We start from the raw sequence: 69010 nt of genomic DNA on the forward strand, positions 1-69010 counted from the left end.
ATGTAATTTACTAAGGTGGATCTGAGGACTTTGAAGTCTGGAGGGGTCTTAGGACAGACTAATCAGGTGGATAGTATATCTCTATGGGCTTTCTAAGTTGCTATCCATTCAGTAGGCTCTGGAAGTTGTAAGACCTCATGAGGGCAAACTGATGCCCATATAAGGAACAAGGGAAGGGCATTAAAAGTTTTAGATAACACTTGCCTAGCCATTTGTCACAGGGGATAGCACTGAGGAGCTAATCACACAGCTACACGGTGAGGAAATTCAAATTATTTTGCAAAGTAACGGTAATCGTTCAAGAATAATCTATTTGTAATATAATAATCTAATCTATTTTTGTAGATTTTGAAAGGTTTTGTATCTTTTTTTTTATCTACAGGGATTTTGTTTGTTAATGTGATAATTATTATTGTTATTACAGAAACACACTTGAGTACGGACAAAAACATTTATTCATATATTTTTGGCGTCTTTGTTTCTATTCAGTGTAATTATTCCTGTAGCTTTGGATGTGCATGGCAGATGAGTAAGATATAGGAAATAAGAATTGTTTCAGTCTATGCGAGGTAAATTGGGTAAATTTGGGTAAATTTGGTAAATTTGTCTCAGCCTCAACTGCCAGTTATTTAAATGTCATAGTATTTGATTGTTCTCATGTAAAATGTTATAGCATGCCCTTGACACGCCATGAGTGATCCACATGCTTCAAACTTGTGTTGCCAGACACTCCCCTCCTCTGTTACAGAGCCTGTGCTCATGTTTCTCAAATCCTTTATATTCGTTTTAATTTACATAAAAGACTTACACAGAATATTGATGTAGAGATGACAACGTGTGCAGAAAATGTAAATAACATGTATTTTTTGCCTCTAGATGGGAGACCCAGTCCAGTTAAAGGAGGAGGGCAACAAGTACTTCCAAGCTGGCGACATTGATAAGGCCATTGAATGTTACACAAAAGCCATCAAAGTTTGCAAGGACAAGAAAGTGTTGGCTGTCATCTTCAGAAACAGATCGGCCTGTTACCTGAAAAAAGTATGTCCATGCTCTTCTCTTCTCTTCTCTTCTCTTCTCTTCTCTTCTCTTCTCTTCTCTTCTCTTCTCTTCCCTTCTCTTTATCTTAATTTTTTTTTAACACTTCTGTTTTTCAGGAAAACTACAGCAATGCCGCCTCTGATGCCTCCAGAGGTATGTACTGTTGAAATAAGCTGAATTCCATAAACTGAAAGATTTCAGAGTGTCGTTGAAAAATGCCGAATTCCAGAAACTAAATGTTTTGATATATACTACTTCAAGTAGTATATATCTTCAAATCATGAATATTACTGTCAGCATGTATTACGTCAGTGGAATTTGAAAAGTTAAACTTTTGTCTTATTTTTTTTAGCCATTGATGTGGATGGCTCAGACATCAAAGCCTTATACAGACGATGTCAGGCACTTGAGAAATTAGGCAAACTGGACATGGCCTTCAAAGATGTGCAGAGATGTGCCACTCTGGAGCCCAAGAATAAGACTTTCCTTGAAACCCTGAGAAGACTTGGTGCTGATATCCAAAAGAAGGTGACTTTTCCTCTCCAGATGTCCCTCAGTGAAAACAGACAGACACTTTTTAGTTCTTACACTTCCCATTGTCTAATTTTCATCATCCTAAGATTCACAAATCTGAAAGCTATCAGAAAACACATTTGATGTTTATATACATAATTTTTTTTATGACTAATAAATATAAAAGGTGATATAAAAAGATAGAAAGGTATATCAAAAGTTTTCTTTTATCTGATATTGGAGAGTTTTTGAGAGACCAAAGAGTCTGATACAAGTATCTTGCTTTTTTCCACAGCTGAAAACAACCTTCTCTACAGATTCCAGAGTCCAAAACATGTTTGATATTCTGCTTGATGATGAAATGGACAAGGACAAGAAAGAAAAGGTGTGAAATAATCCATCGGTGCTGATGAATACATGTAAGACCTGATATTCATGTATTATAATGATTTCTAATGAAATTTATTTTGTTCCAATCAAAGGCTGCAAACAACCTAATCGTACTGGCCAGAGAAGATGCGGGTGCAGAGAGAATCTTCGAGAACAATGGTGTGCAACTGCTCATGAAACTGATTGACACAGGAAAACCCGAGATGATCTTAGCTGCCATCCGGACCCTGGCAGGAATGTGCACTGGCCACAAAGCACGGGTAAAGCCGAGAGTCAGGACATGCATTCCAGTCAGTTGAGGACAGAGATGACAAGCACTTGTACATGTTACGTCACCGCATTACAAATCTAAAAATTAGTCTTAGTTCTACAAAGGCCTCTATCCGTTTCTAACTATCAGTAAAACAACTGGGTAACACACATTATATGGAGATACAGAAGGACACTCGTAATTCCTCCTCTGGCACATCAAATCCCACTTCGTTTCTATATTTAGGGCTAACTTTATTTATTCATTTATTTATTTAAACTGTATTTATTGTTGTGTATTTAGGCCACAGCTATTATCCATCTTGTGGGCATCAACAAGCTGTGCAGCATAATGGCAGTGGATAATGAAGAGATTGCCCTGGCAACCTGCAATTTGTTCCAGTGTGTGTACGACTCCCTCACTGGCAGTGACCAGAGAATTTATGGGAAGGAAGAATCGCTTGTATTGGGTAAGAGATACACTTTTCTAATATTGCATTTCTTTGCCCTTGACCTAAATGAATGTGAAGCTCTGGAAAAGTTTGTGGGGTGCTTATTTTTCTCTTCCTCTCCTGTTGAATGACAGATACGAGCAATGACTTGAAGACCATCCTACTTGCAATCCTGGATATGGTGGCCAGCAAGAACGTGTCAGGACATGGTCGGGACCAGGCTCTGAACCTCCTGACCAAGAACGTGCCACGAAAGGACAAGAAAGATCCTGACCACTCCAAGGCCCTCTTCACAATTGACCACGGTGGGTTGACAATATTTGGAATAGCAATACTTATGTGATGTGGGCAGGGGATATTAACAATGGTTTAAAAATGCTAATAAAGGTCAGAGACGAAAAGAATGCATGAGCGTTAATGTTTGTTTTGTGTACCTACTTTAGGTCTGAGGAAGATTCTGAAGGTTTGCGGACAGGTGCCTGAGCTACCAGATCAGTTACCCATGACTGAAAACACCCAGCTTATCGCTAGTGTGCTCCTAAGTAAAATTTACGATGACCTACGCTGTGACCCGGAAAGAGACAACTTCAGAGACATCTGTGATGAATATATCAAGTGAGTCATTGCCCTGCGTGGTAGAATAAAATGGGGTAACGGCTAGGACTAGAGATCTAACCTCAGCATTAAGTGCTAAGCAGTTGTTTGAAAAACTAAAAAGTAGAAGGCAATTTTGTTGTCAAGACACCATATGTCTCAAGGAAACACTGTTATGTTCAAGTTTGATCTAAAATACAGGTCCTTGAAACATTTTCACTGATTTGTCCTGGTGAGGTGGTACATGTCAGTTGTACATGTCAACAAATCGTTAAATGTCCATCTTGCTTGGTCCCATCAACAGGAGCAAGTTTGACCCCAATAACAATGACAAGAACATCCATGCCATCAACGTGGTGTCCGGCCTTCTCCAAGGACCCTTTGACGTCGGTAACATCTTGGTGGGTCGTCAAGGTGTTATGGAGATCATGGTGGCGTTGTGTGGCTCGGAGCGTGAGGTGGACCAGATGGTGGCTGTCGAAGCTCTCATTCATTCGTCCACTAAGACGAGCAGAGCTTCCTTCTTCATCACCAACGGTGTGTCTCTGCTCAAAGACCTCTACAAAAAGACCAAGAACGAGAAGATCAAGATCCGAGCTCTTGTGGTGAGCAGACAAACTTTCTCCAAGTTTCTTCAAGTTGATTTCGAGAGAGCACCGAGGATTTGGGATCAGATGTTTACTTAGATGATAAGCATGGCTGGTCACTTTTCCTAAATGTACCTCTTTCCTTTCTTTTGTGCTTCACAGGGGTTGTGTAAGCTGGGCTCAGCTGGAGGAGATGACTACAGCATGAGGCAATTTGCTGAAGGTTCCACTGAGAAACTTGCCAAGCAGTGCAGAAAGTGAGTGTTACAGTACTGTGCAGTTGCTCTCTTCAAAATCAGCTGTTATGAACTTAAGACCATTAACAGCAACATGTAGTGTGGGAGTTTCCAAGGACACAGCTCTCATCTCATGTTTAATCAAGTTCTGATGTTGTGTTTCAGTAAACTGTGCCTGCTGATATAGCTTGTCCTGATTGTGTGCTTTAGGTGGCTGTGCAACCCCACCCTGGATGTTCGTACCAGGAAGTGGGCTATTGAGGGTCTGGCCTACCTGACCAACGATGCTGATGTCAAAGATGACTTTGTTGAGGATGAGCCTGCCATGAGAGCCATGTTTGAACTTGCCAAGGTATTGTAAAATATAAACCGATAAGGCTTAATTTCAATACACTCTCAAGATAAGCACTGTCCATATGTTTCCCATTAAAATGGCCAACCTAGGACTACATATCTGCTTGAAGTAAAGTTGTATTGGTGACATGACCTTACTGATTTCCTCTTACAGTCAAAAGATAAGACCATCTTGTATGCAGTTGCCTGCACACTGGTCAACTGCACCAACAGCTATGACAAAAAGGAAATTATTCCTGAGCTTGTGCAGCTGGCCAAATTCTCCAAACAGCATGTCCCAGAGCAACATCCTAAGGTAAGGACTGATCTTTTCCATGTTTAAATTACACTCATCCTCAATAGCTTTATTAACATGTTATATATGAGCCAATTGTTTGGGTGGATTAAAACTATAACCAAGAAAGTTTAGTTGATTTTAGGATTTTTAACCATGCCTGTATCTTTTCTACAGGATAAGAAAGACTTTATTGTCAGTAGAATTAAAAAACTGTTGAAGGCTGGTGTTACCTCAGCCCTTGCTGTGATGGTCAAAGCAGACAGCACCATTCTAACTGACCAGACCAAAGAGATGCTTGCAAGGTACAAAACACTGTGTTAATCTGTTATGGTGACGGTATATCAAACACTTTTCACTAATGTCTTTAATTAGAAAATAATCCTCTGCATACCTTTGTTTTTACAAAACTTGTTCGAAGGGTAAATTGGCCCAAATTCAAACTTTAAATTCAACCTATGTCTCAACTTAACGTACGTCTCAAGATGCACACAAACCTTCAGTCTTGGAGGAAAAGAATTGCTAGTGCATCTGAATTACCACATCTCATTCTTTAGAAACCTTCTTCAGGTTTAGAAATATTTCCACAGAAGTTAAAACATTGTTTTTCATTTGCACATCCAGAGTGTTTCTTGCTTTGGCAGAAGATTCCAGAGATCGTGGTACTATTGTTGCTCATGGAGGTGGTAAGGTACGTGACTCTAGATCTGATTTCTTCCACTCAGCGGTATCCTCTACACAATAACACAGTGACGTGCAACTTGTCTAGCAGTCCATGGGTGTCTTGCTCTGAATAGATAAATTTCATAGAGAGAACATAGAGGGGTAACGTGGTTTTCTGCTCATTAACAAGTGTATTCGGTTTTCTACTCTACAGGCTTTGATTCCATTGGCTCTGGAGGGTACTGAAGCAGGAAAAGTCAAAGCTGCCCATGCATTGGCTAAGATTGCAGCTATTTCCAACCCAGAGATTGCCTTTCCTGGGGAGAGGGTAAGAGGAAGTCTTCTTTTTTTCTTCAATTTGTGTTACAGTGTGAAAACAGATATCATTAAAAAATATTGGTTTAGTCAGAGTAGTCTAAGTCCCAAAGTTGTATCATTTAACTCTACATTTCTTTGTCATTGTTGCAGATATATGAAGTTGTTCGCCCACTGGTTCTCCTGCTTCACCCGGAGAGAGACGGCATGCAGAACTACGAAGCCCTCATGGGTCTCACGAATTTGGCTGCCTTGAACGACAAGCTACGGTGAGTGTCATAGCTTGCCGAGAGTAGGGCGGCCAAGGAGTTGTTGCACTGTACGCTATACACACATTAAGCCCCAGTATCTGCTCTACTGTTCAGACCACTGCCTGATGATCATCATAGACAATTAAATTATTCCCACATTATTTCCTCAGGGTCAAAATACTGAAAGAGAAGGCTCTCCCAGAGATCGAGAACTACATGTTTGAGGACCATGACCAAATCAGACAAGCTGCCACTGAATGTATGTGCAATCTGGTGTGCTGCAAAGAGGTAAGTAAAGGGGCTGTATTGCATCTGTATTGATTTCAAATGATCATGTGGGTTTGAATTGTAACATGACTCTACGTTTGTCTTTGTTTGATCCATTAGGTACAAGACAGGTATCTGGAAGATGGCAATGACAAGCTGAAGCTACTTGTTCTGCTTTGCGGTGAGGATGATGAGAAACTCCAGAGAGCAGCGGCCGGAGCATTGGCCATGCTCACCGCGGCACAGAAGAAACTTTGCATCAAGCTTACTAAAGTGGTACGTACCTTTAGTTTTACTCAAGTGCCCCAGTACAACTGACGTAACTCCTTCTTAACTACCTCACTTAATACTCCTGTGTCTACAATTACAATTTAGAGTATTGCTTTTAGCTTTGGCTAAAAGCATCTGCTAAATGCTAAATTGTAAAAAGAAAGAAACGTAACATTCAGACAATGTTTACAGTCATATGAAAATTAAATCAGCTAACGAAGCTAATGAGGTGATAGTCCAATGACTAAATTCTTTCTAAATACTTTTTTTTTCCCCCAAACCACAGACAGGGCAGTGGCTTGAGATTATGCAGAGACTGTGTCTCCATGACAACCCCCAAATTCAACACAGAGGCATTGTGGCCGTCTACAACATGTTGGATGCAGACGAGGAGCTGGCCAAGAAGCTGATTGAGAGCGAGTTGCTAGAGATCCTCTCAGTTGTAGCAAAACAGGAAGACAACCCCAAGAGGCAGCCAGCTATCGATGCAGCCCGCACCTGCCTGTCCAAAGCAATGGATCTCGGACTTATCAAGCCCTTCGCGTAAAGTGTTGCAGAAGAAAGCTTTAGAATTATCCATTTGCGATGTGCAAAGATAGACAAAGGCCTTTGGTGAATGGTCTGCTTTCTGGGAAAGTGGAAAGACTGCAAAGCCTCTGTTATTTTTGTATCTTTAGTGATTAGTATGGCATTTGAAATCATTTTTCAGAAAAATTGTTTGACTTTTTCGCTATTTGTTTGGTTTTGTGTATTTTACACTAAGTATTTATAAAAATTTAGAGTTTTATGAAAATATGTTTTGTGGTTCTTTGGTTTTATTTTTAGCTCTCTCATCAGGTCTGCCAAACACAGATGATTATGAATTCACACAGAACATACACTCACGCTATACAACACTATATTCCATTTTACATTTTAGGTTCTCTTTTTAATTTAAGTTGACCAGTGTCAACTATTACACATCAGAGGAAAAGTAGTACCCATTACATATATATGGATTTAAGCGTACTTAATAAAATACCCTTATTTTTAATGCGTATTCTAAGACACAGTACTACATTACCCACCAAAGGTTCCTGAACGCTAATGAACGTCACACCAAGAGGGAGAAACCGAGACCGAGGAAAACGTCTCGTTCGACACAGTCACAAAATCAGGCTAAATAAATAAAAATGTTTATTAGCCTGGGGTTTTGCTATGCTGAGTTTGAGCATGTGCTGAATTCACCGGTCATGTAAAGCATGTACGAGTTTTGAACAGCTGTCATTTTACTGTTGTGACGAAATTGCGATTTTGCGCAGAATCTCCGCAAGTTCGCGCAGTTGCTGATTCCCTGGAACGAGTCCACAGCAGACCAGTCCTTCGGTTTCAGTCGGCTCAGGATAGCTTGTATTTCTCCCGCTGACCACCACCCGGTTTCGGGCAATGCGGATGTGAATATCTCAGATAATACTAAAATTATTAATATAAATACTTTGTCTCATCGCAAATGAAGCATGGCGATTAATTTTGGCAGAATTTCCATCGGTATATACGTTGAGATAAAGCGAAGTGATGGTAAGTTATTAGCGTACTTCTGTATGAAGTCAACTCTTCGGTCTAGCTGCTAGCTACTTATTCAACCGCCAAGGCTTCTTTTTACCCCATTCTGGAGTTGTTGTAGTTGTCAAGCTAGCCAGCTAGTTCCAAAAGCTGGTAGGACCTTTGTTGTTGATGTGCCTCGGTAGAAGGTGTACAGCAAACGGTGTCTTTGACGTGTACTAGCTAAGAGGGTAGCAACTGAACGTTAGCTATCTTTGCCCGGGTGGAGTTTCGATAATCCCGATTTGAATCAAACATAGCTGCTGGTAGCAAGTTGCCCAGCAACTGTATGTTGGTGTTATGTACACAGCTAGCAGTGTGGTTTAATTATGTGTGTACTTAGCTAGGTTAGCTTGTCGCATCTGACGATGACCTAAATAATTTGAAACGTAAACTAGCTAACTTCGCCAAGTAAACTAGTTAATTTAGATGACGTCAGAACTCAGATCAACAAGCTCTGTTATCGTGAAAACTTTGTCAGCAAGCCCCGCGCACTCCGGCTTCGGTATTTAGTTAGACCATCTTTATTTACCTGCCTGTTGCCAAGATAGTTAACCCAGCTTACTGATGGTGGAGAATTAACATTCGTTCAGGCTAAGTAGCGTTTTTCAGGCACAACTATAACTGCTAACTAGCTGATTAACACAGGTCTGCGAGTGCCAATGACGTTATGGATGTCAGCATCGCCCATGTCTTTGTTAACGCGTGCAATTGTGCTTAAATTGTGCTTACAGACCTCAGGCTGAGATATACTCTTAAGCTTTTACAGGTTGAAAAGCTTAAATAGTTTTTTTTCTCCAAGAATCTGTGGCCACACAGTCTTCAGGATACGTGATAGCTTTATCTGCATCTGCAGATAGCTTTCAATGTAGTGAGAGGTCAGTCCTCACTGTACTCTAGTTAAACCAATAATGCAAGAAAAGCTCAAGTTCCTTTCTTGTGTGAAATCAAAATTTACAGAAGTCCGAGAACAGTCGTGGAGTTAACTATACCATTTCTCTTTTATGAGAGAAAAGTATTGTTGGTGTTTAACTGACTGGGTCTCCTGCATCAATTAAATCAACACCTAGATTTTTACAAACTATGGCGTTAGTTTGTCCTTTTCGTTTTAGTAATCAGAAGTCGTATAGGGTTATATTATACTAGTATATACTGTATATATGTATTAATATATTATATTGGGGTAAAGAGATGGTTTTTTCGTCTTTATAGAGGTTTTGTGTTCCACGTTGATGTTCATCTGACATCTTTCTTGCATAATATTGCTCTTAATGGCTGTTGGTGCTATTCAATTATTGCGAGGCAGAGACATGTGAGGAATGCCGTTAAATAATGGATACAGGAACATTGTTGTTTCCACTCTGTGGCGCGTAGGGACTTTTCAGGTCCAGATAGTGGACTTACAGAAGAGATGTCGGAAGAGAAAGAGCTCTGCTCCTTTTTCTCTCAGTCTCTTCCGCAGGATATAAATGAAAAAACCCCTTCAGGGTCACGCTTTATGTAAGCACTTTGCCACTCGCGTCGCCTGGACGTTAGGTTGAAAGCAGGCAGACGCAAGTCTCCGGAGTTGGGACTTCAAACATTTTGCTTACGTTTCACATTTATCATACAAGTTTGTTGTTATTTCTCGTAGGACGAATACACCAAGCAATGGTGACCTCACTAAACGAAGACAATGAAAGTGTAACAGTGGAATGGATAGAGAATGGAGACACCAAAGGGAAAGAGGTAAAAAAAAAAAAACAGCTGCAGATTTCTCTCAGCCCATAACATTATTAATAATGTAAGATACAGCATTCTACTGTTTTAGGACATGGATGTACTGCCATGTTGTACTCAAACTCTTGAAAACTGTTATGTCCCTTGTAATCCATTGTCCACACTTAGCATATACCCACCATCATGTGTTCTATTCCTACTCGCCAATAGGATTTCGTGGTTAGTTCTTTACAAAGAAGTCTATGGAATGACCAACAGCTTTAAATTAAAGACTCACTATTAGTTCTTTTCACCAGCAGCAGTGATGTATACACAATATATTTTACTACAGGTGTTGTAACATTCTAATGGGACACTCAGCTGTACTGTGCTATGCTCCTGACTGTACCTCTGCTCTGTGAACAGATTGACTTGGAATGTATATTTGCACTAAACCCAGACGTTGCTCCTGAGGAGGAGATCTCCTCCAGCCCTGTGACCCCGCCCCCTCCCAGTGCTGTCAAGGTCAACAAGATACCTAAGGTCAGGACTGGGTCTGCACCACACAATTAGGAGCCTGTGAGCTGTAAATGCAAATCGTTCATATTTAGGATGTGGCCTGTAGTTTTAGTGGAGGTATACGTGACGTGAATTCCGGGAAAGAAACCAACACGATCTCATGTCGTTGTCATACGAGTTTGGAAAGGTAAAGGCGTGCTGAGTGACATAAGCCTTTGTGAATTTGGTGAGTGTAGAAGTGAAGGCTGGTAACATGAACCAGTGTGGATTGAGCGCTGTGGTCCACTGAATCGATAATGTAGAGAAAAAGAAAAACAAACAAACAATCTAATGCACTCAGACCCGGGGCCTAATGTTGCACATGCAAACGCTCTGGACAGAAATGCCACGTAAACAGAATAAAAAAAAAAAATTGCTGCTTGAGTGCTTAATTGTTTGCCACTTCATTTTTGTGAAGTTCAGCTATAAGTATGATATAATATTCTCTCTGTTTGAATAATAATTTAATGTAATGGTTAAATTCCATGCAGAATCGGAGGACTGTTGCGCCCAGTAAGTTGGAGCCCCCGTCCAGAGATAATAGAGGTGTGTGTGTTTGCGTTTTTCTCTTTAACTGTCCAGTCATTATGTAATAATTACTGTGTAATAGTTTTGACTCTGGGTGTGAGTGTATGTGCATGTCTCTCTACACTTACTGTAATTTCAATCCTGTATTCTCTCAACTGTGTGTGTGTGTGCGTGTGCGTGTGCGTGTGTGTGTGTGCGTGTGTGTGTGCGTGTGCGTGTGCGTGTGCGTGTGTGTGTGTGTGTTCGTGTGTGTGTGTGTGTGTGTGTGCGCGTGTGTGTGTGTGTGTGTGTGTGTGCACGTGTGTGTGTGTGTGTGCGCATGTGTGTGTTTTTTGGTGAGCAGCTGGGTCAACGCGAGCCCGACCTGGGTACCAGGCTCAGCAAGAGACAGCGCCTCCCCCTCCGTCCCAGCAACCCACCCAGCAGCAACAGCTAGCCAATGGTAAAGATGTACCCCATGCCACGCCCACATCCAGCATCTGTTCAGTGTTCCTTCATATTGGACTACTAAATAAGTGGTTAACACATGTGGTACGGTTGTACCAAATCACAGAGAGAAATGCTGTAGTTTGGACCATATTTGCTCAGGGGCTTAAATCATGCTGTGTAAGCACTCCAGTGTGTGCGTGTGTGTGTGGAGGGGGTGCATCTGGTTTGGTTATTGCAGTCTCTGTAAAATCAAGAGTGAGATTTTGCACTATGCTGTCGCCCCTTGCTGGGGCACTGACCTGGCCTGGAACTGTACCCCCTCCAGCGGAAATGAGCTCTCATTAATCCGCTTGCTCTGAATTTCTGCGGCTTACCGGTGTGAGTCGGGCTGCTGCCTTAACGTGGAATTAAGAGTGAGCTCAAATTCTGTGCCCTGGGGCTTTTAAAAGGTTTTTTTTTTTCATTTGTTTATTTATGTATTTGGGTGGTGGCAACTACTTACCAACATACAAGCCTAATTTAGCCAATTAAGTTCTGAATTCACAGATTGTTACAATCTTATGTAGAAGAAGATGGATAAGTTCAGCCTGCAACAAAATTCTTGAAGAATGAAAATGACTTTATCTGGAATTGTTTACATCATATTAGTACTTGATTTTGAAATGATTCAGGTTGTGATGGTCAGATTGTAATGGACTTCCTCTCATTAGAGTGGAGGCTTGTGTTGGCGTTGAGCAAGTGGGTTAAAGAGAACAGGCCCTGAGAATAAAACTCTTTCAAGACGCTGGCCTGTTGGCTGATGGTACTGCCTGCCAGCTGTCAGGACCTGGGCGGCTTCTCTATGGACATACTGTTCCTCTCTACAGAGAGACTCCCAGAGACACTCTCTGGCTCTAAGACTGTTGCTTTTGTTCATACACGATTGTTTATTTATGTTTTTGGGGTTTTTTTCTGCCTTTCCTTTCCCCTCACAGCCAGGAGGAAGTCAAACTGTGTGAAGGAAGTAGAGAAACTGCAAGAGAAGAGAGAGCGGAGGAGGCTACAGCAACAAGAGCTGAGAGAGAAAAGAGCGCAGGTTTGACTCATTTTTTTCTCTCCTTGTCACAAAGGAACTCATCTCCTGACGAAAGCCAAGCCTCTGACTGAACTAAGAGGAGACAAACCCTGCTCAACAAAAAAAGAGGGGGAAAAAAGTCTCTCTGGTCTCTTTTCATTTGGAAGCTTATCTCCTAATTCCAGAATGTGAAGAATGTCATTGGACGACAGTGAATTGGACAGTTGAGTGATGATAATGTAATGTTTTGTTTCATTCTGAAGGAGGTTGACACGACAATTCCCAACTATGAAATAATGCAGATGATCAGAGATTTCCGAGCCAGCCTAGACTATCGACCATTAACCACCGCCGACCTGGTGAGTATAAACTACACACACACACACGATCCTTCACATAACTCTTTCACAACTACAAACTACACACACACCTTTCTTCACGTAACTCTTAACAGCGACAGACTTCACACACACACCTTTCTTCACATAACTCTTAACAGTTACAAACTACACACACACACATTCCTTCTCATAGCTCTTAACAACCACAAACTACACACACACATTCATTCACATAACTCTTAACAACCACAAACTACACACACACACCTTTCTTCACATAACTCTTTAACAACTACAAACTACACACACATATTCATTCACATAACTCTTTAACAACTACAAGCAACACACACACATTCATTCACATAACTCTTTAACAACTACAAGCAACACACACACATTCATTCACATAACTCTTTAACAACTACAAGCTAAAAACACACACATGTTCCTACACATAACTCTTAACAACAATGACACCAGACAAAGCTCATCACAAAGCTGGGTTAGATCTTAATGAAATCAGAAAAGTTTCTCCTGTGTTTTTGATTTTGCTTGTTTACACTGATGTAGAAAAGAGAATGGGCATATATGTAAACTTATTAATTTTTTTTTCCCATCAGATTGAAGAACATAGAATATGTGTTTGTGTAAGGAAACGCCCCCTCAATAAAAAAGGTAAAACAAAAGACAAAACAGGAAAAAAAACTAATACACTTTTCACAGTGGGTACACTAAAGTCTCCTTAAAACTCTGATTAGCTGATGAATGGAAATGTCACCCACTTAAGGAATTTTAAGCTCGGTAATCAAGATAATTTTGTCATTTTCATTTTCCTTTCCTGTCCTCAGCATGAAGGGCTTATCTTTGTCTGTGTCTTTTACGTCATTTTAGTTGAGTATTTTCAGGCAGTTATTTTCAGTGCTGGTCTGTGTTCTGGGATGTCAGCATGTCCACTTTGATCTTCTAGAACTTTCTGTGAAGGAACTGGATGTGATCACAATTCCCAGTAAAGACGTGGTGATGGTTCACGAGCCCAAACAGAAAGTGGACTTGACTCGCTTTCTAGAGAACCAGACCTTTCGCTTCGACTACGCCTTCGATGACAGTGCAACGAATGAAATGGTTTACAGGTAAAAAAAAACAAACAAAACAGTCTTTTAGCAGTTAGAATTAAGAAAGATACAACGCCATTGAAAATACAGATTAGTCTATCCGTGTGCTTAATCTTGTGGAGACTTAATGTGACTTACATATTAACCAGTCAAAGCAAGACGCAATGAACAGAGTTTGCTGTAATTTAAGGAAAGATAGTAAAATCATTTTTGAGATCAAAAGAAAAAGGAACTTCATATGTTTATCCTTAAATTGAGTAAGGAGCTGGGAAGCATCTGGGAAGATGTACCACCTTTGAGGAAGTGTGAACAGTGGTAGAATGCGTTGCTATTGTAAATGTACAGTAAGCTATAGACACTCTTGACCTGCAGGTTCACAGCCAGGCCACTGGTGGAGACTATCTTTGAGAGAGGAATGGCCACATGTTTCGCCTATGGACAAACAGGCAGTGGAAAAACTCATGTAAGTCTTCCAGATCCTTATAAGGACTCTATTTGCATAGTAATCTATTCAAATAGAGAGTGGGTAGCCTGTCTGTTTACATTACACCTGCAACATCACTGCTTTACCCATAACCTCATCTTAAGCCTCTTACATTTAGAAAAAGCAATATGTACACCAATTATGAAAATTGAGTTTTGTTTCATGTACCTCATTACTCTCTGAACAAATGCTTTTTGAAAGGATGTTTAGTGTGTTGTTCAGTTCAGACTGTTCTCAGGATTTGTGGAACATGCTATTCACTCAGGATTTAAAATGTAGGAAGGACTGAAGTCTGCACACTGGGCAGTTGTCCCAAACCCGTTTTTAGCCTGACATAAAGTCAATATCTGGACCCAGTGAAAATTTATTCTGATTTAAATGATTGTCTGTGAAACACACTGCAGTGTACAGGCTTCTGTCCTTTCCTCTGATAGACACATCTCTGCCCTGGGCTGCGTGTATAACCTGGTCCAATTGCAAATGATTTGCTTTGCGTTCCAGACTATGGGAGGAGATTTTTCTGGAAAGAACCAGGACTGCTCAAAAGGAATCTATGCATTAGCAGGTAGCCTAACCTCCGTGAGGCAGTCTTTGTGTTTGGATGGTTAAAACTGTTCCTGTCATTCTCTTAAACTTTTCCGCTCTCTTACTCATATCCACACAGCCAGGGACGTTTTCCTCATGCTGAAGAAACCCAACTACAAAAAGCTGGATCTGCAGGTGTACGCCACCTTTTTTGAAATCTACAGCGGAAAGGCAAGTGGTTGTACTAAAGCTGTTTTGAAATAGCTTTTGTCTGCTCTGAGAGAGGAATTTCAGATATGGAGCCCTGAGGGGAAACCTCGCGCACCTTTTCTTGTGACGTCAACGTTAACGGTTCTCGCCGATCGCCTAAAGCGTTTGTTAAAAGCAGGCTCTCTTGCGGCGCCGTTGCAGGTGTTTGACCTGTTGAATCGTAAGGCCAAACTGCGGGTGCTGGAGGATGGGAAGCAGCAGGTACAGGTGGTCGGACTGCAGGAGCGAGAGGTCAAATGCACTGAGGATGTCCTCAAGCTTATCGAAATAGGAAACAGCTGCAGGTAAAACCGGAGGAGTTCAACTGAATGCTTTTTTTTTCTCTCTCTCTCTCTCTCTGTCCTCTTATCTTCAAATGTATGTACAGCGGTAACTCATGTAACGTCAGAAGTCACAGTTCTAGGTTTTGGCATTGAAGCGTTTGTTCACTTCCTGTAGGATGTAAAGGAATGCACGTTTGACAGTTATGACCATTGTTCCTCCTCATAAGTACCAAGGAAGTTGTTTTTTCTGTTCCTACCTGAGTAATCAGCCTGAGGCCAAGAAAAGACTAGAGACTGGCCAGTCATACCTGTGTTCTTAAACAGAACTGTCAGACATCAGGGCTCTGTGCTGTCATCAGAAGTGTGATACAGTGACACACCACACCACCTGACTTGACTACTTATTTCCCCTGTGGCCTGAGCTCAGCACTGACGTCAGGCAGCTGGTGTGTGGTTTTCTGAAAGACTGCAGACATTGTGGAGGACTGGAGTCCTGCCACTGGACGCTGCTGCACTAAAGAATCTAAACGATGGGTGGACTAGTCCTAGCCTTTTCAAAGCCGTTCTAACTGCGTCTTGTCCTCCGACTTTTTCACCGTCTTTTTTCAGAACGTCTGGTCAGACTTCGGCCAACGCTCACTCGTCCCGTAGCCACGCCGTCTTCCAGATCATTCTGCGCAGGAAGGGGAAGATGCACGGCAAATTTTCGCTGATCGACCTGGCGGGAAACGAGCGCGGCGCCGACACCTCCAGCGCCGACCGGCAGACCCGACTGGAGGGCGCGGAGATCAACAAAAGCCTGCTCGCTCTTAAGGTTAGAAAATTGCAGTCATTAGTCCGCTGATGCCCAACGCTTTAGCAGCAGAATGTGTCTGTGTTGAGGATTAACCACGCAGAGAGTGCACTGTGTTTTCTCTACGACATGTTTACTTGTCTGCTTTGTTTTTTTTTTTTTACCATCTTCCACTCTTCTGTTTTGTTTTTTACTGACGTTATCCTTGACTTTGTCCTCGGTTAAATGTGAGCACGGACCATTCTGACCAGAGGGATTTCATCTTCCTTTGTGTGTTTTATCTTAACAAAATCCTACCATGCCATTTCATTGGTTCTAATGATTCTTAACACACTTCACACAACAAAAACGCAGTCATCTGTCGTAGCTGTAGCTTAAGTCCTTGTTTATGACAGAAATGTTGTTTGCTTTCAACGTTATCAGTCTGAAACGTGTATTGAAATGTACATCGTTTGGAACAGGAGTGTATCAGGGCCTTGGGTCGGAACAAACCACACACACCGTTTCGAGCCAGTAAGCTGACCCAGGTTCTCAGAGACTCTTTCATTGGGGAAAATTCCAGAACATGTATGGTAAGTTTGAGTGTTGTTGTACACTTGCCTAAAAAAACCTGTACTTTAAACTCTTTTTGTCTCCTGTGTGTTGTGAAACCTCGAAACTTCATATCTTTGTTCAGATTGCCACTATCTCTCCTGGGATGGCCTCATGTGAGAACACCCTGAACACACTACGATATGCCAACAGGTGTGTCAAAGCTACCTGTCTCTGTGTACCTTGCCATAGCCATGTGTAGAAAAAGAGTTACTAACAGCTAAAGGGAGTGATAGTCTGTTGTTTTCTTTAACATAATTCCCCTGTGCAGTTTTCAGAATGCAGTCAAATATTTACTTTTGTGGGCAGAAAAGTTTGTAAAGTGTATGTGTTATTGAGTGCTCGGGGATCTGCCTTCGTTTATTTTAATAGAAACGTGTTGGTGGTACCTGTAGAATTAGCCTCGTTGGGGAAAGAGTTTCTTTGTCTCTTTTTTTCTCTCTCTATTTCTTGACTTTTCTCCTCTCTGTCTCTCTCTCTCTGTCTCTCTCTCTGTCTCTCTCTCTCTGTCTCTCTCTTTCTGTCTCTCTCTCTCTCTGTCTCTCTCTCTTTGTCTTTCCTGCTGTGCTCTGATTGGCTGCCCATAGAGTAAAGGAGTTTGGAATTAGTCCCTCAGACATCCCCTTCTCACAGGGGGGAGGAAACCGCTCTGAACTCTCTCCTACCTATGAGTATGATGACTCGCTTATACCCGCCCCCTTCCACCTGCCTGTCACCTCCCTGCAAACAGCTCTGTTCTCACTATTTACCGTCACCTGCTAAACGTACTCGTAATGGCCACAGACTTGCCCTCCGCCAAATGCTCCCTGCTCCTGCCACACGCTGTAACATGTCAGATGTTTCCAGTGATTTCAGTCGTGCTGTCTCATTGCTTCCTTTTGATCATCGGACCCACATGTGCTTAACCCTCTTTCTCCTTTCATTTTCTCTGCAATTTTACACTTCTGCCTGTTACACAGTCTCCTCTGTGTGTTTATTTACCGTTGCATGCCTCTCACTTTTAATCTGTGATAATGTTGGTTGTCGTGCTCTCTTCCTTTCAGAACGTGGAGGTAACTGACACATGGAAGGTTTAATAAGTATTCACAGCGTAGGGTGGACATGTCGTTGAGAGTTGGTAGACAGTAAATTGAGTGTGTCATCATGGACATTTTCATGGACAGATCACATGACTCACACAGTTACAGCCTGTATCCAGGCTGTGCAAGTATTCAGCGCTGTATAGTTCTTTAAAGCACATTTTTGATTATGATGTTATCACATGAAACATAATAAAATACATCAGTGATAATGTCACAATGCCATGTTTTATAATTGATTACTGATGGTACTAATGTGACCTGTGAAAGTGCAGCTCAATCTGTATATGACGTCTCTGTCTGACTGGTTGCACCAAGGAACTCGTATTTGTTAGTCTTTGCTAAAATTCAAGTGCCTTCTTAGATTTTCCTTTCTTTTCTGGCACTTTAAAGCAGAAACCGTGTACTTTCATTGAGAGCGACATACCCTAGCTTGTTTGTTTGCTGAATTGAGGAGTAGATGGTGAGACCAGCCCAGAGGAGTAGAAGTCATGTCAGGTTTAATCCTGCTTACTGTGCATGGTCTCTGTAACATCAGCATGGCTTACAGAAAACCCACATGCCTGATCCAGGCACACAGTTGAATCCCTGTCTGTCCCCTCCACGCAGGGTTAAGGAACTAACCGTGGACCCCAACGCGGTGACGGAGGGGGTGCGTCCCAACACTAACATCAGCAATCAGTTGGATGTGATGGAGGAGGAATGGGACCTGAGGAACTCGCCCCAGAGAGACGACCTCAAACTGCTGTGCGAACAGAATGTAAGGAAGGGACCCCAGACACACTCCAGCCCCTTACAGACGTGCCACTCCAGTCACCCAGAGTTAATAGGAGCTCTTTCTATGGGGCAAAGGGCTGTAGTCCTCAGAGTCCTCAAAGGAAGAAGCAGCAGTACTCAAAGCCCGGAGGAACTTCTGTGTTTGACCTATTTTTGGATGCTTTACGTTTGCGTAACACGTTTTAGTCAGGCGGCCTACGTGACCGGTTTCACTTCACTTTTGTTAAATAATAAATGACAAGAGAAAAAAACCAATTTGCATTCACTGTGAAATACTTCTTAAAACAGTCTGGTCGTTGTCACACTTGTAGCGTGGAGCCTGACTGGACGAGGTGTGGTAATGAAAGGTTGTTGTATTTGTCCTGACCTAACAGGAAGAGGAGGTGTCACCTCAGCTCTTTACCTTCCATGAGGCGGTGTCCCAGCTGGTGGAGATGGAGGAGCAGGTGCTGGAGGATCACAGAACCGTGTTCAAGGTCAGACAGTCTCCTGTCCGCCGTCCGCCCCCCCCCCACTGTTAGCTCGCTAATCAAACACTCACAACCTCAAGACAAGCATTGCGCGTGTTTGTAAGGACTCCACAGTAGAGCTGCATTACTGTTCACACTTCCCTCTCTGCTATCTGATTTTTCTTTTTTTTTTTTTGGCACAGTGTGCTTTCCAAGTATGAATAATTATTGTTAAAAGACATGAGGGATTGTCATGTGTTCATTGCCTTGACTGACAGATGTGTTTTTTTTTTCTCCTCTGTAGGAGACATTCAGGTGGCTGGAGGACGAGAGGGTTCTCTTGGAGATGACGGAGGAGGTGGACTACGACGTGGACTCCTACTCTTCTCAGTTAGAGCACATCCTGGATCAGAAGATCGAAGTCCTCATCGAACTCAGAGGTAACGATCTCTCACGCACAACCTTCACGCCTTTACCATAACTTTTAATAGCCTGTAGCGTTTTGTTATGTGCGATGTCACACGTGTGTTTAATTCTCCGAACAGACAAAGTGAGATCTTTCCGTTCGGCGCTCCAAGAAGAAGAACAAGCCAGTAAGCAGATTAATCCCAAGAGACCACGCGCTCTTTAAACAGAGAGCCCCCACCTCCCCACCCGCAAGAGGATGACTGCTACACGTCTAGTGTTTGAAGTCAACCTTTCATTCTCTCAGTACCCCCAGCCATTTTAACTATCTGCTCCATTCAAGCCCTGAAACAAACAGATACGTGCAGTCAACCAATCAGAAAAGGGACCTTAGGAAAAGAGCAAATGTATGGAAATAGCTGAGGGTACCAGAGAAAACGATTACAAAAACACTTAGCTTTTACTTCAAGTCATTTCCCATTGAACAAAAGACAACAGGAACATGCATCTTTGAGGCTGTTTGCGTAGTTTACAGAGAAGTTGTGAAGTTTGACTTTCTCTCAATCACAGGTGGGACACTTCAAGCATTACAACACTCACATGTGAATGAAGGGAAAGGTTTTTTTTCTCTCTCTCTCTTTCTCTCTTTTAATAAAATAGACGCTAATAAATTGCGGTTTTGCAATAGGCTTTTGAACTGTTTATCCTTCTTGTTTTATTTTTATTTATTTCCTTTAGAATGTTTTTTTGTTGTAGTTGTTTTGTTTAGATAAATGGCCGTTGACCTGTTTCAGTTGAATACCTCCATGTTCCTTTTTTTTTTAAAAAATTTTGTTGTTTTTTTTCGTTTTTTTCTTGGGAGTTTGACCTTTGTTATTGTAAACGGTATGCAGGTGCATCCAGTAACCTGCAAACGCCCCAACCCCACCTTAAACCTGACATGTCTCTCTCCTCTCCATCAGCACTTTAAATAATCATGTTTTTAAAGGTTTGTTCTTTTCTCACTCAGCACCATGTTAAAAAAAAAAAAAAAAAAAAGTTTGTGTTGTTTCCCCCCCCCCCCGTGATGTTTTAATGCATATTCATGAATCAGATATGATCATTAAGATGTTACTTCATTTCTTCAGTGTTCTGTTTTGGTTCTCACTGTTCGTTTTACAAGCATCATAGTTCAGAGCGGTCGTTTTAAGAACGTAATGACGGTGCCAGAAGTCAGAGCAAGCAGTGTTTTCCCCTATGGGGTGTGGGTGTGTGTGTGTGTGTGTTTGAACGCAGGCTCTGTTAACACACCGTGTGTGACTGGCCAACATAATTTTGATTTTCTGTCATGGTCATACTGAGAACTGTGAGGTGGGGAACACTGAAAAGAGTTTTTAAAAAATTGTTTTGATTTCATAGTTGTTTTTGGGAGGCACGGATTAGACTTGACATCCCTCACTGTGCCAGCACCGTCTCTTTTCGGATCAGTTCTGCGTAGAATGCTTCTATGTTGTGCCATATGTCCTGAATTGGCAATTCACCCGTTTTCACAAAACACACTCCAAATTGACTCCTCTTTTGTTTTTCAACAATTTCACAAGTTACACCACATGACTGGATTTGTAAAGAACGAAAATTAGGATGTGAACTAACTACCAAATGTATAGGGACACACCACTGACATTCTGCTAATGTTGTCCAGTGTTGGCACCACGTCTTACGGTGGCTAAATAAAGAATGATTTGACAAGAGTGGTTCAGTGTCATCTGGTGTAATATGACCATATATGGCTGTGTGAGTGATATTGTTGGTTTGATGTCATTGTAGGGCCCAGACAGAATGTGAGGACACAGGGACAGAATGACTAATGACACAGACTCAGTCATACCACAGTAAGGCCAGAAGAGAAAGCACTAAAAACACAAAGCAAGTCAGTATTTTACTGTAGCCATTCAAAACATTTATAGTTTATACAGTGTTTGTTAGGGTTAGACAGATATCAATATGATATCTAGGTATTTGAACAAATTTCATGAAACTGTGTATTTGAAAATATTAAAATGATTCTCATTTCTTATAGTCTTTGTCAGTTCTTTTGTTTGACAAGCAGAGCAAAACTTCCATTGATCAGTGTCTGCAAGCCACCACAAACAGAGCTTTTATGACAAACGTCCCCTGTCTACCAAGAACCGGACAAGTCCTGATGCACATCCATTTCACACAGCTGCTTTTCAGTCCAGTCACTGAAGACTCCTTAGACCTGCGACCAGTGTGGTAGCTGACTGGGACCAATTTCCTCAGGTTTTTTATGAGAAGTGGATTCCAGCTGAGTTGAATGCATGAAGAAGCCTGTTGATAAATTATATTTCAGTCAGAAAAGTATAACTACACATTAATAAGCTAATTTGGTACAGCACTACAGTATTTCATTTGGTTTGAAATGTGTCTGAAATATTTTAGATATCAGTATCACAAAACCAGGCACCTAAATGCTTGAGAATTTTGGTAAGAAATGACTTCGTCCTGTATTCCACACATCAAATACATTTAACAGTTTTTCATTACACCAGTGAAATATACAACTTACACCATGAAATCGTCTATATCCATAGAGCGTGCTCGCTTCTCACTGAAGCCAGAGTCTTGCAGAACAGTGTCAATCATCTTGGTAATGCTGAAGTCCTGTGCTATTTCCTATTAAGGAAAAAGAATTCGTTATCATTTAAGAGACACAGACGGTTAAGATATTTCTGTGTATGTGTGAGGGGTATCATTTAGTGATGGGCTTTGTTTATCACACTCACTATGTTGTGGACAGAGCAGTGGATTCTGTAGTTCTTCTCCAGCAACTGCTCCACTGCTGCAGACCTGATGTCAACGCATCAACAGAAAAAGAAAAACAATTAGACTTAAGAGACAGAATGTGACTTATTTATATTTTTGTTCTGCTGTACAGTTACAACAGCACACATGAATGTGTCTGAAGGTTTTTAAAAACATTTTCAACGTTGTACTTACTTAAAAGCGGAACTGAGCGTTTTGTTTTTTCTAACAAAGGCAATTCTGACCAGGCCATCCCACTCCTATTCATTACCAAAAATAAAGTTAATAGAAGTTTTCAGACTGCTTGTCTCATAACCATTACACATCACGTACATCAAGTGAGTACCACACATTTACATTTCTATTCACAGTCATTCTAGTTTAATCAGTAACTGTCTGTGAGGCTGTCTCCATGGATACGACACTGACCTGGAAGTTGATGGGTGGTGGAGGATTTTTCGGCTCTATTCTGACAACACTGGACTCCACTTTAGGAGGAGGACGGAAGTTGTTTTTCCCCACCTTGGGTCAAGGCATACAGATTAACATAAAGGCATAGTCAGATATTAAAATCACAAGTGAATGAGTTAATGTTATTACATCTTGCCTTTGTGAGACATTCCTGTTTTTGAATGTACAGCAGCCATAATGGATGCTTCTGCTCCAAATTATTTTTTCTAACAAGTGAACAGAGACTTGTAGGGATAAGTTTGCCCTCGTTTCTTTACATAAAAACGGGTACACAGAGTATTAACAACTTAACCACATGTCAGGGTGTTTAAAAAAACCAGAACAGCAGAGAATTTTGTGAGAGGGAGCAGGGAGTTGAAACCCAGGTGCTGGTTTGCTGACCTTCATGAGGTGGTCCACGCGAGCTAACAGCTGTGTGTTAATGGACAGTCTGCAGTAAAGTTTATCTCCAGGCTTGGCCACTAATCGCATGGCAAACTCTCTCTGGAACATCAGCACTGCACACCTTTCAAACGAGAGAGACAACACCAACACCATTCTTTATTTAAAAACGTTACAGAAATACAAGTCGGGGAGGTTTTTTTTTTTTTAAATCACTCGGGTTTTTTTGTCCTCACCTGAAAAAGGGTCTGTGGAGGAGTAACTTGAAGACAAAAGGTGATGAGATCTGTAAAACACATCAATATCACGCTTTGAACAATACCCATGTCTTAAAGGGCAATCTAAAACAACCGAAACCTCAAAAAATTCATGAAGAACGGGCACAAGTCCTGTTCATACATTTAAACATTTTTGTCTGTAGCACATTCTCCCATGAATGTCAGTGTGGTTGAGTTTATGTCTGCTACAGTCCATCCATACTTTTGCATGAGTTAAAAATCCCCCTTTGAACAAAACTAAACCAGTCCTTGTGTGAGTTTTAACTCTGCATACAGGCTAACATAGCTTGAAAAAAAAAACAAAAAAACAAACCCTAAGGTCCATCAGTATTTTCAGGATTCACTGTATTGCTTACAAAGTTTCACTGAATAATAACAAGCTGATTGTGAAATGCAGTCAGGATATACAAGTACCAGTTTTCAACTAGGAGATCCAATATATTGCTTACGTAAACAAAATCATCTGTTAGTTTAGTGAACCCTTAATCTAGATGGTACAACTGTTAAAGGGAAAGGACAGAAAAAATGTTTCCCTTTTTTTCCACTTTAGATCCCTGTCACTTTATACATCTGCTATTATGTGAACAACCTGTTGGGTGTCAAACACATCACTGGACTGTACCTGATAAGGCAAGTTGGCCACACAAACGTCAAAAAAGGGAAGTTCTGTCTTCAAAACATCCCCAATTAAAATCTGCAGCTTCGTCTGCATTGGCCTGTGACATCGAAAACAACAGTACCATTAATACACACACTAACACAGACTTGGCCATATACCAGAGCCTGATTCAGCTAACTGAGCATAAGGATTTAAAATGTTCAGAGTACTCACGTGCACTGTACTCTTTTCTGTAATTCAGCAACGAGCCTTGTGTCCAGTTCACAAGCAACGACCTGAAAAACGCAGTGGACGTGAAACAAATGCTGTCGTATATGTGACTATGTTAACTGGACGATAAGTAAAATGTTGTGGTCATATCTTTATAAGTAGTACGTCAAATAATTACTTTCTTCGCCTTTTCCAGTAGTTTGACTGTCATGTTACCAGTTCCTGGTCCCACTTCCAGAACAACATCTGTTGGTCTCAGGGCCGCCTGGAAAAACGTAAATCACTTTTCATATATCTTACTAACACGCCAAATCCTTATACAAAACTATATTTACATCTCTATCTAATACACTGCTGGAACTGGGCGGTGCTGTGGAAACGTAATCCAGGTAGTAGCCATCCACCTGAGAACGCATGCGTTTCATGGATGTTAAAGAATTTGTGGTGTGTATAACTAACCTTTTCAATGATTCCATTGACAACCAGTGGATTTTTCAAAATATGCTGACCGATACCAGTGTTGAACATAATCCCTGAAACGATACGAGCAACATTTCAGGTATACTATCATTTACTGACAAGAGTTCACTGTTAGACAACTTCTAATACAATCACACTGCTTCAGAAGACGATGACACCACTTAAACCAGTTGACAGTAAGTTAAATACACCAGCACAACATCGAGTCAAGAGCGGAAAACTAAGTTTGTCCTGCTTGTCACCTGAAAAAGAGATCAAAACATAGTTGCCTGCTTCGTCTAATAGCTACACATAAAGCTACAGCGAATTTGAAAGATCGGTATGACGAACCAACCTTGACTTTTAACTTCTTGGTGTTGCCGACTTTTTTTCTCTGCTTTCACCTTCGGCATTTTGAAAACGAGCGAATTTCAACAAATATTTCAACACACAAAATATGCTTTCTTTCACACGTGTACTGAAAGGAAGTGCGTACTTTCTCACTGTTTTTTTCGGATATTGTTACGCCTTGTTCTTCTGCCAGTACCGCCATCTACTGACGAGGAGCAGAGAACATGGTTAAACTGACGTTTACGTCCACCGGAAGTTGTCGCTTACTGTTGTTTTGCGGGTAGTTTTTCGCGGCAATCCGAACTTGTATGATGGAGGTCATGAAGGCTCACCAGATGACAGCTTGCTATCAGTACTGACTTTTAACCTATTACACAGAAATTAATTTAGTAAATTTAGCTGATTAAATTCAGCATACCTTTTCCGTATCAGCTCAGTTCTTGTTGCAACACGTATTGAAAGAAAGTGGAGCAACCTGCGTATTTCTAACTAGCTAAGTTAGTAGGCTAACCGAGCTGTGCATCTAGCCTGGCTCTGCTGAAACTTTAGCAGGCGGGAGGACTGTTTCAGCTGAACTCAGGGATCACTCGTTAAAACCCCGCGTCTATTCGGACTCTGCCGCTGGTTAATGATCTTGGAGTTCGTTTCAGTTGAAAACTATGGCATCGGTTACTGCAGAGTCATTAAAAGTAGAGCTACAGACCTTCGATATTGCTTGTGAAGATGACGCCGTACTTGAAAGAAGTAAGTTGGCATTTTCTCGTGTTTACCTGTCAAAACCAACATTAATGGTGTGTCGTACAGTAGCTCATTTTATTTCTCTTTGAAAAACAATATTTTAGTCTTGTTTGAGATCAAATTCGTATCTTGTCCTGTCTTTGTCAGTTGGTCAGTTCAGATCAACATTTAATAGCGTTCTCACAACGAAGAAAATTATAACGTTTTTAGTAGCCCATTAGTTCTCTCTCTCTCTCTCTCCCCCTCCCAGTGGTGGAGCAGTGTGTGTGTCACAGATTGAAGATCGACGATCTTGTCTGCGAGTGGGTGGCATTCAGTACCACCAAGGGCATATTACCACTTACTGTGGACAACCTGGAGCAGTTTGAGTATGAGGTGGGTGAATGAGGAACCTTATCTGAAACCCCTTTTGTTTTTTCCAGATCACAAACGTTTCAGAGCAGTCAATGATGGTACTGCTTGTTCAGCCTAATATGTGTGACATGTGTTCGGATCATTGTGTGAACACAGTTGTGAATGTTATTTCTAGATCTTTTGAAGTTCCACGGCCGCGCGTTTCATTTAAAGAACTTAAAGATTGTTTACTGTTTGCCCTTTGTGCCTTGCAGGTGCTTAACAAGAAAAATAAGGGCAAACACAGCTCCTCTAAGAAGGATGACCGTTTTAATAGGACCAGGGATGTCAATTCAATCCAGGAGCTGTATCCATACTGCACATTAGAGCTGTGTTAGATTGGATTGCATGATCTGAACCATAATAACCTTTGTTTCTGTTCAGATGGGAATCTCTTCAAATCTCTTCACGTTTGCCAGTGGACTTTACCAGTTAGGTCTCCAGATCTTAAGATCTGGTCACCAACAAGATATAGTTGAAAATTTCATTGATTTGCTGTAGATATAAATAGATATATGAATGTGATGACAGTTGTGCCATTTGATGACCATATTTGCATGTCATAAACTGATTCAGGCATGCATACCTGCAGAGAAACCCCATAAGAGGATTTGTGTCTTTGTACGTAAGAGATGGGGTGTAGAAATACTGTGTGTATTTTATGTTTTCTTAACACATGCTGTTCAGAATCAAAGCTGAAGAGGAGGAGGAGGACTTGCTTGACTCTTACTCCACACCAGGCAAGGTCAGTCAAACTTCTGAGAGTTCACCCAATGGCTCAGTTACATGTGTATGTATTTTAATAATGGTTCTGTGGTCTCTGACACATGGTTTAATGTGAGTATGTTGTTCTGCGTTGTGTTTTGAAAGGGTTCTCAGAAAAGAGCCCTGACCACTCCAGAACACCCCCAGTCCAAAAGGAGCGCCGCTCGTATGATCAGCCCTGGACTACTCCTGTCTCCTTCCAGCTTCTCTCCCAGGTACCTCCTCCACACCCACTCACACATGAGCTTTACATTCACTGACACAACACCCACTCATACATGGGCTTTACCTTCACTAACACAACACCCACTCACACATGAGCTTTACGTTCACTAACACAACACCCACTCACACATGAGCTTTACATTCACTAACACAACACCCACTCACACATGAGCTTTACATTCACTGACACAACACCCACTCATACATGGGCTTTACCTTCACTAACACAACACCCACTCACACATGAGCCTTACCTTCACTAACACAACACCCACTCACACATGAGCTTTACATTCACTAACACAACACCCACTCACACATGAGCTTTACCTTCACTGACACAACACCCACTCATACATGGGCTTTACCTTCACTAACACAACACCCACTCACACATGAGCCTTACCTTCACTAACACAACACCCACTCATACATGAGCTTTACATTCACTAACACAACACCCACTCACACATGAGCTTTACCTTCACTGACACAACACCCACTCATACATGGGCTTTACCTTCACTAACACAACACCCACTCACACATGAGCTTTACCTTCACTAACACAACACCCACTCACACATGAGCTTTACCTTCACTAACACAACACCCACTCACACATGAGCTTTACGTTCACTAACACAACACCCACTCACACCTGGGTCTTACGTTCACTAACACAACACAACACACATTGACACATGGGTCTTACATTCACTAACACTACAGATAATCAGCAGGCAAAAAGAGATACCCAGAGAAATTATACTGTTTGCTCCTGCAGCGTTTCACGACTCCAGTCTTTGAGTTCCACTGCACAGCTCATTATAGTTAATGCCTAGTGCAGACACCCCTGGTCTAACATGCCAGTGTCTCAGAATCAGATGTGATCATTGCTGGGCTACAGGTAAAATGTATTAATTGTCAATGGGACTAGAGGTGAGAATGTGCCGCATTGTTGAATGAAAGATTAGGTTTTGTTCATCCTGTGTGTCTCACACTGTTGTGTGTGTGTGTGTGTTTTTGCCATCAGTGCCACTCCATCTCAGAAATACAGCATGCGCAGTGCCAGAGGGGAGGTGGTGTCCACGTTCGGGGCGGTCCAAGGCCCGCGCTGGAGCGGACAGAAGCGGTTAGAGCCAGTGAAGGTGGAGCTGCTGGAGGGTCGTGAGGACTCGCTCCATAGCAGCTACAAGTACATGTTCCAGCGCCTCCGAGACATCCGCGACGGTGAGTTTGTTCTGGACAGACACATAGAGAACGTGTCTAGTGCTGTACCCTTTCAGAGTCTGAATCAACGTACTCCATCAAAGTGAGGTTCTTCACACTGTTAGGATCTGTCGATACTGTTAGCGCATGGAAAACAGTAAGAAATGGTCATGTTGCTGTTTAGGAAATGTGAGTGTTGCCCGTGTGGAAAGATGATCAGGCCCCTTTTGGTTTTGTCTTATGCCACAATCTTTCTGTATGAAGTGAGAAGAGGCAGTAAGACTTGTGGTGTGGGTAGTGTTGGATGCAGACTGCTGACTGCTCACTGCTGGGTTTATGGGTTTTTCATTTCCAGTCTTGACTGAGAAGATTGAAGTGCTGGGAGAAGAGCTGAGGACCCATTTCAGTATAGAGGAGTTCTCACCTGTCTCACTGCCTGCACAGGTACAGACAGAGAGAGAGAGAGAGAGAGAAAGAGAGAGAGACATGCTCTATAGCTCCATCATATAAAAAGATTAAGGAGCCAGATTGGTTCAGTTGCATTAAATATGTGTACATTACAGATCTGTGACCTACATCTTTTACAGTCTGTTATCTCTTCTGCTGTGTGTGTGTGTGTGTGTGTGTGTGTGTGTGTGTGTGTGTGTGTGTGTGTGTGTGTGTGTGTGTGTGTGTATGTTTAAACACCTTTATAGGACAGTGTGGTGGTCCTGGGCCAGGTGTGTTGTGACAGTAATGGGAAGCTAAACGCTCATTCGGTGTTGTTGGAGGCGGGGCAAGAGCAGGGGGGCAGACAGGTGCCTGTTGACCTGTCTGAACTCAGAGAGTACTCCCTCTTCCCCGGACAGGTGAGCCTTATATTAAACTGTCTTTTTCGCAACACACACACACACACACACAGATCTTTTATCTGTGTTCAGTGAGATGAAGCCTGAAAAAAAAGATAGAAACTTGATTTTTTTTTCGGTGATATGAAGTGTTGTCTGTGACAGCAGCAGTATGATAGATAAATATTAATATTCTTTGTCGCAGGTTGTTATCATGGAGGGAATGAACACTACTGGAAGGAAACTGGTTGCCTCAAAGCTCTGTGAGGTGAGTTATAAATGTGGCATTCTCATTTGTCTTTTGTTTTGTAAGCAGTCTACATTCGTTTGATGTGATCGCTTGTCAGTAGAGCAAGGTGAATGTAAGAAATTATCGGTATGTATTATCTCAGAGTTATATCTTGTAGAGTCTTTTGTGTTAAAAAAATCTTTCCAGATGATCTAAATGAGGCAGTAATTGAGAGTGACTGGCACTACTCAGATTGTAATTTGACTTGGCTGTTTGTTTTCATTGACAGAGTGTTCCATTGCCATTTTACTCAGCAGAAGTGAAACAGGAGATGGATGAGGGTGAGCAGAGATTAAGAAAAGTCATATCTTTCCTCACGGGGCTCTTATATGACACACGGTACACTGGTCACAGTCTGATACAGTGTTAAACCCAACACTCCCACAGTGCACAGCACATACCTACAGAAACACTCTACACCTCTGCAGATTCACTCCATTTTTTCCCCACATGTTAACCTTATTACCTCATACAAAACAATGAAGTGGCCAGTGATTGGCTCATTGGTTCAACTGCTCGACCAATCACTGAGTGTATGACTTGTTGAGCACAAGCTAAGGAAATGACACAGTAGTCACTGTTGTCAAACTAACAGGCTCCTGCTGGTGTCTCTCTGTTTCCTGTCAGAGGTGGAGCCCCTGATGGTGCTGGTGGTGTGTGGGCCGTACACGCCCTCGGACAGCCTGACCTACGACCCTCTCATTGACCTGATAAACATCATTAACAGAGACCGCCCTGATGTCTGCATACTGGTTAGTATGGCCCAGGAATATATTCGCACCTGCTGAACAAATGGATTCATTACTGTAAATTAGGACTGTACTGCCAAGTTGTGATAGGGTGTGGCTTTCTGTTTATGGTCAGGACAAATCTTTCAAAATGATAAGGGCTTTGAAAATAAATGGAGAATAGTGTAATGCAGTGAAAACCTGTGAGTGAGTTTGGATTCCTCTGTTTTGGATCTTACCTCTCAGTGATTGGCTAATAGGTAGACCATTAAACCAATCATTTTATTCCTTTTTATATTGTAGCTGTTATCTGGCAGTGATAGAATAATACCTGTTAGTGTCTAGATATATCTACATGAATTGGATGGATAAAGCACTGATTGTTGATGTGACTCTAATCTGGTTTGGTTTCTTTCACAGCTTGGTCCTTTCGTTGATTCCAAACATGAACAGATTGAGGTAAAATAGTTTCAGATTAGTTTTCTAAAATATTAAAATGACAAGCACATGACATGTTGTCTCAGACATCTGACTGACAGACAGGGAACTGTCTCTGTTTGACAGAAAGCCCAGGTATCGGAGACATTTGAAATGATTTTCTCGCGGTGTGTGGACAGCATCGTGGATGGAACCAGAGGGTCAGTCCTTCATTCATCACCCCAGTTTATTCATTTACTCCAGCGAACAAACTTTGCCAAGCTCTGTCCGCAGTCTTTTCACGTCTAAAGCCAGTTTTATAAGGATCATGTCTATGGAAGGATTCATTTATCCGTTTACTACTCTGTCATCCAACGACTTGCAGTTGCTTTTATTTTCCTGATCCCTTCTTTCCACTTTTTCTTCCTCCTCTGTCTTCGTTCACAGGACCGAATGTAAGCTGGTGTTTGTACCGTCCCAAAGAGACATCCACCATCACTATGTTTATCCCCAGCCCCCCTTTGTCCTGCCAGACCTGAAGAAAGACGACATGGAGGTCAGACAAAGCTCTCAACACTCTTTAACTCTCGTTCAGTTTAATGAAGCAGTTCTTTATGGTCGTGTTTCTTGTGCAAATTGAATTCAGTTTCCGTTCCGATGTTTCAGAGAGTGACCTTGGTGCCTGACCCCTGCACCCTGCTCATCGACGGCGTGACCTTTGGCGTGACCTCTACGGATATCCTTTTTCACATGAGCGCTGAGGAGATCAGCAGGTAAGTGTCTGATTCAGAACCCGTCACACTCAGTACAGTAAAGCATCAACACGACTTGCTGTTTTTCAGGTTACAGTCACAGTGTTTTCCAAAAACAAGTCTGGGGATATATCTGTGTTTGTCTTACTAATGTGGAAATGGGTGACGATGGCAAATGATGAAGAAAAGTACAAATTACTGGAGGAAAAAAAATATGTTAAGTTCAAACACTACCTGTACTGTTGGGTGTTCTTCATCTTTACTGTGTACTATTATATGTTCAGTCATGTCACTCTCTCTTTTTAATCACCTCAAGTGAAATTTTACCTGTTTATCTTTTGCACACGATTTTCATTCTCTCCCTTTTTGATTTCCTACTTAGTTGTCATAGCATTTTTTTTGTTCATAAGCACATTTCTCCAAGTTAAGAACTATTCCAGACAATGTTTTGTCCTTTATCATAAATTTCAATAGGAGAGGGCTCTTTACCAAAATATAACTTTAATATACACTCTGTAAAAAGGTGTATATGCATCAAAAACACAAAATGTGTATTAACAATCTGGTACTCTATAAAGATTGTTTAAAAATAAAAAGGATGAGTCTAATGAAGGAACAATGAAAGCCCATTGGGCTCTGTCTCATCTCCTCCTGCTGTGAACCAATCAGAGCAGACATGAAGTGACTCTGTGAACCAATCAGAGCAGACATGAAGTGACTGTGGTATTGTAGGTGAAGGATGGTGGTAGACTTACTCATGACAAGCAGGGACTAAAATCTACATGGTCTCACAGTGTTTTTAGTTTGTCTTCCATAAACACACTCTGATGTGGCTTGCATTCATATCTGAATGATCAAACAAATGTCTTTTAAGTAAATTTTGCACATTTTGTTCATTAACTTACGTTATTCTCAATGTTTCAGTGCCTCGGGTTCTGACCGTTTCTCACGCATCATGAAGCACATACTGACCCAGAGAAGGTAAGTTTAGATAAGTTGTGGATGTGTGTAGGGTTTTTTTTTAAGAAACTTAAGGAACAATGCTCTAGTCTTCGCACTAAGAGCTGGAAGAGTTGCACTCCCCTTTTCTGCCCTCTATCAAACCACTTCACTCAAACTGCCTCTTTTCTTCAGTTACTACCCCCTGTACCCTCCAGTGGAGGAGATGAACATGGATTATGAGAAGTTCCAGCAGTACGGACAAATCCCTCTGACACCAGATGTGCTTATTGTCCCATCTGAGCTCCGGTACTTCATTAAGGTGAATCCTGTGACTTCACTACCAGCTACACCCATTTAACTACAGTTATAACACTGTCAACTACACATTTTCATCTACAGTTATACAATCTGGAAATTCTCAATTATTATACATGTCAGTGTCATGGAATGAAAAAAAAAATTGAAATTTCTAAAGTACTTGAAACTGGTTGTAAAAAGGCGGTAATCGAATTACCGGTTTCCTTTCTCAGGATGTGATTGGGTGTGTATGTGTCAATCCTGGGCGTCTCACCAAAGGACAGGTGGGCGGGACTTACGGAAGACTGCTCATCCAAGCCCAGCAGAGCTCAACAGAGGCCCAGAAGAAGAGAGTCAGTCCCTGTTTAGCTGGTCAGGTGGTCAAAATTTAACTTTGACTGGATCCTAAAACTCTCCCCCAATATTGTTTGTTTATGTTGGTTTTCTGTCTTTTTTTGTATTAAATAATTTTTGTATTCTTAATGTCTATTAAATCATGTTATTCATAAGATTAGGACTTCTACCAGTGCCTTACTGGTTGAGTGAAACAACAGGCTATGTGTTAAAATAAAGCAGCTGAACTGATGCTGTATTTGACATAACTTGCATATGGGGACATTTTAAGTTCCAATGCAGCTGGAAGTCAAATGGGGTCCTAATCATAAAATGATACAAGTCTTGCTCTGCAAAATTACATGAACATTTATTTAAGTTAACTGACTAAATTTAAATACAATTAAATTTAAGTGAAATCAGTTCATTCTAAGATAAGAAATACACACTTCTGCTATGAGCTCTTTTACTAGACACACAGCACCCCTAGGCCAATAGCCTGTCTGAGTACAGGAAAAGGGTCTAATGTCACTCACTTTTATTTACAAAAGCAGATGCAAAGCATTTAATGTATAATTACACAATAAGCGCAATGTGGGAAATCTCCTCCCAGATAAAAAGGTGACTATTGTACAAGTAATGTATCCACAGAAACTATACATGCCAACAAGCATTCACACTTGAGTACTTGTGTTTTCCAAAGGTTGTTTACCCCCTTCAGATTAAAGTAAGAAAACAAATCAAATGTCTGGGTGAAAAAAACATTTTACGGATTACAAGATGTAGTAACAAGAGACTGTGCCACTGATTGGTTTACACAAAATATTCATTATCTTCCTATATACATCTTGTGCCAACTGTGAAAGCTGTATTACAAAAATAATTATACAACATTTTTCATTTTGTTCGTTGCTGTTCAGTTAGGGAGGTTTTCCAGGCCCATTGCAATGTCTTTCAGTTTGGGATCATCTATCCAGTTCACCTTGCTGGCTAGTATGAGCCCCTGGAAAGACAACAGAGAATAAGTAATATATTTACGACAGTCTGAGCTCATTCCAAAAAAAAAAAAAAACATTGATAACATGGCAAGAATGACACACACACACACTGCTACAGAAACATTAATGCGTAAAACACAGTGACGCCACTAAACAAATACATACGTACCCGTAGAACGTTCTGGGATATTGCGGCGAGTTTCTGGTGTTTTTCCAGAACCTCCTCGGCTCTTTCCACAGCCTGTTTGTGCAGTTCGCCCTGGTTTTCCTTCATCCTCTTCAGCTCACTCATCTCCTGCATTCTCTTCTTTATGAGGCCTTTGAGTTCTGTGAGCAAAACAAAAATCTCTAGGGCTTTATTCTGCGGTTCTAAACGCATACAAAGTCACAGTCACCAGCTACTCTTATCTTCAGCATCTTTTCCTCTGGATCTGATGTCTTACATCTGTTAAAGAGTGCTGATGTATGGGTGTCATTTTATGGTGCTGGCAAAATGGCAATGTTATTTTGTTGCCATTAATAAGCCCTCATTTGTGATAGCAACATAAAACACAGACAGAGACACACACACGCACGCACACACACACACACACACATAACAGCATTGTTGACATTCAGTATGGTTTCACTGTGATATGTAGAGCTTTTATGAGATGAAAGCCAATCCTCTGTCATAACTGTAATCCTGTAAGGAGTCATGTGAGTGGGAGAGATGAGTGACAGTCATTAGACTGTCCTCCTGTGACCGTCTGCCTTTTCCATGAGAGAAAACCACAGACCAGAGCCCTAAGTTTCAGTTTTGACAGCTCAAAGTGAAAGATGAGGCAAAAATGAAGACAATTACCAAGTCTCTCCTTCTGCAGCTCTGTAATTTGGTCCTGCAGTTCTCGGGATTCCTGTTAAAAACGAGAACAATACAGTTGGTTCATGTACTATTACAATGATCTATTCAGTCCTTATCATCTTTACTGTAGCACTGGGTTGTTTCCCATTCAACAACCAGCCCAATTTTCAATCTCTATGCTATATCACCTCATTCACCTGCAAAACTTTTCTTGTTTTTTCACACAGGATTACGTTCTGACCAGCAAGAGCTTTCAATGACCTAAAAAACAAAACCAAATTTAGACATTTCTCAGCAATGCCAGCTATCTGCTCCTGGTTTTAAAAAATGGTTTGGTACCATGCTATGACTCACCCCTCTGAACTGTCATCTGAGTCACTCTGGGTCAGCTTCTCAGACAGCGCATTCCAGATCTGCATCCTGAAACACATGTTTCATCCAAACACACACACACACACACATACAAAACCCCCCAGAAAGAAACAGATGAATAACTCAAAGGTCAAGTAATACTGCCCTCCAAAATTATCAGTCAAAAACAAAAAACAAATAGTAGTGTTCATGTTGATGAAGACCGTATCACACAAAAGAAGGCAGAATAAACAGACCTTTTCAATGCCAGTGTTTTGTTAAAATGAGAAACTCGAGCCTCTTCTATCTCTTCTTCATATTTGGACCTGTCAGTAGTGAAATGGAAAGATACATGCAAACATTAAAGATACATGCATGTACTGTTTGTATGTTCATACATACATACAACCAGTACATGAGGATGCGGTACAAAAATACTAATAAATAAAAAAGGCAAAACAAACAAACAAACAAACAAAAATACACTCACAAATGTGCTTCTGCATCCTGGGCATCACAGAACTTCTTGTTTCTTCCTGTTTAAGCAAAATGTAAACATTAACATCTGATTAAAATGAAAATATATGCTTCTAAGCAAGCAGAACTATAATGAACTTTATCTTTCATGAGATAATCATTGGAGTGTGGTTCAGTCCAAAAGACATGGACCAATAAAGGCTAAACCCCAAGACCTGGGTTTACCTCATGTCCTGCGATTCAACAAATACTCCCGAGACTTCATTTAATTATATACTTAATTATCCAAGTCACTCAAATGATGAGGCCATATGACCAGTGTGACATAAACAATATAATAAAAAGATCAGCAATACATTTGCAACATTGTTCTGTGGGTGACGAGCATTGTATCCTACCATCACATGGACTTACACCTAAACATGTAAGAAGTAACAATATTTTCATAACAATCGATTTATCGCTGGTCAGTGTCTGTGGGCAATGCAGAGTTAGCTGGTGTGAACAGTGAATTACTGAGAAGAAACAAATACAACAAAAAATACAAAGAAATTTCATTAATCTGTGACACATGCCCAATGCTGAAACGTGCCCAGTTTTAATGGGATTGTGTGAAAATTCAACAATAATACACAAAACTGCAGAAACAGACAAATGGCCATAATCAAATGAATATATACATACCCATGTTGAGGTTAACTGCCATTTCAAAACACTGGGTTGCCATGCTGTCTTTCATCCTGACAAAACAAAACAGGACAAAGATATTATAACATACACATTGTAATAACAAACATATACTGTAGAGTTCCCTGAATTTCGCATCTAGATGAAGTAACACATGTTCTATGACAACTCTAATTAAATGTCAGGTAAGTACATCACATTGTTACCATTATTCAGCAGAACTTTGTTTTCTGCAATAATTCTGCAATATGCAATATTTTACTCATATATTTCATAGAAAGAGATTCCAAATCAGTCTACCTAGCTCTCTGAATACGTGAGGAGTTTCAAACTCTTTACCTCAGCAGATGAGCGAGTGTTACCCCATCAGAAACTCCGGCGGGGGGGCAGCTATTCAAAGCGCCGCCACTTAGATCCAGTGGATCCTCTTGGTCGGGAGAGCAATCCATTGCAGCCTGTGAGTATACACCGGAGTTTGTCCTGTTACATCAGAATGGCTGCAAAAAAAAAAGATTCAAATCCTCTCTGATCAGTGGGATATTCTGGACAATTTAAGACAGCGATTAAGATTACTTAATGCGTATAGATAATATGTATACCTGAGGCGCTTGTATAGTAATGACAGGCCTCAGACCCCGTCACTTGATGGTAGATCCAAAAACACACAGAATCGAAGGGTTAAACTTAGCTAACTTTCTAGTGTTATTTTAAGGGAAAAGCTAAGTAACTAGTGGTTTCCCTAACATTCAAACGCGTTCTCAACCAGCTTACATTTACACTCCCCTACGCTTCAAAACTGCGAGACTGATAATGATGGTCTTTAAAGGTGAGTGATTATGGGCCAGTAGCAAGCAGTCTGTCTGCACAGACTGGCTAACTTGCTGAACAGTTTCTCTAAATTTAAACAAGGTTTCTTTAGCTTGTCGGCTACAGCTTAAATGTTTGTTTACTTACAGTTGACTTCGGTTTGAATTTGGAATCTCTCGGTACTTCCTTTTGATAGTATTCGAGTAAGCTATTCATCGACAAACAACATCTCTGTCACCCTCTCCAACGACGCTAGTTGCGCCCGTACAAATCTACCGCCAGGAAATCATCACGGGTCACGTGACCAGGGGCGGCTGGATCAGACCAAACCCTCTTCCTCAGTCTCAACCTAACCCAACAGTAATTAAAATAATCGTACCAATATATCAGCCTATAGAGGCACTGGTGTGTCAGTGCAGTTAGCCCCATGACTCTGGATATGGTGGGGAAAATCAAGATATTTACATAGCTAGACATTATTTTTTGGTAAGAATGGACTATTTAAGCCTATTTAGAAATAACCGCATCCTGTTTGTCATTTAATCATATCGCTAATGCCGGAAAAGCTTGCGTTAAATTTTAGTTTTATTCACTAATGTTTTTACTGCGTATCTATACTTTTGCTAGGTTTTACACACAATAGTTTATGAGCTATGCTGGGCAGATTTTAAAACAAACTGCCTGCCAGCATAAGAGGCACAATTATATTAGGGGGTTCTTAAAGAATAGCTTTGCCATTTAGCTCGGTCTTGTAATTTGGTTGTGCATAATCAGTAATCCTTGTATTCTGTTTCAATATTTTGGTAACTCGGGTATGCTTCTGTCCGATGTCTGAATATATCAGGTAACAAGATTGTTAAGCTAATTGTTTATTTTGTCATTAGCTTACAGACAATGACAGCAAGAGTCAGTCTGGAGAGTTTGAACGCTGTCGTAGTTCATTAACAAACAAGAGTCAGAGCCTCTGATTTGGCATTGCTTTTGTCAAAAAAGACCGTTGCTATTTTCATGCCCTTAAATGCCCTCGCTTAGCCCTGCAGATCTAACTGCAAACGCTTCCTATAGTATAGCCGAATTTGTCCTTCAGTTAACTGTAATGACAACAGCTCCATCCTTTGGTTGTTGTCTTGCTACTTGCTAGCTAGCACTTTTTAACCCGGAAGAAGAACTTGAATGTCGTCATGGGGAGTAAAATGAGTGGCAAAATGGCAGCAGCCAGTCGGGTCGTGCAGGTAAATACTCACATCAAACTTACACCATTATTGCCGGTTTTCTGACAGTTTTTAACATCGCTTGTCCACAGGATTAAAGCATACATTGCAATTTCAACAAGAGAGTATTTAAGGTGATTGTGTATGTTTTTGATGTCGACAAAATCAAGTTGTTAGTACACTGAATAAATGCCCTTGTCAGCGTAACAGTGTTTGCTAGTTTTCGTCGCTGCTGATTCATTTAGATATTTTAACCTTTCTTCGTTGGTTTGTTATGCTTGTTTTACGTTCTCCTGAAATGCGCAATAGTAGAATTTAACGTTGGAGAAATAAGTAAAGAGACGAAAGTTTGCCCATGGGCGGTAGAGAGGTCGCTCACCAAGTTTTGTGACCGTAAGACAGGCTTTTTGGCAGTGCATTTTGAACCGAAAATACGGCATTTGTATACAGCTGAGAGATCTGACTATGCGGTAACAGTATCTATGCGATGCAGCTGTGTTGCAATGCAGATCACAGTATTTTTAATGGAACCTAAGGATCCATACAAGTGATTTGAAATCTTTATCTTTGGTCTTTTAAAGGACAGCATTAACTAACTTGTTTCTTCGCAAACCGAAAGAGACACGGAATTTAACTGCTGGTGCATTTTGTTCATATGTGGCATTTATTTCCAAATTAATATCCATGTTGTTGTTTTTTTCCACAGGTTGTAAAGCCTCATGCGCCACTAATCAAATTTCCAAATCGAAAGGACTTCCCGAAACCAAATGGTGAGCTTCTTAAGATTCATTGCAGTTCTATCTATACTGTATGTAACTGTAGTGTATTGAAACAGGTCAGAAGTTTCATTTATATTAGTGGAACCAGATTTGAATGGTGTCATGCTGGACTGTTAGTAGAACACCAATACTACATAACTAATTCTGGACCATTAAGATTTGATCATAGTCGGGAAACAAACCCCACTCAGTCATTGATGGGTGAGGGAGATGCACCTGTTTTAACTTGAAGAATGACTCACATGCAAAAACATCACTGGGAATCTCAACATTGTCTTTTGGTTAGAATAAAGGCATCTGTTGGAGCAAATCTAAGGGTTAGGGCTTTTTTGAATTAAAAATTAAAATTTAAAGAGTAAGCTGTCACAAATAGGATATCAGGTCTTAGTATTGTTGACTAAATAATCATCAAATGACAACACTGGAGCCTGCCATGTAGTTCTGTACTGAATTGTTTGAGTCTTTTACGTAGTTGACATTTTCACAAGCCAACTGCAACATATAAAGCATATGAAAAACACACTCATAAAAAACTGATTATTCTGCTTCAAGTAAGAATTTCCTTTCAGTCAAAAAGGTGGTTGTTTTTTATCGTATTAATTAACATTTACACCTCCTTGTTATGTCAGGTTTTTCTGTTGTTACAGTCTTATGTCATGGCATAGATTTTTTTCTTTGATTTTAAATTAAAATCTCTTTGGATTTTCTGGCTTTTTATAATTAATAATGATATATTTCCGGGTTTCAGTTCAGGAAGTCCTGAAAATGTTTGCAGCCAGCCCTCCACAGATGTCTCCTTCTCCAACAGCACCATCAATAGCACTTCCCTCCAGCCCTCCTGGACCAGCCGCCCGCCTCCCTGGTACCCCTGACACTGTGGCCACTGTTAAAGAGCTCCCCCAGAGGTACAGGAGGAGGCCTCTAGCACTAGACGAGATGGATTATATCCAGGTACATGAATACATGCATCTCCGCTGACTCAGAACCACTATTAAATGCACTGCTATGGGATGGTTATCTCAGTTTTAGCACATCACAAAAGAACATATCTGGTTATATAGGATTTTTTTAATGCACTAATTCAAGCGGATGTTGGTAGAAACAGTTTCAAGAGACATTTGCAGATTTATTCAAACGGCTGAAAAGATTGCATTTCACTAGAGTCTTATGCATGGGCGATCATGTAACTGCACAGTATTGATGTGAACAAATCTTGTTTGATGTTTTATATGTGGTAGGCATGGCTGTAGCACAGGAGGGCATGAAAAGGGCATAAACAGGATGATAGTTTAAAAATATTACGATGCACCATGACTTATTTCTAGGGCTGCAACAATAACTGTATCACCGCCATACCGCGGTATTGGGAGGTGTAATGTGGTGTTTAGCCCGTCACAGCCGTTAGTGTCATAACAGCTTTTTTCCCCCCTTGAAAGAGCTGCCATCTGAAAGAGCTGCCATCCTCATGTAGCTTTTGGCCTTGTCTAGACGTATCCGTATATTTTCGAAAGCTCACTTTTTTCTGTCAGTTTTGAAAAGGATCACGCCCACAGTATACGCGTTTTTTTTAAATCTCTTCACACGAGAACGAGAGGATGATTGTAAAGCACCCAGACCTCTGCACTGAGCATATATACATTTAACATTTAGCCAGGGCATCACATCACTGTGACCTTCTGGTCAACTGACCAATCAAATCAGTCGAGACATGTAAACAACAACCCATGTTGACGTAGACACAAATGGTTACCCCTTCCCAGAAACGTCTTCGGTCGTGTATAATCTGATTGGTGTAATCAAAAATGCTTGGTGTGAGGTAGCGCGAAATTCGGATGCTCCGTTTTGTCAGGCAAGCGATCAAACCAGCGCGAGGAAAGCGTTTGGTTAAATGGCCTTTAATGTGGGACAAGTCAAATCAAATGAATAAGTAAACACAGGGGGGTTTGGTTGCGGTATTACCACAAACCGCAAAGTTGGCATTCTTCGAATACCACAGTAAGCAGATTTCTATACTGCAACAGCCCTACTCATTTATTGATTTATTTGTTTATTTACTAACTGACTTACTTATTACTTACTTACTCACTCACTCACTTGCTTAAACCTCATGTTTGCTGATTAAATTTAAAAAAATAAAGCACAAAACAGCAGCTGTTTTCATACATGCTAAAGTGTTGTTTGTTGTCACGTGTTTGACATGGTGCCCTTGTAATTGCGAATCTGTGCATCTAGCTAAGACGCAATGTAGCTGTCAGCACATTGAAAAAATGAAGTAAATATTGCTTAATGGTACTGTGTATCTCAAAGTATGGGGAGAAAAATACAGTGAGAGCTCTGCACAGATCAGAAAAAGACATTGCCTTCCAAAGTCAAAGTGGCTAAAATCTACACAGTATGGGCTACTGGCCACCGCAAAATGCAGGGAAAATAAACAACTGATAGACAACTTTTTTTTTTTTTCCAAGCAGCTAGTAAGTAAATTCTGCTTCTTTTTTTTCCTTTTTACAGCGCGGTGGACCAGAGTGACAGTGACACAGTTCAAATCCCACCCAGACTCTTTATCTGTTAAAATCTGTTTTCTGTTTGTCGTTGCCTATCTGTTTTCCTCAACATAAGAGGAGTTGATGCCACATTCATCATAAATAATATACAGAAATAACCTATTTAATTATTGTTAAAAAATGTACATAAAAATTATTTTTGAACATGTAATTGTGTAGATATTGCTGAAATGTTTGACTCGTGTGTCCATAAGCTGCGTGTATGCAGCCTGGACGTTTAGTGTGTGAGTTTCAGTCATTACCTGAAGCACACAAACCTCAGTGGTCCACTATGGAAATACAGACAGTCAAATTTGATCTCCAACGTGTAGCTACAACACTCTTCTCACTACAGTGATATCTTTATACAACAGCTTTATACACACAGCATGTTCTTTGGCGTGCCCTCTTTGTTCAGCCAACTCAGCTGTTATGGACATGAGTAAAAGAAGAGAAGACAGGTTGCGTCCTCCTGCCTCTGTGTCAAAATACCTGGTGTATGTGCGAGGACAAAGCTCATTTTATGACTCAGTTCAGAAACTGGACTCATTACCTGTTTCTCAAGATATAAAGAATGACTTAATAAAAGACTTAATATGGCTGGTGTTGTTGTTGTTGTTATTTCTTATTTTAAAGACCCACTGAGAATATGGAATCATTAACTTTTGTATGTGAGTGGTTTGCTCTGACCTGAAAATTACACACAAATTCCTGTCTCTGTCTCATGTAGACAGAGCATATGAAGAGTAATGGTAGGGCCACAAACTGGCTCCTAATAAAGATGTAAAATGTTTCATGTATCAGCCCTGGACCCCCTGCTTACACCTCAGTAACAAGCTGAAAATGAATTAATATGTGAATATGTTGTAATGACACACGTGGTGATTTGTTAATACAAAAAGTACCAGGCCATCAAACCATTCCAGGCAGTCAAACATGTTCCAGAGCTTTATTTCTGGATCTTTACACCAAGTAATAAAATACAACAAAAATATAAAACAATGCATAACAAAAAACCAAACAGAAAGTATTCAGATGTATATACATATGTTATAAAGATATCTGTTTGAATAATTCTGTTATTAAATGTTTGTATGATTGTCTATAATTCTGTATATACATTTATGCTATTAATTAGTTTTTATTCACAAATGTATTTTCCCCCATGGTTGATAAACTGCAACTTGTATATATCCTTATAATTTGAAAATAAAATAATTTTAGTTTCTTTGACTCAAAACAAACAAATGACATCATACCAAAATTTTTTTCATTAAATACATAATTCTAGAGGTCAATACAACCTATACATTCTAGCAATTTCTTTTTCAGTCTTACAAACACAGAATGTAAAAATTTGGGAAAAAAAGTTACAGTCACTGCTCTCCTAAAGTTGTAATCTACAAGACGAAAGTTGTTTAATTAACCTAAACGTCTCTGCTGCGCACAGTGGCGTGTGCTGCTTTAGTCCTGTAAAGCTACAAAAGTATTCTCCAAAAGAACAGGAAATGAAAAGCACATTAACAGAGAGACACTAGTTTTTAATCAAAATAAAATAAAACACGAGGTATTGATGTAAGCACCTAGTATTAATTGTTTCTTTTCTGCATCATGTTCACGTCATAAATCTCTCAATAATAATAATGACTTTTTTGTTTAAAGTTTATGCATTTTATGACAGGTATTCATAAAACCATGCAGTATGTAAATTTGGACTAAATAGCTTTGGCCATAATGGATCCGTAATAAAACAGCAAACTATTCTCTTCATTGGTAATGGGACAATAGATTTGAATGGAAGAACTGTATCTCTCTCCTGTTCGCTATTTTCATGCATGCTGTTAAGATCAATATTTTCTTATGTAAAATATGATCCCAAATGAACACACAACAGCAGGTACATCACACAAGGAATTACAACTCGGAGGAGTGTCTACTTGTCTTGAGGAAAAAAAAAAAAAAATACACCCTCACAAAGATGATGCATAAATTAAGACATAGCAGCTGTGTTTGTTGATGAGCTCCACACAATTATTCTATGTTTATGTAGAATCAGCAGCTCTGCATTAGACCTTCTCTTTATAATAGATCAATATTTTCTTATGACTCATGACAACTCCCATTTCTTTTATGTGTTTTTTTTCTGTAGGAAAGTACTGTAATTACTGTACAAAACTTATATGACACTGAAAAATATCAATATTTTTCACAAAATTATTCTTAGTGGTACTGTTGAAAACATCCACAGCTAGCATGCATGGTTTAGATATCTACTGAAAAAAAAAAATTAAAAAAACAAAAAAAGTTATAACTGACCATCAGTTAATCATGGTAAAATTATATCAGCATGTATCATTCTGTACATATATACACCTTATTGCCTTAAAATAACAGAAGTCATTTAAGTTTTTGCATCAACAATATCTGAAATTATGTACAAGAAAAAAAAGCTGGGTTTTTCAAAAGGAAAACATTTTTCCCCCCCAAATGTCGTCTTTTTTCCTTTAAAATGAACCAAAAATTAACCTGACAAACAGAAACAATGACTAGATATGCCATGTGAGTGCTGTTTGTTTGGTGTGTACAGCGTACACAAAATAATACATTATTACCTCAGATTTGTGAATGCAAAAACTAGACAGAGGTCAAAACTCAAAAGTCTGAATTTGTGGCTGATATTAATCTCTCTGTTCCCCTGAAAACTACAAAATGTCCATGTCTGCATAGATAAATTAACACTGATCTTACATACTAACCAAAGCATCAGTCAACATTAAATCTTCCCGCTGATGTAAAATGCGTTATCTATAGGAGAAGAATTAAGGAAAAACATTTCCTAGTTATGCATTTTACGAGTTCTAGACTCCATTCGAGTTTGGCTTTATCTTGACAATTTGAAGTCACAAGGCAGTATAACTGAAATGACAGATCCGGTTTAATACTGTTAGCAGTGACGCCCCAACTGGAGCAACGAGTCTAATTTTGTCATATTTTTCATGAATCTTTCTTTTGATTCCTCGTGATTCTTTTTTGAAATCTCTCTACTCATGGCCATTTTAAAGAGAAATTAAAAAAATAAACCGTGCGCACGTTGGCTTCCATGTCAGAAATTCCCCAACCTGCACAAGCAACTTTCTATTTTTTTTTCTTTCCAGAAACAAATTTTTGTACCAGGTGTGATAAAACAACGTGACTAGTGTCTGTGCAAGGTAACATATGCAAACAAAGGACCTTCATGGACCATTTCACAACATCCCTTGTAGAGCTGATGTTTAGCATTCAGATGATACCAAAAAGAAGAAGCTGCATTTCTTCTGTTCACACACAAATTGCAACTACGCAACTGTGCACGGTCAGTTTAGCCTTTTGGCGGTCAAGTAAAGTAAAATGCAAACAGACATTTGTACTCCTTTTCACTGCCAGTCACACTAAATAATACTGGAAGTCCATCAGTCATGTATGCAGTCTCTCTTTTCTTCTTTTTTTTTCCCTCTTTTTTTTTCATTGATCACTGGAAGTTTGAACTGTGATCAACTCCGCACCGTGTTGTTCTGGTTTACGACATTAAACAAATAAGTTCTTAAAGCTTAAATCAACTCAAAAACAACAACTATAGTCATCACATCTAGCAACAACGACAAATATGAAAATTCGCTCGTATAAAACGTTAAAACGTCCAGTGACCGCAAAGAAAGCAGGGGAAACTTAGTGCATGCATCCACAGGGAAACAAAACATGGAAGGAAACATGAAAACCAAACTATCGTCGTGATAGAAGTGCTTTTTCGTTATATGCTGTCATAAAATGAACGTACTTAAATACAAAAACCAGTATCCTGATATACAAAATGCTACATTTACCAAAGCCTGGTCTCTCTCTTGGTAGCTGTAAACACTGATCACAAAAGTACCAACTCAGAAACGAACATAAACGTAAAAAGATGAACTTGTAAAGAAAAAAAATATCACCGCAAGTTTTTTTTCTGGCAGCAATCTGGTTGGGCAGAAAAAGAAAAGATGCAGTTTGCTGGGACGAAAAGGACGACAAAGAGAGGAAACACTCATCTCCAGCATTCAGGTCCGACTGTAAATAGATGCTGATAAGGTTATTAAATATCTAAGGCCCAGAAAAATAAATGGCTATATAAACTCTTGAGAAATCAAGATTTTTGTTTAGCTCTATACAATAAAGACATCACTGATGTCATATTACGAAACGAAATAAAAAACAAAACAAAACAAAAACGAAAAAAGATTTATATAGATATATATAATAAAAAAATCTAATTTTTCTGTGAGTGAGTCTATGCGCTTGCTGGGTGGTGGTTTTTTGAGAGAAGTCACTCTGACTGTAGAGCGGTGTGTTGGTGGTGTCGTGGGTGGGAGCCAATGAAACCGTTGGATTCCCCGCCCGCTATGCTGCCGAAGTCCGTGACCGACACCGCCATCTTGGCGCCCGTGATGCGGTGTGTCCCGCACCGTCCGTCAAAGTCAACGCCCAGATTGGCGACGGACACGTCGTTGATGAAGGGTTCCGGAAGGCCCATTTTCAGTCTCTTGGAGGGCCTTTCGCAGTCCTTGCTGCCGCACACGCTGATCTGGTTCAGGTCCGAGCGGTAGAATCCCGAACCGCCCAGTGCGTTCAGGCACTCCGTTTCTCCGTTTGTGGCGAAGCCCAACGGTTCCTCGTGATTCAAAGCTCCGCGGTGTAAGCTCTCCAGAGGAGGGAAATAGGTAGACTCCAAACAGTTCACTTCTGCCGGGTTGCACACAGTAGCTACGCTGTTACTGAGAGCTGGAAAAGCACAACACGGAACAATTACTTACGTCTGACACGCCACCCCGTATCACTAACACCTAAGTTAAAACACCACACACTTCACACAACTGATTTCAAATAATGCACAATACAATTTACAATCACCAATAACATTCAGTTCTAACACAGGTTAGAACACAGGAGCAGACAGGGGGATCCCCACAGTCTGTGGATGTCTGTTAATGTTGTGCACACCTGTCAGGTCACTGGCAGTGATGGTGTTGAGAAGGCCCAGCTGCTGCTCCGCCGATACCTCCATCCTCCCTCCCCCAGCGCCCGAACACAACGACGATGTGCCATCCACCGCCAGACCTTCTGCTTCATCCACTAACCTGTCCATCAGGTCTCTGAGAGGAGAAAAGAAAAAAAAAAAAAAACACTCTTACAACCACTATACTGTCTCCTCTAGCTTACTATAAAAACATGACTACAAAGAAAACTAAGTGTGCAAATGACGAAAGCGAAAATCCTTCATTCTACCAGATTTGTGAGTAAAAATGTAATGAAAAAATAAATAAATGACTGCAGGCTGTTCGTGATTGACTTACGTCACACCAGGATAACTGCTGTATTTTTTCTTTCCGAATCGGTTCTGCTGAACAAAGTAGTCGAAACGCTCGGACTTCTTCCACATGTAGTAGAAGGCGACACACTCTGCAACTGTCCGGGTCTGGACCTTAAGCGAGAGAGAAAGTGCATGCGTGAGGGTACTGACTCAATATGCTTTTAAAGCGGGACAACGCTGTTACATGCTGCACTCTTAACCAAAGAGAGCGTAATTCTGCTTTTGACTCTTTCCACAATTTCAACTGTTCGACCAAACCTGCTCGTCATGAAGCTAACCTTGTGTTTCTGAATGAGATGGAAGTTCTTGTCATATATTTGAAGAGCGTGTTCAAAGTTTCGGCATTCATCTTCAGACCACGGTGGTGAATCTTCTGTAAAAAAAAAAAAACCCCAACAGCATGTTTGTCCAAACTGGCTCAAACTTAACACCATGTTAGGCAGGGATTTGATGCCTGCTTAAATCTTACCTTTCGATGATTTCACATTACTGCAGTATCTCTCCAGTGCTTCCTGTGTGTTGTAGTTACACTTCACAAGCTCATACAAAGCCTGTTTAAGGTAGAAAGCAGAAACACACAGACAGCAATCAATACACAGGTCTGAACTACTGCAGGGTGTGCAGTGTGCTACCAATTTAGAGATGTAAAAAAGAAACATATAAGATGGTCATTTTGTCTTAACCGTGTTAGAAATCCATTACTATGATCATCACAAACTTGGCATTACAGTAACAAGTAAAAACAAAGCGTGCGAGTTCCATGGTTACTGACACTATGTACTGTGGTTTACTGTTTATGTCTGCACATAGAGACAGACCTGCTCGTTGTCTCGGACATGTCCTCCCGACACTATGTTCTCCGTTCTCCCGTCTGTAGACTGAGTTAACGCTTCACAAAGGTAGTCCTTCACCTTACTCTCCGACAACACACCGGGGCTCCACAGCAACTGGTCCTCTTCCTCATACGCTGCAAAACAGCACCCAAACATTAAAGAGATTCAAGCATCCACAGACACAAACAATGTGAGCTGTTCAATGCACCATTAAACTGGTCATTGAGTTACTAATATCATCCATAAATATTACAGTATAATTGTACAATATAAATTTTAAAAGTGTTACTAATATTATTTTTATTGGTACACTCACCCTTTTCACCCTCCTCATAGCAGCTGAGGCCAGCGGGAACCTCGGCCTGATACTGGGATCCGACCATTATCTCCTGTTTATGAGAAACGGGTGAGATTACACGAGCGTGCCATATGATAGAGCACAATCACACCTACCGAAGTGTGTAACGTGATGCTAACCTTTCTAGAGTCCTCAGGGCTTACGCCGTCCTCCTCTCCCTCAGATTCCTTATCACCGTCGTACGTAGTGTTGGCTAAGGCGACACATCAGGGTTCAGACAGTCAGTGAATCGGTTATGAGTCAAAATGGCAAATAAGCAGTTGCAATGGTTTATATAAATATAAAACATAACATCACAGCTGTTGACCTTTTTCAAACTATTTTGAAGGTTCCGCGCTGAGTAAAGCTGACAACGTTTGCAAACGTACGCAGTCTAAACTGCACACCACAATCATTTCATCACGACGCAAATGTTCCATCCACGCAGTCTGAATTTACTGTCAAAACTCAGAGGCCTTAGAATTCCATATGAAAAGTCAATCTGACTGACAAGTCAATTTGGCTGAAGTATATCAGAGATTAAACTAAAAACCAATTTAATGTTTATATTATTTGTAACGCAGGAACAATGCTGGTAGACTACGATAGCAATGCAGGCAGGAATAAAAATCTGTGCTGCACTGAAGAGGTATCTTCTGAGGCATAAAAACCAAAACGAATACTGTGCTGATTCAGCCTTGTTTTAACATGTGCCTATGTGCGCTATGAGGGCTGAAACTTTTTTCCTGCAGGAGACCATGAACTTCGTACTAAATCTGACAGGGCTTACATCTGAGAGTTCTGGGGAAGAAATCGGTGGCTTCATGAGAGGTGACAGAGGGAGTCAAATCGTCAGCTGACGACTGTGTCTCCTCCTCATAGTCCCCAGAGAGGAGGTCTTTTGCTATCTCCTCCTGTCACAAAATAAGGAAATAAGAGGAAAGAAAAATTGCATTAGTGATACGTTCACATCAATGCTCCAATTGTATGTGACTGGTTTCAAACAGCCACAATGTAAAGACCACTTTTATTCTTACCTTAAGAGTTACAAAATCTGTTTTTAAAACCAACTGGTCACAAAAGCAGAGATATGCAATTTATTTGCATGTCTGTGAAATCTCTGTTTCTCTCTCATTATTGTTCCATACAGTCTGTAAGTTTGGCAGTGCTCGCTCTGATAATGATAATGAAATGGTGAATCCAAACTAAGGGTTACAGTGGTTGTAAGTGCTTACCTTATCTAGTGTCATGTCTGGAAGGTCATCGGTCAGTTCACCGGAGGAGCTGTCCATACTGGATCCAGCCCCAGCGTTTACTGAAGCCTCATAGCGATACATAGCCAGCAGCTCTTCCAAAGGCATATTCCCCTCCTACAGAAATACACAGTCATATGAGAGAGTTAGACATGACAACAATGTAATATGGAAAATGTTTACATATTTAGCATGATCTTAATTAGAAAGAGGTTCAGAGTTGAGCAGGTGGTAAAATAAATGTGAAAAAGAGATGTTATTGATGCTGGTTACCTTCTCCAAATCTGCTATCTCGGCACTGAAGTTTTTCTCTCTGTCCATGTATTCCTCTTCTTCTAAAGTTCTTTCATCATCAAACTCGTGGACCAACATTTCTGCCGTAGGGTCAAAGTCGTGATCCTCCGAAGACAGAGAGCCAACTGTGAATTAAAAAAAAAAAACAGGGGAGGGGGACAAAAAATTAGCCTGCAATTAAGGAAAACAGAAGCACATGCAACAAATCTACTATCAAATAGCAAGTCACAAATAAACAACCAAATAAAAATAAAAGCCAATAAAAATAATTTCATATTCCACTGGATAAGGATATCAAATAAACAACATAAAATTAAAACGTCAATTAAAAATCGATGTTTACGTACCCGGGCTCGAACTCCCAAAGGAAGCCTACAAAAAGGGATACAAAAGCAAGATAAGTGGGAGATGGACAAGTATTCGTGCCTTTACACTTCGGCGAACTGCGTATTTAGGTTACATGTAGTTTTTTTTTTTTTTTTCAAAGACGGGAAAGAAAAAGACTCCAGAATTCTATATCTTAAAAGAAAATTACACAGTCGTCATGAAGAGGTCACTAGGAGCAATGCAAAATAAACAAAATGCGTACGTGTTGGAAAAAAGTGCATTTTCGCTAACATCCTAACATGTATATCATTAAATTACAATTTAAAGAATTTCGTCTGCAATGTGCAATAACCGCCGCGCTCAAGACGAACGCTGTCAGTCACCATTAGCCTCTATATTCACTAGCTAGCTTGCTAATCCAATCATCTAGCCTTGGCTCGGCAAAACATAAACAAACCTTCTGTGCACAAGCGACAAACAATTTAGACCCTCCAAAATACAATTTACGATCGAATGAAACATTAATGATACTGGAAAAACGTTTTCCGGACTTAGAAGCAAAATTACTCTTTATATCGAGTATTTCTGACAACCGCAACATTAACGTTTCTGTGACGATTGCCTACAGCGGTCCGTACGAGCATATAAACTAGCTAGTTAGCTAGGTAACGGGAGACGGCCGCAGAGGCCTATCGAGACCAGGCAAATCTGTCTACAGATATTTAATTCACACGGGTTTATTTAAAGCAAGATTGGCACAAGACACTCAATATAAGACGTCCAAACACTATTTTCAAAACACATATGAAGAAAATATAAAACCATCGTTGCTATACATTTAACAGATTGAATAAAATCTGACTCCTTCCCCGCTTTCCCTCTTACCTCCGCCATATTGATACCTTTTGGCTCATAGGCTAGCTCCAACTGAATACCCGGATCGACTCTGTCAGCCAATCGGAGTAAAAGCGCAGGTGATGTGCTTTTGGCACGGTTTTCAAATTTAAATTAAATCCAAATTGTCCATCTTTTCCAAGTTGATCAAACCATTTGGTCCATTCCTAAAATCACGTCACGGCAATTCTGTAATTATTGTTTTTATTGTACTTTACTTTTGAATTCTAGTGAGGACAGAGTCTGAAAGCCGAAAGCTAGCGGTGTTCATTCTCCACCTGGAATGATGCACTCACTGGTCTCCTCTTTTCTCGAGTGTGCAATGTCTCTCCTCCATGACAAGGTTCGATATTTTTATTTTTGTTTAGCTGGTAGTATATTGACAATGTGCATGTAGCCTTGAGCTGTGTAGCTGATTTGTGATTACGTGATGTGACAATGCCTATTCAGTGGAGTTAGTGAGCCTGACAGTATTGGTGGGTGGACACAAGGTCTCAGAGGTGGCTTTACACACATTTGTTCTAGGACAGGTTCGTTCGTTAAAAGTTAAAGTAGATTCAGTAAAGACTGATTTCCTCTGCTTTCCCCTTAGCTGCACTTTCCTTGCATGTCTGCTCTGGGTCTCACAAGGCAAATTATTCATTTAGCTCAGTTGACTTTGTCATCTGTCTGTCGGGGGCTGAATTAAGAGACAAGTATGTTGGACCGTTAAACGTAGATACTATAGAGAGCTTAAAAACAGAAGAAAATGCAAACGTGAGTATTTGAAAATGGCTAAAGATAGCAGAAACACAAAAATGGAAAATTAGACAACTTATCAGACAAGTCCAAAAGCCACTTGAGGTGATGCAAGCTGTGCGGACAGCGCTTAATCATGCATTGACTTTCTGAGATCAGCACTGCACTTTTGAGTGAATTCATTTTCAACACTCAAGAACATTCTCGCTGAGGCCCATGCAAGGCCCATTTGATATAGCTGTCTCTCGTGAAGAACTTGTCTAAGAGATTTAGGGAATGGAAGGACTTTGTATTTGGGAGATTTCATGCAGTCGAAAAACGTCAATTCACGGTCTATTGATACATTGTAATATGAGTTAAGATTTTTTTTTTTCATTTGTTATATTTTGTACCTGTGAATTCGCTGTGACACCAGAAAATTGGCCCATTAGCGACTATATAGGATAATCTCGTCAATTGCAACTGGAAACTGGGTGCCGTCATGTCGGAAATATTTTCGGACTCATTGGTGTGTAACTTTAGCATATTTTATATTTTAGTTCACTCATTTGGACTGGGGGGACCATGGTAATGTCACGTTGGCATAGGCGTAGACAAGTCAGAAGAGATGATAGCTGTTTTAAAAACATCCTGTACAGTGCCGATGAACTTGGAGACTACTCGACATACTCATTGGTGTGGCCTTTCAAGCTGAAAGTGTAAACGCAAGTCGATATGGAAAATTTGAAATGTAGAATGGAAATATTTGTTAAGACAATGTCTATCTGTGTCTGTTTTTGTTTTCCTCTTTTCCTTCTTTTTCCCTATCTATTAAAGCTATATAGGCGACCTATGTTCTAGGCTAGATTTTGTGAAATATCCTGTGTAGATGACCTGGTACTTTAATTTAAAGTATCAGTCAGTACAATGTGCCCGCCCTAAAAAAAGGGCAGTGGTCCGTCCTTTCCAGTAAATTTCGAGCGCGACAAAGAATGCTTCGTTTTGTATTCTTCTCCGTGGAAGAATCTGTTTTCCATACGCAGGATCGTGGATCACAGAATATGACGCGATACTTTACGTCATAATGTAGCTTAATAAACGGAATTTTTTATTCATCACGAACCAGTTGCTCATCGTGCGTATTGTGCTGTGCGTGCAACCTGCCTTAAAAAAGAAAAGTTCTCAAGTGAAATCAGCTACTACAGTAGTTTAACCGCCGTGAACTTTAACACGTAAAATCTTCTTTCCGGTAATAGGAAGGATACTTGGTTGTTAAGAAATGACCGTGTTTGCTATCGCAGCGAACTGTTTTGGTTTTCGGGAACCGACAATTGATATAGGCCTATCACCGGGATTTGTTTTAAAAAGTGTGATTTGTCTGTTCTTCGCAATCATTATTCTTTGTCTGCGCAATCAATACAGAGAGAGCAGTGCTCAGGTAAGATTAATGACCAACAAAAATATTTTACAGTAAGGAACTTAATTTCTTTGGTGCATGAAATATAATCCAGTTTGTTTTTCTTTTTTAAATATCCCCTTTTTTGTCTTTTGAACAGGATGAAGACTTTGACGAAGAAAATCTGTGAGTATTTCTCCACGCATTTGTGTCTTAATTAAACTCACTCACTCACTCATTATCTAAGCCGCTTATCCTAATCAGGGTCGCAGGGGATGCTGGAGCCTATCCCAGCGCCCATAAGGCGAAAGGCAGGGAAACACCCTGAATAGGCTGCCAGGCCATCAGGGCAGACACACAGACAAACACACTCACACATACATTCATACGTGGGGGCAATTTAGTGTCTCAAATTCACCAAATCTGCATGCCTTTGGACTGTGGGAGGAAACCGGACACAGGGAGAACACACAGAAAGGACCCTGGCCGCCTGGCAATCGAACCCAAGACCCTCTTGACAGCCCTACCCACAACGCCACCGTGCCGCCTCAAACTAGAACACATACTACAGTAATTAGAATTCTAATGTGAGGTTTATTGTATTTTCCAGAGAGTTTATGGAAGAGATTCTTGATCGTTTAAACGACATTGAGTATACTTTAAAACGAGTGGAGGAGAAACTGATCCAGCGGATCCAAGATAAGCGAGATGAAGATTCTGTTGTGGACCTTGCTCCATATGTCCCCCAACATTCCTGCCTTCCTGACTCAGGGAATCAGGACAGCAGGAAGAACCTTGGTCTGGACCAAAACAGAAATGACTCTGGGGACGGCTTTGGTTTTTACCTCATGAACCGCCGAAGAATTGCTCGTAAACGATGGAGGATTGCCTTTTTGATGATCTGTTTTTTGAGGATGGTTTTCCCACAAAGACTCAAACTGCATGTCGCTACGGTGCCGTCCAAGGCTAAAAAATGGACCGTGAAAAAGATTGGCAGACTCTCTAGTGAAGAAACCGGTTGTAAACCGTCTACCGCCAAACCAAAGTTCTTCGGGATGTACGACCAAGGGGCCAAAGTCTGTGTCGTCACACCAGAAGAGTGGGAGAAACTGGAATCCCACGTCCGTCGTAAACTGAGCCACCAACTCTGGGGCTTTCCCGTGCGACTGAAAAAGCACATCGGTAACCATCTATGTGACACGTTCCCAAGTGTTGGAAGGCCCCCTCAGGAAAAGCCTGTGAAAAAATTCACCAAGCTGAACATCAAAGATGTTTCAGACATCCACATCAGACAGGCTTTGGGGACTGAAATGAAACAAGATGAGAGACAGTACAGCATGGCAAGAAATAGCTCACACCAGGGTACTCAGTTTTATAACCAGTCCCTTCCTCCCAAACGAGTAGACAATGTGGCATGGATGAGTCCCGATACCCAGCTGGATTTGGAACTGAACGTCATTCAAAAGCGTATGCAGCACCTGCAGGGGATGTCAACTCCCTACACTCGGTCTTTGGAGAAAATTAGTCGACGAGGGTTGAACCATGCAGCTCAAGAGTGGCCTTCTACCTCCCAAGTTATTTAGCCTGTGTAGTATAACTTTACTCAGTCTTACACTGTTTGTACAGGTCTGTATCAGTGAAAGAGCAGCAAAACTGTCCAGTCACTTAGCCTTTGAAATGTGTAAGATCTGAATAGGTTAGTTTTTCTTATTTGAGACTGAATTTCAGGTCTCTGTAATTATTTAGAATGTTTTATGTTCTCTTTATTTCTCTTTGCAGGAGTCCCATTTCTTCAGTAAAACATCACAGTGACTAATTTTTAACAAAAAATAAAATAAACTACAAATTTCAAACTGTCTCTCGACTATTTCTCTTAACAGTTTTTCAGGTTGTTTTATTTTAAATACTACTTTAAAAGTCACTGACTCACTGGACTGGTCTTTCTACCTGTTATTTAGGCAACATTTACAATGAATACTCTGAAATTAAATGAAATAATAGAAAGTTAACACTAGGTGGAGCAAGAAGCCACAATCATTTTGCTTTTTAGCTCAAAGGTGATTTTCGTTACCAGTTGAAGTCATGTGAAAACAAATGCATACTAGTATGGGAGTGATAATTCATACATGTTCATAAAGCTCACTCACACATAAGAAATATCAGACATAGAGAGAACAGGCTTTGATTCATTACAGCATATTATCAGAATAAAAATCTTTTGTTGTATGGTAATATCAGTGTCTTTATTCACTGTGGAGGAAAAAATCACTCATGAGCTACACTAAGTTTCAATTACATTTTACAGGCATCTTGTCTTTGGCAAACTAACACCATCAACTGCAGTCACTCTAGAAGAACAACTAACGCTGTAGGTTTAGTAAAATTAAGTTTTAGCTAGCCACCAGAAATACCTGTAGATGACACTGAAGCCTGAACCCATGTTCAGTCTTTACGAACCACAACACTAAAAGATAGGACAGTTCTGACTGAAGATAAAAAGGAGATGCAATGAGCTAAGTTGAATTATGTAAGATTCCAGCTCATGCTAACCAGTAAATAAGTTTACCCAAGCAAGGTCAGATAACATTTGATCATGTAACTTCCTCAGTTGGATTTGGTTAGTTTTAACTGCAGCGGGGGTTGGATAACACCATGGATATATCACAGAGTCCAGCTAAGCATAACTCATATGATTCTATAATAGATGTCCCCAGCAGAGGACACGCTACCTGCATTCACTCTCAGTTTGGGAAAAAAATGACAGAGGTCTTACACTGCGTGGCCCCACTGTTGTATGAGGGTGGTGCAGAGAAAAGCCATTCCTAAGGTCAAGCTTTCCAGAAATCCATTTTGGAATATGAGAGGACGACCCTAAGATGAACTAACCTTTCTTTGTGATGTGTGGCTATTGTACAAAGGAAAAAGACCATAAGAATATAATTACTCTCATTTTCAAAGCATGTGCAACGGAAGCAAAGTTCAATTGAATGGAATGGGTGCTTGCAAAGTAATTCTGACAGAAAGAAGAAGAAGCGGAGGAGGAAAAAAAAGTCAGAGCTTTTCAGTTCACCAGCCCTTTGTCCTGACTCAGTGTCAACGCCCCGCCACGGATCAAGAGTTTTGGTTACGACATGTTCCGAGAAGTCACTTCCTGCCACATGATGGCAGTACAGTACATTGCATTTTATTTGAAATTTAGTGATAAATCCTAGTTACTGCGTAGTCATGCTCTTTTTAAATGAAGCTTGACATCTTGCATCAGTATGAGGTTTACAATATTATTCTGTCATTATTGCATCCACAGCATATTTAAGCAGTTCTTAGAGGAATCATTAAGCTGCCATGACTCACCAGCTATGGACAATGTTATTTAATGTGTGAGTCCATATACCAGGCCTGGTGCCTGGGTGTTGGGATGGCATTGTGTTCATTAGGCCTTAGTGTTTCTACACAGTCACTGAGATCTGTGAAAAGAATGCTCAGAATGATGCACTTGATTGGTAGGTCAGCAGAGACGGGTCCCAGAATGAATTTTCGTGTAAATTGCGTTAAATTATGAATCAGAATGCCATTATATGACATTAAGTGAAGATGCTCGTACCATAGACAACATGGGTGGCCATTCAACAGGATGTGTGTTTGTGTGTCTGTGTGTGTATGTGTGTTTGTGTACTTCCTCACACAGACACACACACATAAACATCTTCAACTGAGCTTTTTTGTGTATCAGACAAAGCAAATGTAGACAGAGCGGAAATCGTTTAAAAAAAAAAAAAAAGGATAAGACTGTCGTGCACATTGAGTCATAGCCCAAAGTACGTCTTGCGAGGGGGGTTTATTTTATTTATTTTATTTATCTATTTATGTTGAAGTACTATGAGTTTTGATTGTTTCTCATTAAGAAGTAGTCAGAACAAAGCTAATCAGCAGTAATCAGAACATATGGACACCCCCCACGCCTGTCCTGATTTGATGGGCAGAAAGAGAAAAAAAATCATGCATGCACCTTTTCAATGATTTTATCAGTGTCATCACTGTCCAGTGTTTGGGAATGTCATTTTTCAGGTACCCTGATTCATTTGGTCATTTGTAAAAACTGCATTTTTTCCATATGTGTCTTATAATAGTACATTTGCGCTTTGAAGTAATGTAATAACTTGCACTTAGTTTTGTGCGTATGAACATCAAAGACACTGCACTAATTCTGCTTGTTCTATTTGTATTTCTGTAAGTCTTCTCAAATTAGCTGACTTATCTCTTCAGAGGGGTTGTATTTCTTATACTAGCTAAGTGCCTCAATCCAAAAGGAAGTGGGTTTCTAAGAGTAGGGGAAAATGATATCTACCATCAACCCCCTTCCCAGACTGTTCCCACGCTTAATTGTAACAAAGATAATGCAATGTTTCACTAAACTCATGCTAAATATAGATCTTGTCCAAAGGTTTGAGGAAGTCTCTTTGTCTACTTGTCTACCATGTTATCGCTAATTTTGCCAGTTAGCACATTAATACTTTTTGCCAGGTACGGCATTAGTACAATTTTAAGAAAATATCATCGTGTGCTTAATAAAATTTCACGTGAACAGTTTTGTCTGACTAAAAGAAATTTAAAATGAGGAGTTTGAAAAGACCTGTTCTCTGCTTCTCTTGTTCATGAAGTGGTACCAGTCCATTTTCTCAACTATGTCCGAAGAGAAAGCTATACAAAGGACATATGGATAATTATTAAGGATTTAAGGATATAAATGAGGATAATTATTTAGAGACTACTAAAAAGGATCACTGCTTTGCAGATATTGACCTGAGGTGATTATTTTTATATCACTAGGCATGGTGTTTATGACTGTAATCACACAATCACATTTTGATATCAGTAAATTACAATTGAGCGCTAGGTGTGGATGTGTTAACTGAGGTCCACTCATAACTTGTGAATGCATCCTGCACACGCTGATCTAGGTGTTGGCTTTGTTTCACACTATTGTGAGAAAAGATTTTTTCCCCTTTTGTTCCTTGCAGAGTGGGAAGGCAGGAAGTCCTGGAGCAGCTTCTCCCAGAAACCTGAACATACATACTCTCTCACACACACACACACACACACACACACACACACACTCGGAGTTTCTCAGGATGCCCTCCCCTAACGCACGATGATCCCCAGGAGCAGGCGAATGCACTGAGGAGCACGTTTACCTTTCGGCTCTGCACAGGCCCCGCCCTTTGGGTCACGGTGTCAAAGGTCAAAAGCCACTCACCCAGCATTACCCCTGGCTCCTTTGATTTAGTGTTATGGGTGAGGAACAGAGAACCTATGGTGACTGATAAAAGAGCAGGAGTACGGCAGTCGCATTACGGAGCTTTTTAAAAACAGCGTTTATGTAACTGTTCCTTCACGTTCTTTCGTGAAGGAACATTACATTATTTCAACATTATTTCAAAGTTTTCATATACATCTAACAATGTACCAACTACTAAATTCTGAATTCCTGTTACATATGTAGTTTTGTAAGATAGGGAAGAGCAGAATCCGGTCTTTTAAAATCTGGTTTTGAAAAAAAAAAAAAAAAAAGGCGTGATGAAAGATATTGATGTGAGCCGCTCCAGCAATCTTGATTATGTCAAATTTGAAATGGCATTTGGGAAAGAGTTGAGCTAGTAGCAGCCGCAGTAGCAGTGGCGTGTGGAACATTTTCTCATGATATGATTGCTGCTAATGTGAACTGATAGCTTGATTTATTCCCCTTTAAAACGACCTCGATTCACCTCCGAAGAATTTTATCCGGCACAATTGCACTCAAATGGCATATGTCACTGCAAATTTCAGTATTCGCTGTTGCTATGCGTGTATTTCACGAATTAAATTCTGTTTTGTACATTATTTTGCATGCCAAAAACTATAATTTGTTTTCTGATTTTGCACATGAAATCAAAGGCTAATTTTGGGGAAAAATTCCCAAAATACTTTGATTGTTTTGATTAATAACGTGAGAAATATTTTGTGCCCACCAGATATTGGTTAGAGGTCAATTGACTGATTTTGCATCGGCTAGGCTATTTCACTCATGCTACAGACTGTGATGAATGCAGCTCTTAGAATGAGATGCCTTCCTTTCAGTTCACGACAGTTTTGAAGTATGAACATCTTTCCTGTTTAATTACTTAATGCTGTTGAGTTCTTCCCTGTTTTGTGTTTAGGGTTTAGGAAAGCGGATATGGGTTTATAATGGCATTGTGCCCTTCTGTGTTTTACGGGAGAGAATGAGATTGTTATGATGAGAGGATTTAACATTGTAGCTTAAAATAGGATCATTATGGAGGCTGAAAACATCAACTGCATGTCACTGCCTTCCTGCTTTGACTCTTTCTCAGACTTTTATTTTCCAAATGTCCAAATGTGTCCAAACATATTTTGGTGATTGAAACAACTGGCCACCTTTTGCGCTGCAGATAACGGCTCAAAACAACTACTAAACTAAAAATAGCCAATAAGAGTAAAAAAAAAAAAAATTGATTCCAGGCAGGCAGAGATGGAATAGATCGTCAGATTAAGATATATTTTCTTTTCCACGATCATTTTCAGTAAACTTTTACCGAAATTTAACACAGATAATAACAGCAGGAAAGTAACAACAAATCTCACAATGTAAAGTCAATACATTTATACACAACCCTCTCTATCCATAACCAATGCAATCAAATATGCACGTTGATTTCATGCAATCAAGTCAACTCTAACGCATACATAAACACATACCTATATGAGAACATTATACAGAACATATATGTGATATCAAATGTGACTGATTCCTGATCTTTTCCTGTGGACTCCTTATTCCTAACGCACAAGAATAATTTCCTTTTGTCATTTCTCTCTTTGCTTCCTGAACGTACAGGGTAGGGTGCCTCCCACATCCTCAGCAGATGCTTCCAGAATCCCGCTGCCCGGCGTACGAAGGCCCGGAGCATGGGGTCACCACGGGGAGCAGGGGAAACATCTTCCCACCGCCCGTTTCCACCTCCACAGGATATGGGATCTGTGGAACAGGTTTTATTCCGTCAGTGAATTCATTGCTATCCTGTAGGTCCTCACTTCTCAGTTCCCTTTTCGCTCACTCATCATGCTAGCTTCTTTAATGTAATGCTATCCTTTATATTGATTCCCCCCAAAAGTTCCTCACACAAGGATTTAAATACACGGAGAGCTATTAAATCTAGTTGGGTTTGAAATAGGATTAATGAGTATATGTTGCACTGTACAGGTTTGAATGAAGTAACGTAAATGTGGTGGCCACCCAGATAAAACAGATTCAAGTGGCAGGGCAGATTTGCATGTTTGAATAAATAGTGTTTAGATTCATTTTTAGTAGTGGAGAGTACTCTAACCAAAATCTTTAACATTTTCCTGTTCCTAATTAATGGATTAACCTGAGTAAGTGGCTGAGATAAGGGAATTTAGTCAGTTAGGCATATTTCCATAGGGAATAGGAAGGGAAAAAAGAAAATGACATAGAAACTTTGCATCTTTGTACGCACTTATGGAGCTCAGGCATAGGGGGCGCCATAGAGCCTAGAGTGACAGGTAAACCAGAGATCTTTGTTGACAGAATATGTAAATTCAAACATGTAATGAAAAAGTTGAGGAAGGAGGGGGAGGAACAGAGGGAGTAGTGAAAGACTGTCAATCAGAAAGAAAAGCCAGAAACAACCCCTGAGGCTGCTTCTCTGAATTACAGGATTCTGTGCCATAACAGCGTCTGGCTGTAACTCCAATGTATCACCTGTGTAGGAAGAATGAGTTTACATTCAGCGAAACAACAACGAGGCACTTACACAACCTACCTTATCCGGAGAGCACCGGAGTGATTCATAATAATGTGTCTTTCCCCGTCGTATAGCACCAGCTGGCCTGAACACATCTGTTATCAGTGTATTATGGTTTGCATGTTTACACTTGATGCACACGTGAATGTGAACGTGCACTAGAGTTCAAATTATGAGGATTTGTTTTTAATGTCCTTTGAACGAACGATTCCTTTGATTCTTCGTAAAATTGACATAGATCAAGGGACAGCTTTTGGGGTTATCTTGCAAAACAAAACACTTGTAGAAGTCCAGCATGCAAAGAGTGGCCATCTGTGTGTTTGAGCTCTCCTCACACCTGTGGGAATATCCTGAGAAGTTTTTCAGAAGGTGTGTGTGACTGAATCGCTGAGTCACTGTCACTTTCGGGCGAGTGCGAACGGGGATCCCGAGAAACAACTGATGTCATCTCAGATGGCCGCAAGTTTGACTTTCAGCTCGGCTGTTTGTTTATCATTTGACTCAGTCTCCTCATAAGCCGTTCAGACACAGAAAGAAGTGCCTGAATTTTTCAAAAAGATGTATGAGATCTGAATGTGAAGGGTTCCATCCATTTTGTATCATTTCTGTAGAATCTCATAGCATTTCTGCATGTTTCGTACAAAGGTTATGCCTATCAGTTTGCCTCATCATCCACTCAACATACAATAGACACAACACATGAGTTGGCCTAACCTGGCAAAAGGGCTTTACCAACCCTACACTCAGTTAACAAAACTCTACATTTCCTTGAAGAATGGTTCTGAAACGGCTCTTCAAATGTCAGTTAGCATAGCAATGAAGTATGCGTGGAATGCTTTGGTTTCATAGCCTGCGGTTTATAACTGCAGGAAGTCCCAGGTAAATTTTTTTCTTTTTCATTAAGTTCTCTCATACTTCAAACATGTATTTCCAGTGTAGAGGTATGCTCATATGATTTGACCAGGCAAAGTTGAACTAGGAAGAATGTAGTTGGGCTTGCTTTGACTGTGAAAGAACAGCGTTAGGTGAGTGGATTTATTGCCATCACACAGTGAGGTATGTCATAGAAGTAGCCTGTATGTGCAGAGATTTAAACAGGATGAGAATTCATGTCGTTCTTCAGATTCATACCATTCTTTTCAGTTTCATCAGTCCCCGTCTCTTTTCAGTTTTATGATGCAGTAATTCACACCGTATCAAATGCTTTCGGACAAAAATGTTTAGCGTTCAGCCTGTGACACTGCTTTATTATTATATTATTTAAAAGAATAAATAAATAAACAAAAATATATGCAACTTCACTCCCCCAAAAACATGTTTAGCCCTTAGCTTCACTGTTTGTAACTATGAGTGAAACAATGACATCATCTGTTTCTCAATAATTCAGTGTTTCTGTGCAGTGCAGTTGAACAATAGGTGAGGTCACCCTTCAAGGCAAAGTTTTGAATGTTGGGAAAACAGGCTGAGAGGTGGGTGGTTGAGGTGGTGGTGCTGTATGTGTATGTGTGTGTATGCGTGTGTGTGTGTGTGTTTGTGTGTGTGAGTGAGAGAGAGAGAGAGAGAGAGAGAGAGAGAGAGAGAGAGAGAGAGTTAGGTTATGGAGGAGGGGTGAGAAAGCTGGGTTTCGGCAGCTGCGCCTGCAAACAATGATGTGAAGTGGAAAAACGGAAAAACAGGATCCACATACAGGGAAACTCCCTCTGCCTGTGTTTGCTACTCTCTTATCAGGGTCAGAACCATTGAGGCCTGGCAAAAGCAAGTTAAATTATTTTGGAACAGAAACTCATGAAAACAACCAAATACATGAATACTGTACATACAGTGTTTTTCTGTTTTTTGTTTTTGTTTTGTTTTTTTTTTCAGGGCAGTTTTCAGCAATATGGGAGCATTATCTCTACGTTTCAGCTGAAGTTATGTATGTCAGAGAGACGGGGATGTCACGTCGTGTTTCGGCCCGCGTCGTCGTCCTGACTCATTGTCCGCTTTTGAAGTTTAATTTGGGGGCAATTAATCCTTTTAAAATGAGAAAGAAAAGAAAGTGTGTTCTTTTAGCCCTGGCGTGTATGCATGAGTTCCATCATTCCTGTTATTTTAGTCAATCTCATTATCCGAGACCCCGCAGACTGCTACATGACTCACTCTTTCAATATCATCTCTGTGTGGTCCTCTGTTTCTTCAAAAAAAAAAAAAAAAAAAGAAAAGAAAAGAAAAGAAAGGAAACGTAGTTCTTCTTATTCTATTATTATGTCCGAGAACCTTTTTAAACCACCTATTTTAAGCCACGTAGATCACGGGTCAATCGGCAAATCTGCTACCTCCGTCAGCACAGAGTTTCTTTTATTATTGCATGTATATATATTTTTTTTCAAAGTGGTTTCTCCGTCATATGAGCGACATATCTAATTTCAGGATCTCTTTATGAAGGTGAGTGCTGTGAGGCTGCTGTCTGAGAGCTGTCCGCTTGTCCTTTGATCTCTCTCCACGTGAGGATCTGTTTACTCACGTCGGTGAAACCTGGAGGGATCTTCTGTGTATCCTCCTCTGTATCTTTTTGTTTGATTTACTTTGAGCACACACACACACACACATTGCTGTCAGGAGTCTAAAAATGAAACGTGTAAAGTACATACGTTGCGTGAGTAAATGCCTGCTTTTAAGGTCTCTAAGGCCCTTTTCTCTTCCTTGAGAAAACATACATGCCAGAAAAATAGCAGGAAGTGCCAACTGTGTGGGGTTCTTTATTTATTTCTTTTTTTAAAAAGAAAATAACAGGTTTTTGCAGTATATCTTTAAAGGGTTGGTAAAATATTGGTAAAAAGGCAATTCGATGTCTTGTATGTCGTATGGATGTGGTTCACCTCACACCTGCCTAGCAAATTCAGCAGTGATAAAGGAGAATATTGATACTGATTTACACTAATCAGAGTTAAATAATAGACACTCTGAGAGTTGATTTAACACCGCACAGTTTGAATGTGTGGCATGGGCTGCAGGCCGCATGCTCTGGGCTCATGTTGAGAACCTCAGCTCCACCACATGTATTTGTTAATTTATTTTATTAATGTCTATGTGTGTTCCTTATGGGTTTTTACTTTATGGGTTGACATCAAACTGTCAGATGACTCCTTAATTGTCACTCAGCTTTCTGAATGCATATACAACCTGATGTGCCTTTCATATTTATGAAAATACGTATGGAAACACATCCTCATCCACTCCACCTCATCTTAAGGAAAGGCATTAATCTACATGTAATTGTTTTCTGTTCCATGTTGCCAACTGCTGTTTTTCATGCCAAAGCACAAAGCATGTGATGTCCATGTTGACACGGTCAAAGTTCTTGCCTGCAGCACATATTTACCTGAGAGAGAGAGAGAGAGAGCAAGAAGAGATGTTTGCCAAAGACGAAACCAACACTATGCTGTATTGGCAGAGAACAGTGTGCCACTGTCACTACTCCGCACTCTGAGTGCAAGTGTGTGTGTGTGTGTGTACGTGTGTGTGTGAGAGAGAGAGAGAGAAAGAGTGTTAGATGAGAGTAGCTGGTGAGAACACAGAGGTGGTGATGTGGAGGGTGTGAGAGTGGAGGCGGGATTACTGGCCCTGTGTGATTTGATGACATCACTTGGAGCTGGGAGAGCTGTTAGTTGGCCCTGTCTGAAGTATGGATACAGTGGAGGCTGCTCCAAACTTCAGTGCTAGTGTATTATCTTTCCACTCGATGGCTACCATACCATGAGGTCATGATTTAGCTGAATATGGTGGGGGAAAAAAACACGTCAGATGCTAACTTCATAGATTTCTGGAGGTGTTTCAGGAACTGCATATTCTATAAACGGCGCAATTAAGGAATTTTCAGATGCAGTATGTTTGTGCTTAAACTGATGACAAATAGAGTGGAAATATTTGAATGATTCCCATTTGATGAGACATTCACTTTTCAGTCCCGGTTATAAGCAATCATGGTGAGGTATCAAAGGAAGCACCAAACGTCTCTGTCTCTGTCTGACACTTCATATGCAAATGCCTCCAAACAAAAACAAGACCAAGCTGGGTTTTTTTTTGCTGCGACAGGGATCGCTATTTTTCCAGCAATTTCCGATGCATAATTAATTAGCGGAGCCTTTCGAAATGCAGGCCATTCAAAAGCATCTCCGATGAGGTGAGGAATCCTTTGAGATGGAGCTGGACAGGAAACTAGGTTCAATACTAGTTGTCAATATGTTATATCTTTCATGCATACGTTACGCAACAGATGACCAGCTTATGCCCATCTTACGTAAGAGAAGGAGAGAGTTAGAGAGAGAGAGGGAGGAGATAGTGGAAGATCATGAAGAGGGAATGTGCTGTGGCCTGAAGGACATTTTAAAGTCATTTCAATTATTAATTAAATGAATAAATGGATAAGGAAAGAATTCCCTTACCAACGTAATGCATGTCCAACCTGTTCATCTTCATTTCTAAAAAGAAAAACAAAAAAAGACAAAGTCTAGATGCATATTCACATATCTTGGCTTGTGAAGCTATGAGGTAATGTTTGGAAAATCGCACGTTTCACCCTGTCATTCATGTACATCACAAAGTCCATTTTCAATCCCTTAGGGTAATTTAAGGCACTTACAAAAGCATACACAAATGTTCTTAAAATTATCATCTGCACAACCCAAATGTCTAAATATGATATGGCCGTTCAGAAATATTGCATGAATTATTTATTATTTTAATAGGTTTGTGTAGAATTTCTGGCTTTGAATGTTGCTGTAAGCTGGACATGATGAACTATGTGTTGTTTTTGGGATGAAGTTAAAAGGGAAAACAAAATGAGGGCTCCATTGCTAAAAGCCCTATGCTTGAATGGAGAGATAAGAACTCATTTGTTTTGATGAATGAATAGTGAGTTAAAGGCTAGGTTAAAGATCTGGGTAGTGTTTGGGAAGGAAAAGAAAAGGTCAAAGTTTACACTGGATAAGAAGGTCAGAGGACAAGTTGAATGCAAGAGAACTTGAATGCACTCACGAAAGTACTGCAGTCATGTTATCATTTATTCATTATTTTAGTGGTCTAGTGTCATTTTAAGGGAAACACTCTGCATTTATGGCCTCACGTTATACTCTAAACTAAATCTATGTTGGTGCTGGGAAAATGCTCTTATGGATGCCATTATTGCCATATTTGTTTTAAGAATTAGGCGTATATGATTTTTTTTCAGTATACAATGGTCATTTGCAATTCCTTCTCACTTTCAGCAGTGTGGTTTTATATTTCCAGAAAATTCCATCGATGACAACCAAAGAGGTGGTTGACTGAGATACAAAGTGGGTGCTAAAAAAAAGATGACACAGTAACATGGCAACTGTAGCTAAAGAACTACACCCACTATGTGTATGCAAGAGCGAGTATATTTTAATCTTTAAGTGCGTTGGCTCTCTTACACCATTTCACCCTCCTAGATCATTAGTATTCAGCTCATTCACAGACAGCCTGATCCCCAGGCCTCTGCCAGCTTCCTCTCTCACTCACCCTCTCACTCTCTTTTCCTCTCTCTGTCTTTCTCTCTCTCTCTCTCTCTCTCTCTCTGTCTCTTTCCCTCTCTGTGTCTCTCTCTCACTCTCTCTCTCTCCCTCTCTCAGTTTCTCTCTCACTCTCTGTCTCTTTCCCTCCCTCTCGCTTTCTCTCCCTCTCTCTCCCCTTCTCTCCTCTCTCTCTCAGTCTCTCTCTTCCCCCCTCTCTCTCTGTCTCTCTCTCTCTCTCTCCCCCTTAGACTCACAGAGCAGGAGCTGCGAGGCATGCCTTATTCATGAGACCACCACAATGACAACAGGCTCTGTGGGAGAGCTGCTAAGACATTATCAACCTCCTCCATCACAACAGACAGATTTGATTATACTCAAAATGTTCTACAGCTGTCTGCTGTTCAAAAGATGCTCTCAGACTACTATAGGTCCATCTTACGCAACCTGAATGTGCATTTCAAAAGTTACTCTCTACAAATGTCCTTTATTCATGTAGGTAAGTACAATACGGAGTGCCAAAAAGCCCAGTTTTTCTGAACAAAGTGAACGGTATTTCTGAGAGAGTCTAGCCTTCAGTTGAACGGTGATTCTTTTTTTCTCTGCTGTCTGCGGTCCAGCGGAAAGGCTGTCGCTCAGCGCGTGTGAGAAATGAGCTATGAAATAGAGTAAATTAGACAGCCCAAGGCCTGGTGGCGACGTGCCGACACACCGAGGAAACGTGAAGAGCCGGAGAAAAGTGGAGTCTGCCTCTGCACAATAGGAAGCTCTCCCCTTTTCTCTGTTCCTTTCATTTCAATTCAGGTCCATCTCTGAAAGATATAGCCTACTGTACACAAGTTAATTTACTTTGTTTAACATTGCTGGTATTTGAATGATACAGTTGAGCTTGGTAGCACTGAGCTCTTTGCAGCTCTTACAAATGCGGTAGACAATAGTTGCCGAGAACTTTTTGTTTTGGAGAAGCTTACCTAAGAATAGGCTTTAAAAATAGGGCTTTAAAACAGTGTTCTATTTCTCAAACCCAAAGTAGATTGTTTAAATGCATGAGCAATTTGTTGAGTTTATTCTTCTCATTGGTCACATTTCAGTGTGGTATTGAATGAAACGTCATTACAACAGACCCTGCTGGGCTAAGGTTGCATCATTATATTTGGTCCTGTCAGTTCAGGATAGTGACCTATGTGTTTATATATAAATTCTTAATGTGATCTATAGCTGCCCTCAATATGATTGGAAAATAGTATTCTTTTTATTCATTTATCATAATGGCTGCAGACCCCATATGTCGACAGAATTCGGACTCTGTGCTATAGCACAAAAAGGGTAAGAGAAACTCCTTGAAAGCCTGAAAATAAAACAAAATTAAATACTGAGTCTACACGTCATCATTTAACACACACCCTATTGGGCCCTGGAACACTATTTCCAAATGTAGAAAATGTTATGCTCTGTCTAGACAAAAGTCAATTAAAAATGAAATTGCCTTTACCAAAAAGAGAACACACACATGCGGCAGTGACCCTGACTCTCTGGGCCATATTCATTTTCCAATACCATGCCTAAGATAGAAACATATTCACTGGTTATCAGCATATTAGCCCACATACTGGATCAACTCATGGCTCATACATTTTACATTTACATTCATGCACTTATGTGCACACTTGCAGTAATATTTAACCATATAATTAATCACATGATCCGCTTACCTGTGAATGACTTCTTATATGGACTCTTGTGAACCATTATACTGACATGGAAACAATGATATGTGTCTTGGTTACCACATGAACTCTCAAATCTGCTTTTATGTGTCATTGGCGTTATATAAATCCCTATTTGAATCATTAAACATGGTAAAAACATCACTGTCAAATTAACTCTGAGAATGTTTACAGTGTATTCTATTGACAATGTTTGACAACAAGCATCTGACTGTCTCAAATCAGCTCCTGGAGGTCTGGAGTCTTTGTTGGTTTTTGCCTTCACTTTACAATTATAGGCTGACGAGACCCACTAAACACAGCCAATCAGACACAACAGTATTTGGTTGACATGGGAACCAGCGTGACTGGATTTGGGGAACCCTCACAGAGTTAACCTCTCATTTGTAACATTTTATGCAGTTTCTGAAGCCTCTCATGAACCTTGGCATGTTTTTTTTTTTTATTGTTGTCATTGTTGTTTTGTTTTGTTTTTTCATTTCAAATTAATCCAGTAATTAAAACATTTAAACGCCTCTCTCTGCCACGTGCATTCTGCATAATCATTGACATTCTACAAAACCCTTCTCTCATGACACTTTCTCCGTGGGTGACTCAGTGCTCAGTGCTTCATTAATGTTACCGGTGACGTGTGCTTCATGTAATCTCACTCAAGTCCATTTGCATCACAGCACATAGAGGAAAACCACTTGCAGGTCACATGTAACAATACACATGCAGACATCATCCATCCAGGTGTGTCCTTTCAATGGTAATTGATTAACACTAAACCTGTTGAATAACCCATTCAAACCGTAAGAGTGAGCGGTGAGCATTGCTCTGGTCTTTCTCTGAAAGCATTCCCCCTCTCTCCCTCTCTATCTCTCTCTCTCTCTCGCTCTCTATCTCTCCCCCTTCTCCTTCTCTGTCTCTGTGTCTGTCTGTCTCTCTCTCGCTCTCTCTC

General features: G+C 40.4%; 7 protein-coding genes across 12 annotated transcripts; 4 read left to right on the forward strand and 3 right to left on the reverse strand.

Annotated features, from left to right (window-relative positions):
* Positions 1-876: 876 nt before the first annotated feature.
* On the forward strand, positions 877-7000 carry unc45b (unc-45 myosin chaperone B). The gene is made up of 19 exons (XM_030782021.1): positions 877-1038; positions 1155-1191; positions 1391-1566; positions 1847-1936; positions 2034-2201; positions 2495-2660; positions 2777-2947; positions 3086-3257; positions 3541-3841; positions 3986-4080; positions 4270-4411; positions 4568-4708; positions 4865-4992; positions 5312-5378; positions 5565-5678; positions 5819-5934; positions 6087-6204; positions 6304-6459; positions 6740-7000. Exons 1-19 carry the CDS (start codon positions 877-879, stop codon positions 6998-7000), a joined length of 2781 nt encoding a protein of 926 aa, XP_030637881.1.
* A 949-nt stretch (positions 7001-7949) lies between these two features.
* kif2a (kinesin family member 2a) lies at positions 7950-19699 on the forward strand. Of its 5 annotated transcripts, none has more exons than XM_030776687.1 (21): positions 7950-8010; positions 9668-9762; positions 10159-10275; positions 10782-10836; positions 11159-11260; positions 12222-12322; positions 12565-12660; positions 13266-13320; positions 13613-13775; positions 14130-14220; positions 14743-14806; positions 14906-14997; positions 15178-15320; positions 15909-16113; positions 16554-16664; positions 16769-16836; positions 17271-17383; positions 18362-18522; positions 18914-19015; positions 19293-19428; positions 19534-19699. In XM_030776687.1, exons 1-21 carry the CDS (start codon positions 7950-7952, stop codon positions 19617-19619), a joined length of 2217 nt encoding a protein of 738 aa, XP_030632547.1. In that variant the 3' UTR covers positions 19620-19699. The 5 variants fall into 5 exon arrangements, with proteins under 5 accessions (XP_030632547.1, XP_030632562.1, XP_030632554.1 ...); XM_030776702.1 differs by having other exon boundaries at positions 17271-17363; positions 18351-18522; XM_030776694.1 differs by having other exon boundaries at positions 11162-11260; positions 17271-17394; positions 18379-18522.
* Positions 19700-21369: 1670 nt separating this feature from the next.
* On the reverse strand, positions 21370-25071 carry dimt1l (DIM1 dimethyladenosine transferase 1-like (S. cerevisiae)). Its single transcript, XM_030779271.1, has 12 exons — positions 24969-25071; positions 24614-24687; positions 24333-24419; positions 24158-24219; positions 23948-24041; positions 23284-23333; positions 23048-23171; positions 22625-22717; positions 22391-22455; positions 22177-22240; positions 21960-22066; positions 21370-21721 (listed from the first exon to the last, which is right to left on the reverse strand). Exons 1-12 carry the CDS (start codon positions 25024-25026, stop codon positions 21679-21681), a joined length of 921 nt encoding a protein of 306 aa, XP_030635131.1. The 5' UTR covers positions 25027-25071; the 3' UTR covers positions 21370-21678.
* A 552-nt stretch (positions 25072-25623) lies between these two features.
* pola2 (polymerase (DNA directed), alpha 2) lies at positions 25624-32941 on the forward strand. The gene is made up of 18 exons (XM_030786290.1): positions 25624-25708; positions 25953-26077; positions 26311-26402; positions 26783-26840; positions 26966-27075; positions 28122-28318; positions 28653-28741; positions 28993-29145; positions 29330-29392; positions 29643-29694; positions 30041-30165; positions 30562-30600; positions 30706-30779; positions 31006-31114; positions 31225-31331; positions 32235-32291; positions 32445-32571; positions 32783-32941. The coding sequence occupies exons 1-18, from the start codon at positions 25624-25626 to the stop codon at positions 32939-32941; spliced, it is 1821 nt and encodes a 606-aa protein (XP_030642150.1).
* An 857-nt stretch (positions 32942-33798) lies between these two features.
* On the reverse strand, positions 33799-36688 carry cenph (centromere protein H). The gene is made up of 9 exons (XM_030764821.1): positions 36579-36688; positions 36237-36292; positions 35566-35611; positions 35333-35401; positions 35079-35144; positions 34922-34985; positions 34725-34776; positions 34050-34207; positions 33799-33885 (listed from the first exon to the last, which is right to left on the reverse strand). The coding sequence occupies exons 1-9, from the start codon at positions 36686-36688 to the stop codon at positions 33799-33801; spliced, it is 708 nt and encodes a 235-aa protein (XP_030620681.1).
* Positions 36689-37402: 714 nt separating this feature from the next.
* Positions 37403-42176, forward strand: kgd4 (alpha-ketoglutarate dehydrogenase subunit 4). Its single transcript, XM_030776293.1, has 5 exons — positions 37403-37532; positions 38188-38278; positions 38964-39027; positions 39785-39987; positions 41545-42176. Exons 2-5 carry the CDS (start codon positions 38228-38230, stop codon positions 41560-41562), a joined length of 336 nt encoding a protein of 111 aa, XP_030632153.1. The 5' UTR covers positions 37403-37532; positions 38188-38227; the 3' UTR covers positions 41563-42176.
* A 3719-nt stretch (positions 42177-45895) lies between these two features.
* mier3b (mesoderm induction early response 1, family member 3 b) lies at positions 45896-50897 on the reverse strand. 2 transcript variants are annotated; one of them, XM_030777771.1, is made up of 13 exons: positions 50889-50897; positions 50024-50048; positions 49656-49801; positions 49365-49499; positions 48920-49043; positions 48270-48343; positions 48109-48181; positions 47778-47926; positions 47429-47510; positions 47238-47329; positions 46943-47070; positions 46590-46741; positions 45896-46370 (listed from the first exon to the last, which is right to left on the reverse strand). In XM_030777771.1, the coding sequence occupies exons 1-13, from the start codon at positions 50895-50897 to the stop codon at positions 45916-45918; spliced, it is 1644 nt and encodes a 547-aa protein (XP_030633631.1). In that variant the 3' UTR covers positions 45896-45915. The 2 variants fall into 2 exon arrangements, with proteins under 2 accessions (XP_030633631.1, XP_030633623.1); XM_030777763.1 differs by having other exon boundaries at positions 47238-47332.
* Positions 50898-69010: the final 18113 nt, after the last annotated feature.

This window comes from Chanos chanos, chromosome 1 (genome assembly GCF_902362185.1).
Source record: "Chanos chanos chromosome 1, fChaCha1.1, whole genome shotgun sequence".
Classification (NCBI taxonomy): Eukaryota; Metazoa; Chordata; class Actinopteri; order Gonorynchiformes; family Chanidae; genus Chanos; species Chanos chanos.

Excerpts from the sequence above, each read along its gene's own strand:
- unc45b (XM_030782021.1), top strand. The coding sequence starts at position 877 with ATGGGAGACCCAGTCCAGTTAAAGGAGGAGGGCAACAAGTACTTCCAA. Across the intron at positions 2,948-3,085 it reads CCTCTTCACAATTGACCACG|GTCTGAGGAAGATTCTGAAG; the intron begins GTGGGTTGACAA and ends TACCTACTTTAG. Across the intron at positions 4,709-4,864 it reads TCCCAGAGCAACATCCTAAG|GATAAGAAAGACTTTATTGT; the intron begins GTAAGGACTGAT and ends TCTTTTCTACAG.
- kif2a (XM_030776687.1), top strand. The coding sequence starts at position 7,950 with ATGGCGATTAATTTTGGCAGAATTTCCATCGGTATATACGTTGAGATA. Across the intron at positions 15,321-15,908 it reads GAAATAGGAAACAGCTGCAG|AACGTCTGGTCAGACTTCGG; the intron begins GTAAAACCGGAG and ends GTCTTTTTTCAG. Across the intron at positions 16,665-16,768 it reads AAAATTCCAGAACATGTATG|ATTGCCACTATCTCTCCTGG; the intron begins GTAAGTTTGAGT and ends ATCTTTGTTCAG.
- dimt1l (XM_030779271.1), bottom strand. The coding sequence starts at position 25,026 with ATGCCGAAGGTGAAAGCAGAGAAAAAAAGTCGGCAACACCAAGAAGTT. Across the intron at positions 22,718-23,047 it reads GCGTGGACCACCTCATGAAG|GTGGGGAAAAACAACTTCCG; the intron begins GTCAGCAAACCA and ends CCTTGACCCAAG. Across the intron at positions 22,241-22,390 it reads ACGCTCAGTTCCGCTTTTAA|GTCTGCAGCAGTGGAGCAGT; the intron begins GTAAGTACAACG and ends CGTTGACATCAG.
- pola2 (XM_030786290.1), top strand. The coding sequence starts at position 25,624 with ATGGCATCGGTTACTGCAGAGTCATTAAAAGTAGAGCTACAGACCTTC. Across the intron at positions 28,319-28,652 it reads CCTCCGAGACATCCGCGACG|TCTTGACTGAGAAGATTGAA; the intron begins GTGAGTTTGTTC and ends TTTCATTTCCAG. Across the intron at positions 29,695-30,040 it reads GAAACAGGAGATGGATGAGG|AGGTGGAGCCCCTGATGGTG; the intron begins GTGAGCAGAGAT and ends GTTTCCTGTCAG.
- cenph (XM_030764821.1), bottom strand. The coding sequence starts at position 36,688 with ATGGATTGCTCTCCCGACCAAGAGGATCCACTGGATCTAAGTGGCGGC. Across the intron at positions 34,208-34,724 it reads GCTGCAGAAGGAGAGACTTG|AACTCAAAGGCCTCATAAAG; the intron begins GTAATTGTCTTC and ends TTTTGCTCACAG. Across the intron at positions 33,886-34,049 it reads TATCCCAGAACGTTCTACGG|GGGCTCATACTAGCCAGCAA; the intron begins GTACGTATGTAT and ends TTGTCTTTCCAG.
- kgd4 (XM_030776293.1), top strand. The coding sequence starts at position 38,228 with ATGGGGAGTAAAATGAGTGGCAAAATGGCAGCAGCCAGTCGGGTCGTG. Across the intron at positions 38,279-38,963 it reads CAGCCAGTCGGGTCGTGCAG|GTTGTAAAGCCTCATGCGCC; the intron begins GTAAATACTCAC and ends TTTTTTCCACAG. Across the intron at positions 39,028-39,784 it reads GGACTTCCCGAAACCAAATG|TTCAGGAAGTCCTGAAAATG; the intron begins GTGAGCTTCTTA and ends TCCGGGTTTCAG.
- mier3b (XM_030777763.1), bottom strand. Across the intron at positions 49,044-49,364 it reads CAGACATGACACTAGATAAG|GAGGAGATAGCAAAAGACCT; the intron begins GTAAGCACTTAC and ends ATTTTGTGACAG. Across the intron at positions 46,371-46,589 it reads CACTGCCAGTGACCTGACAG|CTCTCAGTAACAGCGTAGCT; the intron begins GTGTGCACAACA and ends GTGCTTTTCCAG.